The 72,089-nt window shown below is 36.4% G+C and overlaps 2 protein-coding genes across 2 annotated transcripts; one reads left to right on the top strand and one right to left on the bottom strand.

Annotated features, from left to right (window-relative positions):
- Positions 1–22,260: 22,260 nt before the first annotated feature.
- fbxo15 (F-box protein 15) lies at positions 22,261–45,296 on the bottom strand. The gene is made up of 10 exons (XM_058376063.1): positions 45,134–45,296; positions 39,139–39,225; positions 38,072–38,176; positions 36,857–37,087; positions 34,078–34,278; positions 33,476–33,599; positions 31,487–31,569; positions 28,530–28,675; positions 27,777–27,904; positions 22,261–27,041 (listed from the first exon to the last, which is right to left on the bottom strand). Exons 1-10 carry the CDS (start codon positions 45,196–45,198, stop codon positions 26,772–26,774), a joined length of 1,440 nt encoding a protein of 479 aa, XP_058232046.1. The 5' UTR covers positions 45,199–45,296; the 3' UTR covers positions 22,261–26,771.
- Positions 45,297–52,710: 7,414 nt separating this feature from the next.
- Positions 52,711–59,010, top strand: cbln2b (cerebellin 2b precursor). Its single transcript, XM_058375961.1, has 4 exons — positions 52,711–52,868; positions 53,301–53,797; positions 55,135–55,254; positions 56,622–59,010. The coding sequence occupies exons 2-4, from the start codon at positions 53,513–53,515 to the stop codon at positions 56,817–56,819; spliced, it is 603 nt and encodes a 200-aa protein (XP_058231944.1). The 5' UTR covers positions 52,711–52,868; positions 53,301–53,512; the 3' UTR covers positions 56,820–59,010.
- Positions 59,011–72,089: the final 13,079 nt, after the last annotated feature.

The raw sequence follows: 72,089 nt of genomic DNA, 5'->3' as shown, positions 1-72,089 counted from the left end.
TGTTGTTGTTGTTGTTATTATTGTTATTGTTGTTATTATTATTGTTGTTGTTGTTGTTATTATTATTATTATTATTATTATTATTATTATTATTATTATTATTATTATTAATTGAGTCACTGCTGGTTTGAGAAACAGTCCAGAAACATCCACTAACTTTCCTGTTTCCACAAATGACACAACACAACTGATCATTATACTGAACACTGAACATAAAATTTACATTAAAAAATACATATCTAGAGCTCTGAAATGAACATCTGCAACATACACAGCAAGGTTGTCTATAAATGGCTGGTGAGAATACACTGTGCTTGAAAATGTTTTGCTCGCTTCAGTTCTTAAAGCCGATTGGTCAGATTTAACTAGTGACTAATTTTCTATAACAGCTTCTCGCAAGAGAAATCGCAGGGTTGTACTAATGCACTCGTTCTGATATGTTACGGTTTCTATAGTAACCGCTAATTCACAGGAACTTGTATGACTGAAAAGAAAAGTGTGTACTTACTGATATGGTGCAGGTTTTCTTCAAGTGGATTTTGTTGAACGGTGTCTCCAGAGTCAGCACTTTTTTCTTCAACAGTCAAAGATTACGCTATACCTTTAGGATACAGGAACATTTTCCAGGACAGAGGGCTTTGCAGTCTTTCTGTAACGTGACAAGCTGCTTTATTTTTGTCTTATTAGATTCATGAGACTGTCAAGGAAAGACTTATTTTTATAGCCCTGGGAGCAAATTGTTAGCAATGGCAAATTGCTATGGTTTTGTTATTGATGAATAATACACTTCAGGACATCCTGTTATTGGAAAATAAACAATTGGGTGGGAACAGTAACTCTGATTCACATTAGGTTTCCATCATGCCAACCCATCATTACTATTTTCCTATAACAGCATACCCTGGTGTGCTTGATTCATTACCGGGTCGGGTCCTGAACTGCAAATAATCCATCATCTACAGTAAATAATATGCAGTGTGCGGTGGTTATATGGTGGTCTGTTTCCACTGATAGACGATATAGAGAACATACAGTTAGTTTTACACCTACAAAGTGCACCTATATGGTGGGTGTAGCTGATAAAATGATGAGTGCATCATGGACTAAGGGGAAAAAAATAAATAAATGGACGACGCATTTACAGTCACATACCTCTGCCTCATATTCCATACAGTGCAATGCTTAAATTATTAATGGAACTGATATAGGAAAGAGTGATTCAGCAATTCAGGGTTCTTCCTTTCTAGTAAGTTAGCCTAAGACAGCTATTCACTCATAAATATCAGCTTCGGCTCCGAGCACCAAATGACATCCAGTTGACATCTGCATGCTCAAAACACTGAAATATTAATACCCAATAAAAACATGTGATTGCACAAACATTAACCGAATGTAAAATGTGTCAGCAGATTATTAGATCACTGTGTACAATATTTATCCACTTAGAAGAGTCAACAAATACGTTATGACTGGAAATTTGATAGGCTGAGTTATTTAACAACCTGGAAGTGTTCTTATTCATGATTTACAAATGGCTGCCACCTCACAGTACCAGTACATAGATTTGTATGCTCTTTATGTGTCTTCATGGGTTTCATTCAGGTTCTTCAGGTTCCTCCAGCTCTTTAAACATACAGGTAGGTGGGTTGACTACCCTAAATTAGTCCTAAGCTTTAAGGATTTAAAGGGCGTATGTGTTGAACTGCCATTCCTATCAGTTTTCTCGAGCTCTTTAGATCCAACATGACCCTGACGAGGATAAAGCAAAGGACAGTACACTCCCACCAGGCAGCAATAATTTACTTCACTTTGTTCTAATGGCCAGATTGAACTGTGGGGTGCAGTAGTGTCAGCAGACCCACTGCTGTAATAAACAGTAAAAATAGATCTAAAGTTCAACTGCTGAAGTCAGCATCTTTCTCAGAATTTAAGGGAAATTTTAAAGCACAGCAATCTGGTTGGCAAGCATTACCTGATTTTAATTTTATATGCAATACAGCAGTTACGTGCGAACCAGCTGGTGCTTGTCACTCTGTATCTGAATGTAAACGATGGCTCATGTGTTGGAGCTGTTGGAGGTCACAATAAAAGTCTCATGGCAGAAAATTGGATCTTTAATCATTGTTACAGTCTGATAGAAGTCTTCTGAAGTCTACTCTAGCTCATTGTACAGGGAAGACAATTTATAATAGTCCTAAAGTCATTTACTATCATTTAAAGCTCATCAGATAAGTGGGGATGTTGCTTAGTAACCATACTAATGATCTGTACACTGAGCAAAAGTGACCTGCTATTGTTTTCCAGCAATTTTACCAAATTTGAGTCCAACAAAAAAGGTCATTGGGAGACCAGCAGTCACAGAAAAAGACCTTCTTTTTTAATCTGCTAACAAAACAACTCGCCCCATGTCAAGCTTAATGGGCTATTTTCTTCTTTCTTCCACCATTCACGGTCAAACAATGTCATAGTACATGTGCCCCTCTAAGATAATCTAAACCCCTAGGCTCATACCTTCTTACGTATCACGGAATGTAGCTACTTACTTGTAAGGGAACCACGCTACATGCTTCCATCCAGGCTAAAATCTCTCCCCAGGTCTCTCTAAAGGTATCCATCACTTACCAGTGAAACTACATGCATCATCGCACTTCACAATGGATTTTATTCTAAACTACTACAGTACTCATATTTTTATGTAAAACATTATGCACATAATAACTCTTCTGTATCCCAGAGGGCAAAGTGACAGAGAGCCACAATTCATTTCTCAACTTTGGTGAACATTTATGAAGAATACTCCTAGCCCCAGGGCTGTCTGCGAATTTCACTCCTGGCACTCAACCTAATCATGAAATAAGAGACCTAATCAAGAAGCGCTTGCTATTTTTTGTAATGATCACCCAGAAGAGATCATATATTCTCTCAATGAAGGTTATGCCCAGAACTTCTTCTTACAAGCCACATTTCATACCTGGTTAGCAGCCACTGAGTGGTATACAAAAAGTAAATAGGGACAACAAAAGGAAAATATTTATGAGATATCACTCCCATTAGGGTCCCTTCTCACTGGATAACCAGGAGTCCAATCTCATCCAGAATGCTCCAGTGTGTAAGCAAACCACACCTGAGTTTATTGAAAACCATGATCAACCAGGTAGAATCAGGTCCTGGTTCATTGAAATGCACCCACATGGGCCCTTTATGGATAAGACTGGACCGCTTTAGAATGTTCAAAAACCTCATGCTTTGGCTCATTCAAAATAATCTATGAAGAAACCTATACACTACAATTACTACATCAATAACACGCAACCTCAACCTTCTATATCTCTATACGGTCCACTATATAAAGCTAATCCAATTGCCACCCCAACCCTTTCACTAGCATCACCAGCATACTCAATAAAATTCATTCTTGACCCACCAAGGGCAGATCCAGTATCTGTGAATTTATTGCTTCAGCCTTGTCTTGTTTGTGCCCAGTTTCACATTAAGCTGACCATCAGTCTGTCTCTCATTATTTGTCTAACCCTTTTGTTTGTCTGCCTGATAAACAGAAACTTTCTCCTGCATCTATCTCTCCACCTTAATGATACCATGTACCATAATATCTGATGACTATCCTAGGATTTCTGGGGATGAATTGGGAATATGTGCTTGATGGTGACAGAGCCCATTGTTTTAAACAGTAACTACCTAAATTCACATGCACTCAACAAACAAATTATTTTTTTATGCTCTCGATTAGGACTTTATTCCTAATTAAGCCTTACTGCTTTAATCTGAAATGTGCACTATATATTGTCTTACTGCAACATTTACTCTATAATGGGAGAAATAATGGCTTAGTTAACATACACAAGTGACCGATGTGTGAGAATTTTTGACCATTTCCTTTATTTCCAGCAAAGAAAAAAAAAGAAAAAAGCATTATGAATGAGCGACGGGATCAGAGTAAAGTCTTTTAAAGCCGCGGGGCAATATATGTGAACAAAGCGTAATCTGTTGGCACAGCAAAGGCAAACGAATATATCACAATGTCAGCTCAAATGGCTAGAGATTAGAGCAAGCAGGTACAGTAAAAACCACCACTCAAGAGAGATGAGATTTATTTAAGGGAGATGAGATGAAAAAGATCACAGCTTTGATAAATGGGGCTTGATTGCCATACCAAATGATTGTAGAGCAATCAAGATTGCTTGAAAGGGAAGGGGGAAAAAAAAAGGTTGATGTGCTTTTAAATATGTGAGAAATATCTGATGAATCATTAGAATGTGTTAACGTACACCAGACCCAGCATGAGCAGAGACAGCACACTGCTTAGAATTCAGAAAGGTAACTTCTGTATTTAAAGATTAATCCTCGTGAGTGATTTAGATCAGCGCTTTGATTTGATGCACACATGGGCACTGAACCCTGTCTCACGTGAATAAGAGTTTGACAGTCAGTTGGGTGAATCGAATTTTTGCATTTCATGTGATATTTTCATGAGTATAAAGTTTATTTTACTATATAAGCATTGTGACTTATGCATGTTGGGATGCATTTCTGTGCAGTTAGATCTGACTAAACTGAAAGAAGAAGGAAGAAGTAGAAGAAGAAGAAAAAGACTTTACTTTTTTCCTACCACACATGCATTACAGCACAGTGGAATTCTTTTCATTTAATGATCAGGCATAATATTATGACCAGAACGTTATGCCTAATATTGTGTTGGTCCCTCTTTTGCTGCCAAAACAGCCCTGACCCGTCATGCACTGTGTATTCTGACACCTTTCTATCAGAACCAGCGTTAACTCTTTCAGCAATCCAGCAAACTTCTTCTGTTGGATTGGATCACACGGGCCAGCCTTTGCTCCCTAAGTGCATCAGTGAGCCTTGGTCACTGTTCCTTCCTTGGACCACTTTTGATAGATACTGACCACTGCAGAGGGAACACCCCACAAGAGCTGCAGTTTTGGAAATGCTCTGATCCAGTGGTCTAGCCATCACAATTTGGCCCTTGTCAAACTCGCTCAAATCCTTACGCTTGTTCATTTTTCCTGCTTCTAACACATCAACTTTGAGGACAAAATGTTCCCTTGCTGCTTAATATATCCCACCCACTAACAGGTGCCATGATGAGGAGATCATCAGTGTTATTCACTTCACCTCTCACTGCTCATAATGTTATGCCTGATCTGTGGATAATACTATGTACCTTAATATTTAGGATATTAGAACAACACAGAAAGAACATGCAACACATTACTATTTACTTGTTTAATGTAAATTAAAATGCTACATAAATTCACATAACTAATGCACTATTAATAATAATAATAGTCCTGATTAGGCATTAAGACGATCTTACTCAAGATTGTCCATGTGCTGTTTAGATGATGGACATACATTGCAAAATTCTAGCACATTGGTGCTGTAAAAAAACAAAAAGAAACCAAACCAAACCAAAAACTTGTTTCAGTTTAAAATTCTGCTAATGTCCAGGGTAAATTGTTGCTTGACAGCATGCCATTACTCTCATTAATTATCAGAATAATTATCTGACACTTTTAATTGTAACCTAATTAAAGATATATAAAAATATAAACACATAGTACAAATGGTTGGTGAATGATCTCTCGATCTCTCACCAATATTTCCATCTCTTGTAAGCAGAAAAATACAATCTAGGCAGGTAAATGGAAGCCCTGCTGCTGACTCACGCTGCCATGCTGTTACACGGCACAAGCAAAACGATATTACGAGGGCAGGACAGCTGGTGAAATTAATTACACAGTAGAAGGTTTGACCTTACTTACACTAAATGACTCCACCATGAGCTGTTGCTAACATGCAGGTCTGTCTCGGTCAGTGGACTTTGCTGAATAGGAAACTGAAACTATTAATAATGCACTTTGTCTTCATTAGGCGGTGCTGTCAGTCTTGATTTGGTTGCCAAGTTGGCTCTATCTATCTATCTATCTATCTATCTATCTATCTATCTATCTATCTATCTATCTATCTATCTATCTATCTATCTATCTATCTATCTATCTATCTATCTATCTATCTATCTATCTAAGGCAGTTAAATGAACATCTGCAGGCTCTTAGAAAAAGAGAAGTCAGTAATGGTCATTGGCATTACCTTCAGATTTAAGTATACTTCATCACAGAAGTGGCTTAGAGACTGAGTGCCCTTCAAATGACAACTTGATCCGTTTTCATCCGTTGTGGATTTCATTTAGTGCCGTTTGACTGCATACCTGGCGCACGCTCTCTCTCAGTGTAACTGACCTTTTCACTGCAACCAGGAGGAAAAGGTGTGATAGATAGATAGATAGATAGATAGATAGATAGATAGATAGATAGATAGATAGATAGATAGATAGATAGATACTCATATGACATATTAATTTATCTGTATGTCCTCCTTGCCACATTGGTCCACTTTAAATACTGACCCTTTGTTACACGTGTAATTTGTGTTATCCTTCCTAGTAGCAACACGTTATATAAGCTACGAAGGATGGATGAGTCTTTTGAATAAAATTCAATAAAAAACACATTTTATTAATAGGCTTTTGGACAACAGAGTATATCTCGTCGCATTTATAGCAGGTTAGAGATGCATTTCAGCGAACACAAGGAGGTCATTATACATGAATAAGCTGAATGGACTCTTTAAAGGCTTTCCCTAGCTGGATGCTGCATGATTACTGCTCCCCAGAGCCTTAATACTCTGCTGAACTGCTTCTCTTCACTCATGATGACTTCACTGTAACTATAACGGTTAGATAAAAGTGAGTCATTTTCATTTTCACTGAAAGTGAAATAATTCAGTGTGCGACATTTCGTGCACAGTTAGCATTTAATCAAATAAACTGGAACAATCCTTTTAAAAATCATAGTAAATGACATATTTAGTGTGTTCTGGTCATTTTGATCATCATTCTACAGCATGGCTATGGAAAGCTGAAGTGCTGTTGGGGCTTTTCCAATTTGCCCTTGGTTGAAGGAATGTGGGGGAAATAAGGAACATTCTTTGTGCTTCTCTCATTATGAGTTAGAGGATTTGACGGATAAATTCAACTCAGTTCAGCTTTTTTCACTATAGCACTTCTTTTTTTTTGTTTTACAACAGACATCACCACAAAGCAGCTTTACACAAATCCTGGTAGATCCCTAATAAGAAAGCCAGATGTGACAGTGCCAAAACTTCCTGAAATGCCATAAGGAGCCAGACTCAAAAGGGGGGACCCATAGTCTATCCTCTGGGCTATTATTCACTGAAACTGCAAATAGCTCCAAGATGAAGAAGCAGGAGGTGTGCAACAGCGGTATTGTTTCAGGCAGATCTGGAGGGCAGAGTGGCACCTCTGCAGAAGATGTCCATCAGGACATTGCACCAGCATCCCATCAGACCTCAGGAGCAGCTGTACAACTCGACAGAATTGGTAGGTATGATGGAAGCTTTAAAATGTGTGCACACTGTAGCAATGACAGCATGATTAAAAAAGGAGAGCCAGAATGGAACCCAGGCATGATGGCAACCTGGGACAAGAACATCAACAAACTTGAAAGAGCTAGGGACTACCAAATCTCAGTGCTCTGGAATCACCTAGATCTGCACCTTAGAAAGGAAATACCTGACTAAGCAAGTATGATTTTACCTAGTGGTGAGAATTAACAGTTTCTAAGGAAAGGAAAAGCCTCTGGTCTCTGCTATAATTGCCGTTAATACTTAAGAACCCACAACTTATAATTGACAGCTTGGTGAAATCACCATTCATTATTGCTTTATAGGTCTGTAGTACAGTTTTATAAGAAAATGTAAAATTTAACTGGTAGCCAGTGAAATGTCAGTAAAATAAGGGGACAATATGGTCAAGATTTCACGGGTTGTTATTTAGGCAGCTTAGGAAACTTCCAGAGAACTGGACACAGAAGCAGTCTAGGGATTCATCTTGTGTTTTTGCTATCATGTAACACATACATATATGACATACATTATATTTCAACATTGCATTACATTAATATAATTCTTAAACAACTCACTGTGTTTCAAATGAGCTAGGCTTCAAACAAGAAAGCTCTGTCATAGCCCAAATGAAAGCACTTTTGAGTATTGCTTACACTGACCAGAAGGACATTACCCAGTACCCGGTGTATGATGTCCTTTAAACATTGCCAACCCTTATTAAAAATATATCATCTGTTTTTCTGATTTTAATGGGCAGGTGAGAGAAAGGAGAGAGAGAGAGAGAGAGAGAGAGAGAGAGAGAGATGGTGATCAGGGTGAGATTTATAATGTGCAATCCGAAAACCGTAGTCAGAGTCCACAGTGGCAAGCAGAGCTAAGACAGGCAGGGGGTAATTATTGGGAAAACTATAAAAGTACAAGCACAAGTCATAACTAAGAAAGACCAACACAAATAAGAGGCTTAGCTAATGATTAGATAATGATTAATTCAATTCTAGTCACACACTGCACTAGAAATTTGTTTTGCAATATGATTTAGACCAATATAGCAAGGCATTAATGATAACTATTTATATTAATGAGAACTATTTCAGAGCTTTATCATAGAATTAAATCAGCATATATTACCTCTTGTTTGTGTAGACTCACTGCTATGGCGTGATTTTTTTTTAGATTTTTCTTCTGCTCAGCATGTCTATCTTTTGTCAATGTCATTTAGAGTATGTAGAAAAGCAAAGCAAACACAGGACAGGCAAGTACAACTGATAACAGACCAATGGGAAGGTCAGGAGACAGCTCTAAAAAAGGCACTAAAAACTACAGTATGTTAAATTCAGTCTGATTAAACACAGACTTTTGTATGAGCAATGTGAGAACTGTGTATTAGATTAATATAGACATATTACTGCTGTATTTGATTGAATAAAGTTTGAAGTGGCTTTATGGTCAGGGACTGATTCCACCTTAATCTCAGATGACAAGCAAAGGCACATAGGAACACCTTTATTCGAAACATCTGCACACCTTACAGCTTACCTGTTCACATCAAACATCAGAAAAGGGAAAAATGTGATCTCTATGTGTCTCTATGGTGCGAAAAACAAACAACATCCTGTGTGTGTAGTCTAAGAGAGATTAGAGGAGAATGACAAAACTGGTCTGAGCTGACAGGAAATCTATAGTAATTAATATAATCACACTTAACAACCATAGTGAGCAGGAAATTATCTTAGAATTCACAATACATCAAACCTTGAGGTAGATGAGCCACATCAGGTTCCACTCCTATCAACCAAGAACAAGAATCTGAGGCTATCCTGGATACACACGGGACAGAAGACTAGAAAAAGACAGTGTGATTTTATTCTACAACTGTCCAGTTGTGCTGCTGCAACATGATTGGCTGATTAGACAATCTGCATGTATACTATGTTACTGACCTCAAACAATGATATGTCAATGAAAGAAAATACAATGGGTACTGTTGATAAAACACTCTGAAATAGACTATTCATGTCATGATATATTGACATAAATAATATCACCAGTATTGTTACTTGTTTTTTAGACACATTTGCCTACACAAATTGTGTAAAGGCCTATTAAAGTCTAAGCCAACTGAAACTACCCCTGGCCCTCCTGCTCTGCTTCTGCTTGGACATATCTGAGCTTGTGACTTAATTTCTCTTGCCATCAATTGTCCAACATCCATCCATCCATTAATCCATCCATCCATCCATCCTCTTCCGCTTATCCAGGCCCTGGTCATGGGGCATCAGTCTAACTAAAGCTACCCAGACCTTCCTCTCCCTACCCACATGCCCTAGCTTCTCTGCAGGGATACCCAGGCAATCCTATTCTGGAGTATATAATCTCTTCATTTAGTCCTTGGTCTGCCCTGGTGTCTTCTCCCCATTGGACATCCTGGAGGCATCCTAGACAACATGGCCAAAGTGAACTTCCCAAACACTATTTCTGCTAAAGCTCATTCTTCCTTCACCTGGACACTTCAGATTTGTACATAAGAGCTGTTGCTGTAATCATAAAATAGGGAACATCCTACATCTCGCGGATTCTTCCTGTGGTAATTTCATGGATTTTTTATTTTTTATTTTCTTGATTTCTGAAAAGGTGCTTTGTGACAATATCTGTTACATCTATTATATCATGCAAATACAAATGGAAAATTAAGTTGCATAAAAAATAAACTAAACAAGATTTCAGCTGCACAGTTATCACTAGACATGACATGCATGACAGTTAATCATGTCTTCGTTGAAATAAGGAAACTGTAAAAAAAAAAAAAAAAACATTTAATAAATAAAAACAATTAAAAAACAATAGAAAAAATAGAAGGAGCAAGATGTATTTGATTTTTGACAGTCAATTGTTCCACCACACAGGATCTGTCACAATATCTAAATTTTTAAATAAATAAATAAAACACACATTGTATATATCTCATTACATCTCTGTATAACATTGTGCGACTGCATTTCCTCAGTTAAATGCAAATAACCTATTAGACACCAATTAGAAACGTATTACCTCCGTTTTATCATCCATTCTCAGGTTGCTAAGTGTATTTGATCCATGTTTTCATACATTAGCTTAATTTAAATGAAGGATATATTGGATTAAAGCTCGGCAAGGCTGCTCTCTGCCTCGCTCTTGCTCAGAGATCATCAACCGGATGAGCAATTATCAACTTGATAGCTTTCTCTAGCAATCAAAAAACAGTATAATAAAAAAAACAAAACAATTGAATTGCTATTTTTATAACCCCATAAAAAGTGCAGTCACATTCACAGTTTCAGAAATAAAAGGAAACGTAACTATACCATGTAGCTTTTTCTTAAGGATCATATAGATTAGATAGCTCTAGGTTTTACAGTGTGTGATGGTGTGCACGCTGCTGACGCTTATATTTAGTGTGTTCAGTGTCATTAAAGGGCAGGTTGTGGATTTACTGTGTAAGCGTAACAGGAGCAGTGTACAGGTGTACAATAATGATGTTCTAGTTGCCCCTTTGCTCTTTAGGATTTAAAAATACTTTTACACATAGGCTAGGGCAGTATATAGCAGTAATTACATCATTATTCAAGGACAGAACAAGAACAGCACTTGAAATCCGGTAAAGGTTTTCATGCTGAATACTGTAAAGAGTTGGAAATCATTCCTCTAGACTATACAATGTTCTCGCAGTTTTAGTCATCAGATACATCACAGCTGCTGGAGTGGCATGCCGTATTTAATGTCATCCTTCTGGAAAACAAGGATGACGATGCAATTATAATTAGAACCATAATATTCATTTTTACAATTATTCATTGAACAATTGATGTTCTCAATAATATAAATGTTTTTCTCCAGATCTATATATACAATAAAACTGTAAAATCTATAAAATTATGATAAAATTATGTTCTAATATAATTAATACTCTGCAGATATAAAAGTCTGGGAACTGCTGCTAAAAAAATAATAAAAAATAATAATTTTAAATGTTAAAATTATGAATTTAAAACAAATTACATTGATTTTTAATTAAATCAAAATCACTGTTTTTTCCCCATTTCTTTTAGATAAGATTTTGTGATAAGTAGAAAGGTGTAAAAGGGGACGAGAGAGAGAGAGAGAGAGAGATCCAATGAAATAAAATTGTTGTAAATTCATGCTGAACAGTTCTTAGCAGTGACAGGAGAATTAGTGCCATAGGAGGGATTCATTTAGTCAGTCTGATGGTGCCTTGGCCTTGCTGGTACTCCCTGTGTATTGTAGTAGGAGAGAATAGATATCAACTCTCCCTTGTGTATGAATTCAAGGCCTTTTAATTCCTCTTCAGAGCATCACCATCAATGTGAGCCAGCCTTGTATGATTAGATAGCTCTATCAGTGAAGTCCAGCTGGGATTTCCACCTGTGTTTCAGCACCTTGTACTAGCGCTGCTCTGATTATTTCTCCCGAGGCCAGTGTGTGGGCCTGTAACTACAGAAGAAATTACTGGAATATTCCAGTTTGCTCATTTCCTTACCAAGGAACATTAGCAAAAGTCGTCACCTAAAAAGCCTAGAAAAGATATCTGCTAGCTTTCTCACATTTTTCTTTTGTCAAGTAGTAGAGTAAAATGATTCAAGATGCTAGTTTACTCATTGCTAATCATTGTTCTCGTTATTTGCGCATTGATGTACACAGTGGTGATGGAAGCCGTGAGTCTAATATTCATCTTATTACTATTTTCACCATCATATACTGTGTAAATAGCATAACGTTGCATATTGTTTAAGCCGGCATGTAACAGCTTGGATGCTGTAGATGCGGAGGGATTACTCTTTGTCAACTTTCTCAACTCTCCTAATCTTTGGTATATTTCAGGGCAGGATTGTAAGCTATTTGTTCTGCCAGGTTCTGATAGTGTTGGGTGATGGACAATTCTATGGAACCTGGGCGTTTGTGACAGACACTTTCAGATACTGGCGTTAGCTGCTGCATAATAGTTTTTTAACACCTGTGCTGATATAATGAGGCATATGATGCAAGCAGCAGATAGAGGTTAAGAGCACACTTGGGGAGAAAAAAATGGTATGCTTTTTTTTAATGCTACTCTTTCACTGAAGAGGAAAAGTGAGCACCTTTCCTGCCTCGTAATGCAGATTAGAGGAGCCGGTAGCAGACATGGGCCGAATGCAAGAACTGTGAGTGGCTATACAATCATGTATTGAAGTGCAAACCTTGGGGTGGCTTAATAATCTACAGCTGTCTCACATACAGAGAAAGAAAATGCAGGGGTGCAGCTCAGCAGCAGGACTGAATGAGCTGCAGACTGATAATAAAATTGTGAAAGTAAAGCTGGACCTCCGCTCGATGCCCAAACCAACTCTTTACCAACATGGTACAGTCCGTGACTCGACTATGACTGCATTAAGCATTGCCAAAATCTCTGTGAAGCTGCCATCTGAGAAAATTTCAGATGCATACAGTAAGCACTAAGATTGTGATTAATGGTCTGAATTATTATATCCCTACCATGCAGCACAATTGCTAATGATATAATTACTAATGATATAATGCACAGCCTGATCATGCAGCCCACCAGTACTACTGCATATACAGAGACCAAATGAACCCGAACAACACTGAATGCACACGACAGTGTCCAAAATAGATTTGTCCACCCTAGTGACTCAGTCTAAAGGTTAAATCTGTGTAACCATCATACTATTCCTGCAAAATTGGAAATCACAATGATGAACTGAATGGATGGAGTTTTTTGATCAGTTTTACCCATAGCACCGTATAAGGCATCACTATATTCCAAGCAATAACATAAACAGCTATGATTCAGCTTGAAAACCTCATCTTCGGTCCATTTAAAGTGTGTTTGAATCCCATTTGCTGTGCCATTTTTCCTTTCCCTCCGTATGTCTAAAATCGCATCCATGAAACTCTTAGGGACTGGTCTTGAAGGCTGCAGAATATCTAATATATAATTAGTCATCCTAATACACGTCATTTTCATCTATCATGAATGTCTTTTCTCCTGGACTTTGTTATGAGATCGTTGCTCCTTGGTAAATGATAATGCATCATTCAAGGAAACCGATCAGTGTAACCTATCATCAAATCAATTTTAACTACTACAAAAGTAGTAACCAGTAACAAGTAGTGTTGATTATGCACTACAATCCCCCTGTGAAATGTCTCAAGGAGAAGCTATTTTGTTGTGTAAGATTTGTTTATCTTGTGCTGGTAGATATTTCAGCTTTGCTTTGCTGACAGGGACACAGCCTTGCTGTTCTTTCTGGGACTTTTATTCACTGGTTGTCATTTTTGTTGTTGCTGTCACATTCTTTTGTATTAGATTATATAACACGTGTACGAAAAATGTTTAAAATCAGAAATATTGTTTACAATGTAGTTGGATAGTCTAGATGTAGATCACTAAACCATCTAAAGACTGCCATTATCCTGCTTATTTTAAATAACAGTAGTTTATAGATGTTTCTTATTTTTTAGTTAAGTTTTTTTTCTTATCTTGTTTTTAGTCTTTGACTTTTTTCATTGTGACTATTCATGACCCTTTGTCCACAAGTTCAAGTAATTAGACAACATGTGACATAAATGATAAGTGACATTTAGCTGAAATGTTTTATATATATATGTATATATATATATATATATATATATATATATATATATATATATATATATATATATATATATTTTATATAATATTTTTTAAATATTATTCCCTGATTTTTTCGAAGATTCTTCTTAAGAACTTCTTGAGAAACTAAAAAATTTAAAAAAATTAAAAATTCCAACAATTAAAATTCAACTTTATTTTGTTTTACTTTTAAATTCCTTCTTCTGACTATTTTTATTTTGACTATTTTTACAACATGGACAGTCATAAAAAGCATTTCACTACACGTCAGACTGTGTATGTTTCTGTATGTGAAAAATAAGATTTAAATTGGATTTAGGATCAAATTTAAAAGTTTACTACTACTATATAGACACTGCATGCATTTTATATGTATTTCAAAACTGTGTTGTTTATAGTACAGAGGCATTATTTTGAACTCCACCGGAAGCAGAAAAATCTCTTTGTACATTTACGGCAGAAACCCTTATCCAGAGCAACTTACATGATCTCATTTATACAACTGAGCAATTGAGGGTTAAGGGCCTTGCTCAAGGGCCCAGGAGTAGCAGCTTGGTGCTCTGACACCATAACCAATGAGCTACCAAATCCCTTTCGCTAAGACACTTAACCAAAGAGTATTTTGTTGTTGTTGTTGTTTTAATTGCCGTTTTTCATCTTCATTGGCATCCAAGATTTATTTTGTAATGAAATTTTCACTCTCTGGCTTGTTGTCTGAGTCTCTGTGGATAGTTGCACAATATAAATTAGCCCTTGCTTCATTTTTGCATAAAGAGACGTGATGCGGCAGTGCTTTAGTATTTTACTCTTTTATGTTAATACCATAAACACCAAAGTGCCTGCCATCGCATAGAGCACTAACTAGAAGTGTTACACCTCAACACTAATTCAGTTCATTATTCAATATTATACTTTTAGAATATATAGTCGTGCTTTGCAAGTATACAGTTACTGACTGCACCTCATCTGTTGCATAATGGTCATGGAAATGCACCTTTTCCAGGAGCACTGCTAAAAATATGACTCAGATTCATATCCCTATCACAGCAGGGATATATCCAATATATAAATGAAAATCATTCTTCGAATCCACCCAGTTTGTCATTACTCAATCTGAAACAGAGCAACACATCTGGACCTTCAGTGCCGTCCTGTGGCCATTTTTATAAATGGGGGGGAAAGAAATTGAATTAAATGAGATAAGAACTCATTGCACGCGAGATAAAATGCATGCAGCTCCCATTGTGACAACAACACACACTTCCTCATTAAGAGTGTTCCATTATCTCATTACTACATAGTACACTTTTCATAATGTTTTATCATGACCTTTTCCCCCTGCTTTAAAATTTGATCCATACCCAGTGACATTTGTTAAATTGTGGTGCACGGCAACTGTTAAAAGGTTAAAAAGACTGGAGAGAAGAGGAATGAGTGTGAGTCGCACTGGAGCAGAATGAGTGTGAGTCGTTTATCATGCTAATCTAAACGCCCACTTATCATCGGACCTCGTATAAATCACTGTCATATCCTGCATGAGTCCTCATTATGCACAGGGTGCTCCAAAAAATCACAGCTCAGCAGTGAAAAAAAAATGAAATGTGTGCTTCACCTCAAAACGTCATCAAGCATTTTACCCTTGTCATCCAATTTTCTATGGGGTTAGTGGGGCTGGGGCATGTCTTGAATGTTTTTGGCTGCTGTGGAATTGAAGCCTCTTGATACAGCCTACCCTAGTTTCCTGTTTAAAAGGAAAATATGTCAAGACACACAATCAAATCACAAACCTTATGCCTTGTTATGGGCATGATAAATATCAGCTGTGTGGAAGGTTAAATGGCGCTCTAACAATAGGCCTTTCAAGTTCACTTGGTTTGTCTCAGTTTTAGGGCTTAGATTACTGTTTAGTCCTACTGTTTAGGGCTCTGACTTTTGTTCTTTCTTGGTGTTTATGGCTTGACTCTTGGTTAGTCCTACTCTTTAGGGCTCTGACTTTTGTTCTTTCTTGGTGTTTATGGCTTGACTCTTGGTTAGTCCTACTCTTTAGGGCTCAGACTTTTGGTTAGTTAGGACTCTAAACCATGGTTACTCCTACTACTTATGACTATGAATGTTTTGTTAGACCTAGTGGTTACATCTCTGACTCTTGGTTAGTCCTACAGTTTACTACTCTGACTTTTGTTCTTTCTTGGTGTTTAAGACTTGACTCTTGGTTAGTCCTACTGTTTAGGGCTCTGACTTTTGTTCTTTCTTGGTGTTTAAGACTTGACTCTTGGTTAGTCCTACTGATTAGGGCTCTGGCTTTAGGTTCTTTCTTGGTGTTTATGGCTTGACTCCTGGTTAGTCCTACTGTTTAAGTCTCTGACTTTGGTTCTTTCTTGGTGTTTAAGACTTGACTCTTGGTTAGTCCTACTGTTTAAGTCTCTGACTTTGGTTCTTTCTTGGTGTTTAAGACTTGACTCTTGGTTAGTCCTACTGTTTAAGTCTCTGACTTTTGTTCTTTCTTGGTGTTTAAGACTTGACTCTTGGTTAGTCCTACTGTTTAAGTCTCTGACTTTTGTTCTTTCTTGGTGTTTAAGACTTGACTCTTGGTTAGTCCTACTGTTTAAGTCTCTGACTTTTGTTCTTTCTTGGTGTTTAAGACTTGACTCTTGGTTAGTCCTACTGTTTAAGTCTCTGACTTTTGTTCTTTCTTGGTGTTTAAGACTTGACTCTTGGTTAGTTCTACTGTTTAGGGCTCTGACTTTTGTTCTTTCTTGGTGTTTAAGACTTGACTCTTGGTTAGTTCTACTGTTTAGGGCTCTGACTTTTGTTCTTTCTTGGTGTTTAAGACTTGACTCTTGGTTAGTTCTACTGTTTAGGGCTCTGACTTTTGTTCTTTCTTGGTGTTTAAGACTTGACTCTTGGTTAGTCCTACTGTTTAAGTCTCTGACTTTTGTTCTTTCTTGGTGTTTAAGACTTGACTCTTGGTTAGTTCTACTGTTTAGGGCTCTGACTTTTGTTCTTTCTTGGTGTTTAAGACTTGACTCTTGGTTAGTTCTACTGTTTAGGGCTCTGACTTTTGTTCTTTCTTGGTGTTTCAGACTTGACTCTTGGTTAGTTCTACTGTTTAGGTCTTTGACTTTTGGTTATTCCAAGTTCCTTATTAGAGAGCAACTCTAAATCATGGTTACTCTTACTACTTATGGCTCTGAATCTTTTTTTACTCCTACTGCATATGGATCTGATTCTTGGTTAACCTTAGTGGTTGTGGCCCTGATCCTTGGTTAGTTTAAGGCTCTGATCCTGATTACTCCTACTCTTTATGGCTCTGATGTTCCGTTAGTCCCAGTTATTAGAGCTCTACATAATAATTACTCCTACTGATTTTGTTTAGTCATGAAATGTAGATCTCTAACTCTTATTAGACCTAGTGTTTTGCCTTTGGTTAATCCTACTGTAAGTGGCCCTGATTCTTCATTAGCCTGATTGTTAGGGCACTGTCTCTTTGTTAGAACTTGTAATTTTATTTTTGACGCTTGGTTAGTCCTATTGCTTAGGGTTATTCCCAGTTGTTCAGGCTCTGAATCATGGTTACTCCTACTACTTATGGTTTTGACTTTTGGTTAGTCCTCATATTCATATCTGAAACTCTTGGTTGGTACTAGTGTTTAAGGTTCTACTCCAATCGTTTATGACTCCTAATGTTTAAGGCTTTAACTCTTGAGTAGTCTTGCTATAATTGGGCTCTGAATCTTGGTTAGTCTTACTGTTCTGACTTTTGGTTATTGTCAGTTGTTAGGGCTATTAATCATCATTGTTCCTAATGTTTAGTGCTCCAGAACCTGGTTATTCCTAGCCTACCTTGCTCTAACTCTTGGCTAATTCTACTGTTAAGTGCTCTCGGTTCTCAAGAAATCTCTTGGTTTGTTCCAAAATTTATATTTCTGAATCTTGTTTATTCTACATATTAGGGTTCAGATTATTGGTTAAATCTAGTGTTTAGGGTTCTGTCACTTGGTTAGTCCTAGAATTTATGTGTCTGACTCAAACAGTGTTTAAGTCTCTGAAACCTGGTTAATCTGACTACATACTGAATCTAGTTTTCTCATAGTGTTTAGTGTGCTACATCTTGGTTAGCCCCAGTGTTTAGTGCTCTGACACAGTCTTTTCAGTCTCGGGGTTCTGACTCTTGGATTTGTCCTCGTATTTAAACCTGTTATTATTGGATTCTTCTGTAATGTTTCCTGATTCTCAATTAGTCCTAGTATTAAGATCTCCTATTCTTGGTTTCTCCTTGTCTTCTCTGCGTAATATACAATGCTGAGAATTAGATTATGCGTTTGCAGAGACAATCAGATAGAAATGGAGGATGTGGTTATTGATTTGATGTTTTAAAATTTTATTAACCCTCTAGCAGAAGTCATATTGGATGCAAACTTAATTATTATATGCTTTCATTCTATTTCCTTCCACTCTCTCTCTCTCTCTCTCTCTCTCTCTAGAGATAGATAGATAGATAGATAGATAGTGATACAAAGTGTTGATACTACTACTACTACTACTGCTAATAATAATAATAATAATAATAATAATAATAATAATAATAATAATGAAACATCTACTCAAAGGACAAGCGTAAGCTTTATAAAGGACAGATTGTAGTGCTTGACCAGAATAAGAATAAGAAGCAGAATAAGCTCAGTGAGAATAAACAGACATGAATAAAACACAACCTTAGAGGGCACAGTGAAGAGAATAAAACCACAACAGGAGCATTTTGAAGCCTTTCAGCATCAATAAACTCTGACTTCTACTGCAAAAAAGCCATTAAGCTTCCCACTACTCTTGGAAAAGAGATCTGAATCCGCCACAAGCTCAGGATGTTCCCTTTTGCACAGAAAAACAGGGATAATGAGTGTGTGTGTGTATGTATGTGTGTGTGTGTGTGTGTGTGTTTCATGCTCTTTGCTTTGTCCTAGCACTCCCTCAGATCAGTGAAGCTTTGCCAAAGGCGCCAAAACAGTATTTTCATTTGCTCTTTTAGCAAGTGAATCTTGCAAAAACAGAATCAGTCACTTTGTGGTGATCAAATACAATCGCCCTACACTTTGCGATTTAAATCACTCCCTATTCAACATATAGTGCACTCCTTTTAAAAGTTCTCCTATTTTTATTGTCATTTCCCAAAGTGTAGTGGTGACTCGCTTGCAATCCTGAAGTTCCACAGTGCAACACAGCAGATGCTGCATTGTGGTGATGTACCCTAATCAGTAAGGACAAAGTGTGGCCTTTATACCTGTACCTTTAACAAAGGTGTGTGGTTTGACATTGTAACGTTGATTATCAGTATCTGTGATGTTTATGTACCATATTTAGAGCATAGATTGTGTTTTGTTGGAATGGGGTCATGACAGAGAGAGACCATTCATTTATTTATTTATTTATTACAGAGGTTCAAATTACCCTTCAGAATTATTGGCACCTTTGGTAAAAAAAAATGCGTTTGTGAAACGTTTCTGTAATAGAAGCTCCTGTACCCCTGCTCATTCATGCAAATATCCAATCAGCCAATCATGTTCCAGCTGCACAATGCATAAAATAAAGCACATGCAGATCAAGAGCTGGATCACCTGAAACATCAGAATGGAGACTTTGACCGGGAATTGGTTATTGATGTGCTGGTTTGAGTATTTCTGAAACTGCTCATCTGGAACTCTAGAGCTGATATGGAATGATCATAGTAAAATGCATTGCAGTGAGCCTTGTAAACTCAAATGAACACTCTCAATTGTGGTGAACCAAAAAGCATCTGAGAACACACTGAACCTTGAGGCTACAACGGCAGAAGTAGATCGCATGATTTACATTTACATTTACGGCACTTGGCAGACGCTCTTATCGAGAGCAGCTTACAGAAGTGCTGTAAAGTTTCTATTAGTGAATACAATGATTTTGGTAATGGACTAAGAATACCGTCAGTCTTAAACTCTGTTGAGAGGCAGTACAGCAACAAATGCATAGACGGTGTAATTTTTTTCAGGATAAGGTGGGTCTATATACCTCATTTGAAGACCGTCAGTGACTTAGCTGTTTGGACATCTAGGTGAGATTCATTCGACAACCTAGGTGCCAGAACAAAGAAGAGTCAGAGATGCTGGTACCAGTTATGCGATGCTTGAGGATCAGAGGGAGCGTGGTGCAGTGAATGCAGGCTGCTTTGAGGTAAGTGGGTGCTGGTCCCTTTGCAAGCAAGCTTTAGTGTTTTTTAATCTGATGCAGGCAGCCACCAGAAGCCAGTGGAGGGATCGTAGTAATATAGTGGTGTGTGAGTACTTCAGAAGGTTCTTTCGTGTCAGCCAAAATACTGCTATAATATCTGAGGCTGTAGCAGGCAGAAACTCAAACCAAAACAGAAGCCTTTCTGTCAGCTTGAATCAGTCTGGCCATTCTTCATTGACCTCATTAACAAGGTGTTTCAGCTTGCAAAACTGTTGCTCACTGGGTGTCTTCCTGTTTTTCACACATTATGTGTACTCAAGAGACTGTTGAGTGTGAAAATTCCAGGAAAGTAGCACACTTTTAAACGACTCTGTAGTCTGTACCACTTTACCATGATAAAGGCTTTGAGAGTACAGGGAAAGAAATTTGACAGCAGTTTACTAGGTCTTCTCTTACCAGAAAACTTGGTTTTGTGGTGACTGAAACATTTTTGAACCACTGAACCATTCTACTGAAGGATCAAACTATGACCCAGTTGTAGCTTCTTGCCAGAGGCAGTCTGATTTTCATTCCAAATCTCTCAATTCATGAGTCCATAGTGCTATGTATATTATCAAGGTTCCTAGGGACTTTGGAGGAAAAAGAGTTCACAGATTCTCTACCATACTGAACAGTGGGGGTGCCTATGATTAAAACCCACTCTTTCTCTCTCTCTCTCTCTCTCTCTCTCTCTCTCTCTTACACACACACACACACACACACACACACAGAAATAGACCAGGCAACAAAGCAAAAGGAATCGGATATCTGATATCTATCAGCCTCATGGAGAGAACCATGTCAGAGCTGGTGTCGGAACTCTGAGGAGCCCCTGCAGGAGGTGAGGTGTAAGAAACATGTAAGAATCACACCCTAAAGAAATCTAATCACAAAGTGGCACAGAAACCAACAAACTAGTTTTTTTATTTATTTATTTATTTTTATTTTTTTTTAGAAAAGTAAGCATTATGGTTCATTGGATTACACAATTTCATGGAGTGCATTAAAATCATGTAATGTAAAGCTATCACTGATGTTTGAAGTGCAAAATTTTAATGAAAGGATAAAAATAACTGAATTGTCATGAATTATTTTATATGCAGGTTGTTAGATCTAGAATTCTGCTTGCTCTAAATCATTCACAGAGATAAAATAGTCTGATAAAATAATAATTATTGTATAATTATTTATTGTAATAAAGAGTTTTTAGAGAGAGAGAGTCAGCGAGAGAGAGAGAGTTAGCATGAGAGAGAGAGAGAGAGAGAGAGAGAGAGAGAGAGAGAAAGTCAGCAAGAGAGAGAGAGAAAGAGAGAGAGAGATTCAGTGAGAGAGTCAGGGAGAGAGAGAGAGTCAGAGGGAGAGAGAGAGTCAGAGAGAGAGTCAACGAGAGAGAGTGTGTCAGAGAATCAGGAGTCAGCAAAGGAGAGATCTGTGGCACATCTTAAAATCCTGAATCCACCGCTTTTCAAAATCAGACACAGAAATAAACTAGTGATACGACATTTATTGGAATAAATTAAAATAAATAAAATACATTGAAAATACATTTACAATAGCTCTCTCACTCTATATGATACTTTGGAGTTTAATTTACATCGGTGACCTTTCAGCCAATCAGAACTGAGTATTCGCACCGACCATGGAATGAATAAGTACTTATAGATTAATGTCGTGCAAATAGAAGATTTAAGTAAAAAAAAGCAAGTGAAATATATATGTAGATAGATAGATAGATAGATAGATAGATAGATAGATAGATAGATAGATAGATAGATAGATAGATAGATAGATAGATAGATAGATAGATAGATAAGATACAAGCAATGCAATTACAAAACAGTCTTATAATAAAATTTAAATTAAAGTATCACTGGGAAAAAAATGGCAAACTAATCCTTTAAAATTAGTGAAATAAGAATAATGAAATAAGTCATGCATTGAGAGTCTAAGAGTAATTTCATTTCTCTGTGGATGTTATCAGGTGCTATGTTCAAGCAGCAGCTATATAATGTTAGTGCGGAAAGCATTTGAGCAAAGTACCACATCAGGGAGAAATCAGTGAGGAACTGCTGAACCTCAACCCAGAAGCAAAGTGGGAGTAATTGTGTCTACATGCACTGCTGTTTCAACCCTTTTGTTGCTGAATCTTGATTTATTAAAATGACATTGAGAACTGCTTTAATGAATGGTCAAGGGAGCTTAGAGCTCACAGCAAGGAAGTCTATTATGCTTTGGCACAAGACGCTATTATGCTAGACAGCCGAAGACCAACCCAATCTGCAAATGGTCTGCCTGGCCATGCAGGCTCCATGAGCAGATCCAAATAGTTACTCTTGCATGCAAGACAGATTTCACAAAGTGGATTGAGCCAATCACACCTGGCAAAGCATACAAACCAAACGTCCCAGTTCCAGGAGGTCTCAATCAGTTGCTTTACAAAGGAGACACCATATGCAAATTAGAGGGACTGCATGCAAAGCTAAATAGCCAAACAGCTAGCATAACTAACATGTTATCTAATATTGTCGGACCTTTCCAGGGATTCATAAGTGCATCTGTATTTGGCACTCTGGTAGCACAAATCCTGGCATTTGTTTATGCTTTGTTGCGACACAAGCCCCAGTAGCAGGGACGTCCTCATATCTGTGCTGCTTGTGATTCTTCATGTTCGCCAGAACAGGTACTATTGTGAGCTGGAATCCGTAATGAATTACTCATGTGAGTTTTCAGTAAAATATAGAAGAAAACACTCACTAGTGGTAGAACAGAGTAACAGGAGGCCATCCAAAGTCAGCCTTGGTCAATAGCTGCATGCTGAGATATGCATACAGCTGAGAAGTTGAACTGGAATGACTGCTGTGTAATGAAGGTAAATATTGGGAAATATATCACTGAACAGTTGAAAGATCATTCACACAAGGAGATATCCAGGTGTTCCACAAAACTCACACTGGTTAAGAGATGTTTTGTACTTAATAAGACTGTAGTGACAGCATACTTGATTGACAGATGATGATAAATAGTAGACCATGATATATAAAGTGTACAGGAATCCACTTGCTGATGCCAGAGATTGTCTAGATGCTCTGCTGCTTTTTTTTATTCTAATATCCTCCAAAATGGAAGCTTTGTTTAATACTACTGTACTACATTCATTGTTTTATATCATTATAAATCTGTGCTACTAATTTATTAGAAAATAAAATACATACAGTATATACAATACAATACAATACACCTAAAATACTGTATAGTATATGATAATGTCTTGCTTCTTATTTATGCTGTAGGTTTAAATAAATCTGTTAATTTTATCCCATGTGTGATCATAGCTTATTTAGTAATGATGATATCTCTTGCTTTAAATCTCATGTGCTTATCTGAATACCCCCACATACACACACACACACACACACACACAACACCACCACCGCAACCACAACCACCACCAGCAGCTACCAAGGTGTTAAATTCTCATTTATAATAAGAGGGAATTAATTACTTCACTCCTGGCCATTAATTTAACATGAAAGCATAGTCAAATAGTGACCAAAATGCTAGTGTGGGTGTTTTCATAGACATATTGAGAAAATGGCATTATTAAATTCATACTCTAGTTGAATTGGGGATTCATTAACGCACCCATATGTGCTATTTTGACACCAATTAGCATGAAATACCATAAGAGCAATGGTTTTTCCCATGCCAGACCTCAGCTAGTCAGTCATTACAAATGGCATTAGATGCTAAAAATGGCATAATAGCTGCCATTTCTGTCCTAAATGAGTCAGCTAGGAAAACAGAGGACAGGAAAAGAACTAATAAAGAAGCACATTCTTGCTTTCACAAATGATTTTCTAGCAACATTTTTTTAATTGAGAAGCCAAATTGGACCTGGATTGCTGTATGGTTGCTGATTTCCCTGGGACCTTAGAAATGTAAAGATCCTTGTATATGAGCTTGTATTTCACAATCCAAGCTCCCTGGTGGCTAAACGGAAGTAATGTTAAATTCTTATTGATGGAGAGACTGGCCTGAATTTCTGATTGTGGAGTCATTAAGCTGTGCGGCTCTTTAACAGAAACTAAAGAGAAATAAAAGAAGAGAACAACTGTAAATCTGATCTAAACACAGGCGCTGGTCCAAAAACTGGACTAGTTAGTGTTTCTATATATTAAGAAATGCTAATAATTATAGGACCTGGTCTAGAAAGACTTCCTGATAGCTGTCAATGTATTTCAGTTGCTTCCTGAGATGGTATTGATGTTGGGTAAAAACAAAATGTGCATATTGTACATAAAATGCAAGTAAGTCAAGCTGAAAACTAAGATTTACTGTATAAATGTTGTTGTTGTCCTTCAGCTCTTCCCTATTCAGGGTATTCAGGCAAGTATGTCAATATACATATTGTGATTCGGTGCATGTTTTACACCAGATCCCCTTCCTGAAGCAACCCTCCCATTTTATCCGGGCTTGGGATCTATCTGCAGTAGTACATGGCCAAAAATATGTTCACTTGTCCATCACACCTATATGTAGGTCTTCTCCAAACTGTTGCCACACACAAATTGTCCAGGATGTCTTTGTATGATTAAGTATTAAGAATTACTCTTACCAAAGTTGGATTAAAAGAACTCCCGCAAAGAGATCAGTATAAATATGTTGTGGCTACATACTATGCATTTACACTGTGCACTATGTTTAGTGTATGAATTTTAGAAGTGTAGTATCATCACAAATGGAACACTAGCTGTTTTTTCCTAACCGTATAAGTATAAGCCGATGTTGATGACAAATGGCCATGGCACATGACGTCAAATGCATGTGATGTTGAAAAAAAAAATCACACATTGTGCTCAGACATTTATAAGATGTCCACTGGATTGTCCGAATTTTTTTTTTTCTCATCCGGTGTCAGCGCCTGGTAGCCCTGACCCTCTTCTACATAACAAAGATGCAAGTGCTGAGTGGATGAAGTGTCCAACATTCCACACTGCATATTTTATTAAATAAATGCATCATCCAGGTACTCGAAGTGCACTTCTTGTTGTTGGAATTTTCACGCTACTCGCACTACAAAATGGGCTTAGAACAATGTATAAGCACCTATAGCCTTCACGTTCATTGAAAAGTTTCTCTTGTACCAGTCTATACCAAGCGATTGGCTTCGTTTTTTGTTTCTTTGATTTTAACCTTGTTTTGCTAGTCATGTTTTTTCACCTGCTCTTGTTATGCTGTTTGCTCATCACATGACATTTGACCACGCTCTTGGATGACACCTGTGCCCTGTTTATCTCAATTATAAAATCGTTGAGTATCTACATCTGTGTCCTCAGCTGTTCCCTGACGCCCGCAGTTAGCCTCCTGGTGTTTTCAGCTTTAGTTAAATCACCTAGCGCAATCTCAACCACTAATCAGTCTCTTATCCAGCTGGCTGTTAGCTAGCTCTTGTATAGGCTAAGAGGACGCAACACATTCATGTGATAATAATGATGTTTTCGTTATCAAATGACTTCGTGTAACCTATTTCACGTGGCATGTTTTTAATGTTATGTTTTTTCTCTGTATTTCAGCAGTAAAGAGGCCAGAAGTACCTAATAATTCATAAGCAGCTATGAAAAATTACTCAAGGTCTCCAGGTGACTAATACAGAGTGAAAACCATACCAGAGATTTATTTATTTGTTCGTTTGTTTATTTATTTATAGAAACAGGCCGTGGATTATGATGTTCTAGTAGAAAAAAAAAAAGTTTGATAAACTACCCAACTCTGTTTAATACGCTTTAATAAAACACATTTCAAAGATAAAGAATGGTTAACCTTCAGGCAGAGCTTTCTCACAACCAGCAATCTAATTACTTTTTTTTTTTTTGGTCGTAACATTTGTGACAGAAGCCGTTTTTACAGCTTCGCACCTCCTAACAATGTGCTGAAGAAAATGAAAATGCCAGCATGGTGTTGATAAAAAGCAGGTTTTCAAGGTTAAAGTGACCTCTGAGGACTAAACGCAATCCCATTATGCCCCAATCCAGAGGGGATGTTTATGCCTCAAAACTGCCTTCCATCACTAATCGCAGCCAAATGTTGTTTTAACGGTGTGAGCGCGTCGTGGCATCAGCGATAAAAATCCTCCTACAGCCGAGAGCTATTACATTAAACAACTGTCTTAAGACATCAGCATCTAAGAGGAATGCTGATAATGCTAAACGACAGTAATGCCTTAACGGTAACTGTTTTCCTGTGGGAATTTAGGAACAGGGATGTAACCCTTGATAGATAGTGGCTTCCTATTTCCATTTTTTTTTTAAATATAAAGTTCGTAAGACATCACGTGTTGTATATGCGTATATACAGAAGCGTCATGTATGTATTACTTAACAAGGTAAAATGTCCATGAGTATCAATAATCCCTCCTAAAGTACCTGTTAACTTTGCTAATGGAAAGAAAAAGGATTAAATTAACAATGACAAACTGTTTCTGTTCCTCTGTCCACTCCAGCTCTATCTCCAGCTTTCCGTCAGAGTCCTGAAATTCCATTAAGAAGCTCTCTCCTTTGCAGGCGTATGACACTTCCTCGTGCTTTGATTTAGTCATGGCTACAGGTGCACTAACACACCAGAACGGTGTCCGGGCTTCAGCAAGAACGGTGAGAGTCAACATGCAACAGTTCTGAAGAGAAAAAATAACAAAAAACAAAGTAATCTAATTTTACCTTAGTGAGAAAATTCTAACTTCTGGTTTATTTGTGGAAACTTAATTATGGATTAAATTAATTTAGACCTAAATCTCAATTAAATTCAAAGTTAAGTTAGTATCTAAATGTAATCTGCATCCCATTAGACGGACAGTCATAACCTAGACTTGGATTAAATAATATTGGGGTCAATTTTTGCATCTGGTTAAATTAAATGTGTCTGGATAAATGTATGATGTAATCTAATCCTATGTTAGTTTTAAATTATGGGTATAATCCAATACTAATCCTGGATAAAAATATAAGAATTATCAATATAATGACATGCACCAGTGAGCCTTGGCTGCCCATGACCCTGTCGCCGGTTCACCACTGTTCCTTCCTTGGACCACTTTTGATAGATACTGACCACTGCAGACCGGGAACACCCCACAAGAGCTGCAGTTTTGGAGATGCTCTGATCCGGTCGTCTAGTCATCACAATCTGGTCCTTGTCAAACTCGCTCAAATCCTTACGCTTTTTTTTCCATTTTTCCTGCTTCTAACACATGAACTTTGAGGACAAAATGTTCACTTGCTGCCTAATATATCCCACCCACTAACAGGTGTCATGATGAGGAGATCATCAGTGTTATTTACTTCAGTCAGCGGTCATAATGTATATATATAGATATATCAAATGAATGTGATAACCTAAAATGTCTTGATACCTCAACACATCCCTGTAGTCCTTCAGTCTTCCAAGGCAGGCTGATTTTTCCACCCAGAGGAGTTTGCTGTGTTTGTCTCTTTTCTTTACTGATAACTTGCAAAGGGACATAACCATCAGCAATCTGATCTGTAGATGACATTGTAGAAAAATAATATTAAGAGTCAATATTTTAGCAACCTGCTTCCTACATGGATCAGAGCTGGCTTCTTTACTCCAAGTCATGTTTGGGTATTAAAAAAAGTAAACTTAGGATGATTTGAGTCTCATCTATGGCTACAGAGTCTGAAAACTAATTTTAATGAAATGTTTTCATCAAATAAAAATACACAGGTAGAACCTTTATTATCAATTTATTATTTTAGCCGTATTCCTTTGAAAATGTGTTTTGTTCCTGTCACCTTGTAGATTTCACCTTTACAATAAATTTACTCTTTAAAATATTACCCACAATGCTGAATAAAATGAGGATGCTCCTCTATGCCTTTTGTGCTACAGTGTTGTTCTTAAAAAGGTCAAATCTAGCACTCTAGCACACTCTACTGTCCATGCATCAAATTAAGAGTTAGCAGTACTAATATATTACTGCATACCTTAAAAAATAACAAATAAATGAATAAATAAATCATAGCAAGAAAAAGCTCATTAGTTTTCCATTAAGGTATTGTATCCCAATTCTTATGGTGAGATATGTACAATAGAAAAAATGATAAAACTATGCAAATTTGTACGTTGAACAAACTTTAAACTGCACCTTTCCTGCAGAACAGCTGCAAGAAGCTCACTGACGCAATGCTGTCTTCTGTATTGTGCAGCTCAAGGTGCATGCTGTAGCTATGCAAACCATAATCAGGATCAATGTCATCAAAAGGCGCTTGCATGTCTGTTGCCTCATACGGACTGGGAAACAGAAAGAGCATGAAAGAGAGGAGATTAAGGGTGAAAGCAGGAAGCGGAAAAAAAAATAATGTGTATATTTCGATTAAACTTCAATTGTTAATCAAAATTCTAAATATATAAATACATTAATTAAATGTACTAAAAAAATATAAAGCAGGTCATTATTTAATAAGGATGATAATCCAAACTTAAATCTGTATTGTATTAGTTACCAACATCTGAACTAAATTAGAGGGATAATCTAAAACCTACACATAATCCAGAATAGATTACGAGATTTTGGGTTTAACCACTAATTTAATCCAAATATACAACAATCAGGCATAACATTATGAGCACTGACAGGTGAAGTGAATAACACTGATGATCTCCTCATCATGGAACCTGTTAGTGGGTGGGATATATTAGGCAGCGAGTGAACATTTTGTCCTCAAAGTTGATGTGTTAGAAGCAGGAAAAATGGGCAAGTGTAAGGATTTGAGTGTAAGCGTAAGGGCCAAATTGTGATGGCTAGACGACTGGATCAGAACATCTCCAAAACTGCAGCTCCTCTGGGGTGTTCCCTCTGCAGTGGTCAGTATCTATCAAAAGTATTCTAAGGAAGAAACAGTGGTGAACCGGCGACAGGGTCATGGGCGGCCAAGGCCCATTGATGCACGTGGGGAGTGAAGGCTGGCCCGTGTGATCTGATCCAACAGACTAGCTACTGTTGCTCAAATTGCTGAATGCTGGTTCTGATAGAAAGGTGTCAGAATACACAGTGCATCGCAGTTTGTTGCGTATGGGGCTGCATAGCCACAGGCCAGTCAGGGTGCCCATGCTGACCCATGTGAACCACCAAAAGCGCCAACATGAGCATCAAAACTGGTCAACGGAGCAATGGAAGAAGATGGCCTGGTCTGATGAATCACATTTTCTTTTACATCACATGGATGGCCAGATGCATGTGCTTTGCTTACCAGGGGAACACATGGCACAGGATGCACTAAAGGAAGAAGACAAGCCAGCAGAGGCAGTGTCATACTTTGGGCAATGTTCTTCTGGGAAACCTTGTGTCCTGCCATCCATGTGGATGTTACTTTGACATGTCCCACCTACCTAAGCAATGTCGCAGACCATGTACACCCTTTCATGGAAACAGTATTCCCTGATGGCTGTGGCCTCTTTCAACAGGATAATGTGTCGTGCCACAAAGCAAAATGGTTCAGGAATGGTTTGTTGAGTACAAAAACGAGTCTGAGACATTGACTTGGCCTCCAAATTCCCCAGATCTCAATCCAATCGAGCATCTGTAGGATGTGCTGGACAAACAAGTCGGATCCATAAAGGCCACACCTTGCAACTTACAGGACTTAAAGGATCTGCTGCTAACAACTTGGTGCCAGATACCACAGCAGACCTTCAGGGATCTAATGGAGTCCATGCCTCGATGGGTCAGGGCTGTTGTGGCAGCAAAAGTGGGACAAAAACAATATTAGGCCATAGTGGTCATAATGTTATGGCTGATCGGCATACATTTTTTCCATTATACACAACCTACATCTGGTGTAAATAAAGAGGCATTATCTGCATTAACTACATACTGTGGTAAATTAAGAGGGATGATCTAAAACTACATCTGGGGTAAATTTGAAAAATAATTGAAAACCTGCATCTGGATTAAATTGCATCTGAGATTTAACACCAAAAATACATCTGGGATATTATTATAGGGATCATTCAAACCACATCTGGAGTAAATCTGGAGTAGGAATTAACCAACACCCAAATCTGGATTACATGTGGAGCAAATTAAAGACATCATCAAAAGCTACATGTGCAGTAAATTACAGAGATCATGTAAAAACCATATTGGAATTAAATTAGAGAGTTAACCCCAAACTACATCTGAGTTATATTAAGAGAATAATCCAAAACCTACATTTGGACTAAATTAAAGTGGAAATACAAAACCTACATCTGGATTAAATTAAAGCGACAATATAACACGTCTGTGTTAAATTAGAAATAATCCAAAGATACATCTGGAGTAAATTCGAGAGATAATCCAAAGGCACATCTGGAGTAAATTAGAGAGATAATCCAAAGATACATTTGGAATTAACTGAAGAGATAATCCAAAGACATATCTAAGTAAATTGGAGAGATAATCCAAAGACACATTTAAGTAATTTGGAGAGATAATCCGAAGATACATCTGGAGTAAATTGGGGAGATAATCCAAAGGCACATCTGGAGTACATTGGGGAGATAATCCAAAAACACATCTGGAGTACATTGAAGAGATAATCCAAAGACACATCTGGAGTAAATTGGGGAGATAATCCAAAAACACATCTGGAGTAAATTGGGGAGATAACCTAAAACTACATCTGGAGTAAATTGGAGGGATAATCCAAAGACACATCTGGAGTACATTGAAGAGATAATCCAAAGAAAGATCTAAGCAAATTGTAGAGATAATCCAAAGCTACATCTGGAGTAAATTGGAGAGATAATCCAAAGACACATCTGGAGTACATTGAAGAGATAATCCAAAAACACATCTGGAGTGAATTGGAGAAATAATCCAAAGATACATCAGAGGAAATTGATGAGATTATCCACAGCTACAGACAAATCAGACAAACTAAAACCATCCTCAGGATCAAATTGGAGAGAGGGTAAAATCAATGGCAATATTTAGATTCACCAGAAGATGGAGTTGTCATGCAACTAATCCACCTACCTTAGTGTTTTATGCTCAGCCCTGTGACTGAGATGCTCCTGTCTTAGTAATTAAGTGGCAATAAATAATAAAACAATACATACGTGGTGGATGTCCCCAGAAGATTTCTTTCCACAAGTCTGTGATAATGGAAGTTCACTAGGACAAATGCAATTTCCTGTTGCTTCTGAAAACAACAAAAAATAATAATAAAAATGTGTTAAAGCTATATTAATAAGCATATATTAGCAAAATCCCTCTACTTCACTTCAGTAAATGAGTATCAGATGTGGGACCAAGTAGACCTACAAAATATGTAGCAATGAAAAAACAATTTCGAAATATAGCTCTGGAAAAAAAAAATAAGAGACCACTGCAAAATAATCAGTTTCTTATGTTATTGGTAAGATAAGATAATGTAAGGTAAGGTAAGGTATTTCTCCTAAATTCAGAATATAACTATTGTTATTTAGAGTGTATATTTAAAGGAAATGACAACACATCAAAATAACCCAAGATCATGCAGTATTTGCTGAGCTTTAATAGCTCAAATAAAACAAAATGCAAATTGTGTTAATGCTTTGGCTAAATAACATTAAGAAATCAGTATTTGGTGGAATAACCCCCCATTTGCATGCGTTTTGGCTCCATGCTCTCCACCAGTCTTTCACATTGCTGTTGGGGAACTTTATACCACTCTTTTTGCAAAAAAGCAAACAGCTCAGCTTTGCCTGATGGTTTGTGACCATCCATCTTCCTCCTGATGCCATTCCAGAGGTTTTCAACAGGGTTCAAATCTGGAGATTGGGCAGTGGTCTCTTATTTTTTTTTCCAGAGCTGTATTTGCCGAAAGGTAGAGTAATACAATGGAAAGGATTAGTCAGAAGAAAACAAGTCAATAACATGCTGCTGCCAAGGCTGAGTGTGTTTCTTTTGAAAATTCAACTCTCCCACACAACATAAGCTAACATAATTGAACACAAAAGCACGACATGCTAGTTAGCGAGTTATTTGTCTTTACAGGTACAGTAGTGACGTTCTTGGCGGAAAATAAAATGCAAGGACTCAAAATCTCAGACTTGACACAGATCTACACAATATCTCTGCTGTATTATACTGTCATGCCCTCCAAGATGCCACGGTTTTGCGAGATTTCATGATTTTGCGATCAGAATTATCAAAGCTCTCAGAAACATGGGAACTTTGCATCATGTGGCATCATCACAACATGCATTCCACTAAAGCTTTCCTCGATTCATATGTGATGTAGTTTAGTACAGCTATCATAGCAAGTATTTACAATGTGTGAGTTTAAAAGCAGAATCCTGTGCTTGCAATTTTGCAGATTTTTAAAAAAGCAGAAGCAGCAACATGAAGCAAAACTCCAAGGAGAGATTGCTATTTGCTGTGTTGTAGTTGTGTTGAACTGCATTGCTTGCAGTCTTTCTTGTTTTCTCTTGTTCCATATGTAAATGTGGTTCATGATCACAGCTTTGCACTTTACTGTATTTTATCAGTGTTTTCACCTTGAAGCGTGTTCCTGATTCAGTTCCATCCAACAAACATGTTTGCATAAGTCATTAAACTATAATGACTGCATAATAAAGATAATAAGAGTGTTTATCGGGGTGGAACTGACAAGAAAACTAGCAACTACAAAAATAAACAATTAATAGCCTTAATGAAGAAAAACCTTTTTATTTGGGATACTGTTTTCTGCTCTTGAATGCTTGTATTTTTTATTTTTTTTTGTATGTGCCTCCTGTAATTATATTAGACTTTCACTATTGGCCACTATAGATGTGTCACTATAGGGCACTATAGACCTGGAGGTGGAGTTTTGTGAACATGAACGGAAATCATTCAAATATCAAATCCACCTAACTTTAAGACACCTAAAAAAAAACTAATCTAAGGTGGCTTTAGAATTATTGGCTTATCTTAGGCACCTGCGTTACTGATCTGTACAACCCTGCCTAGGTTAAGGTTTGAGATATGACTGGAAATCTATATTATTGTGTTGAAAGTAGTGTAGTAATGCAGAAAAACAATAAGCTCAGTAAGCTGAGGTCAGAGGTCATGTGTGTACATACCTGCCAAACCCCCACAGTTACACCGTTCTCCATGTACAGCAAAGAGATGAGTCTGTCTGAACCACACAGTTTCCCAGCACCCTTCTTCACCAACACTTTACTTAGAAGGGATCTCCAGCCTGGTCTATAGTAATAATAATAATAATAATAATAATAATAATCAAACATTGCTGCATAGACTCCAGGTGAGCATCATGATCATTATACTTATCTTAAAAGACATCATTTGGCTCGATAACATCATTTGTACAGAAAAAGTATGTGTTCATATTTTAGCAGTGCGGGAAGGGTCAATTTCCAGCTATGAAGTGGGAGGAGAGTTGCGGAGAATGAGAGGGCAGTGGTTGATTGTCTATACCTCTGTGATGTTTAATGCTGTAACACCACAATATGTACTAAAGAACAGAAAGACTGTGCCATGATTTAGGTATGTGCTCAGTTCTTCAAATGCTAACGATAAGCTTTCCTTACTCATTAGCAACATTAGCCTTGTTGTTCTGGGGCGAGATGCACACTTCAGTCACTGACCATGTCTTGTCTGAGCTAGAGAAAATATGGGTGTATTTAATTTTTAGCCATATTATTTCTTTAAAATGCCTTACCTGCATGTGATTGGACAGTTAATGGGCACAAGCTGCACTCCATGCAGCTCCAGTGTAGTAGGTTTGTCCAGAGTTGGCCACTTTCCTGAACTCCAGCCAACAGTCAGAGAGGCTTGGCCGAAGTAAACGTGAGTGTGTTTGATTCTGTTCTCACGTCCTCTTGCTTCCTTCACTGTAATCTCCCATGTGACACCTAAACTCCTGATGACAAGAAAGGTAGTATGTGTGTCTCAATCACCTTTCTAGCTCCCTACTTGGTGAATCAATATATTGTGTACATGCATTGGGGCTCACTACACATTGAGACACTGATGACTTTTTTGTAAAACATCACCACTGGCTTTTATTAACAACAGCATTTTGGGACTTTTTTGCAAGCAAATGTTCTAATACTCCCTGATCAGTGCCCTGACTACTCAACTAAGGAGCTAATTGAGCTGCAACCCGGTACAGATGTAATATTGGAAACACACACAGGAATACAATACAGGACATGATTTTAGTGTAAATACAAAAAAGCAAAACGTGTGTTAGCTACTAAAAATTGGAATAATAATCTGACGGTGATGTTTTTTTTTCTATAGTATATTTAGCAGACTAAAGACCACTTCCAAAGAAAGCCACTTGTTGAGATTTAAATTGAAGCATGAAGTTAAGGAAATATCTAATATGATGCAATGGCACTCCACGACATCAATCAGGGTGAAAGAAACTAAAGCAGAAGTGCTGAATCCCGTAGAGGTTTAATAGCTGTTGTTTGTGTCTCGGAGAGTGTGGAGACTATTATTACGGAGGTAAATCTCATCCTTCTGTGCCTCTGTAAACCCCGCGAGCCGACAGGGATTTGTCTGGGCACGAGGACGGAGCCAAGCAATTTATTTCCACGATTTGACAAAACCTTCGGAGTGGTAGAACAATTACTTTCACTCCCTCTGCACTGCACAAGACCTCAGGGTTGAGAAATCGAGTGACTCGGCAGCTCTAATCAGAGGTCAAAACAGCAACACGGATCGTCAGGTGCGCTGCGGTTCCTCGTTTCCCCAAATGAGTGCTGAGAGGATCTGAGACGTGTCCTTCAAAGAAACCTTTAATGAGTCTGAAGACATCGAGACGATGAAAGACACTGACTTTTTTGTGGAATAAGGAATAACAGATGGATATTTAGTGCACAATACATTATACATTACATGTTATAATTACACTGCGGTTCATCAGATACGTAGATATTATATCTGCAGTGAGAGGTGCACCTGATTGCTTGATTCTGATTGATCTGAAGGCATTTCCGACAATATTTATGCCTGAAGGTTTGTATTAATACAACAGTTCTTATAAGTTATCATTTCTATGGTCATATCATATCATTTCTAAGAGCTTATTTACAGGGATCTATATGGCAGCCACTCCACATACACTGATTTGAAGTTTTCTGTGAGAAGAAGGTTATTTAGCATTTTTGGAAGGAGTCTCCAGTGTCAATGCTTTGTAACAAGGGCAATTTCTTTCAAATTCTGGACAAATGGCTAAAAAACGTATGATATTCTGTTCATTAATAAACATTTGCTGGCAATTTATTTGTGGTATAAACTCAGTAAAGCAAAAACGAAGCAAATAATCTTTAGTCTTGAAACAGGAACCGTAACAGTAACTGATTATATTCCTATACCAATGTTTCATTTATTACATACTGTTATATAATATAATATAACCACCTGCCAAATATCATATAGCCTGTAATAATATAATGTAATATAACCACCTACATACTCACACATATATATGGCAGAGAGAGAGAGAGAGTAGAGTAAAGCTTAGATAGACAGACAGATAGATAGATAGATAGATAGATAGATAGATAGATAGATAGATAGATAGATAGATAGATAGATAGATAGATAGATAGATAGATAGATAGATAGCCTGTGTGTTTATAATGTGGCCAAACATTCAAGGATACGTAAACTTTTGATCAGGGTTGTTTGAGTGATTTCAGTTATCATTAGGTTTAAAAAAAGGAGTCATAGATCTATCTATCTAGCAACCTACCTAGGCTTTACACATGCTACTCTCAGTTACAAAACCGAGACAGGCCAGAGAGCTCAGCTGGATCTGCTCTGTCAGAACGAGGATGTGCTACTTCACAAACACACAAATCTCAGACTAATTAGCTGAGAGCTGAAACCGCACGCTGAACCTCAGAGACTTTTAACATGGCTCTGGCTTTTGGAGCGGCAGCATTTTCGCTGTCAGAAAACAAAACAAAGTCGGCCATGTGTGAGCCACATGATCGCTCCTGAGATTCATCCTAATTAGACTGAGCCAATTAGCAAATGTACTGGATGGCTCAGGCATGTTTGGATAACATCTCAACCTTTCAGCGTTCACTACTTAGCAGTGCCTTGTGGGATCACCTCGGGCCGAGGTTTTTTTGTTTTTTTTTGTAGCATTTATGTGTAACATTACATCTGTTAGATGGAGTTTAAATACCTTGCAAATCTATTTTTTTTTGTCCATCTCAGTGCTAATCAGGATCATAGTCCTGACTGAGACAGAGCTCTAGAGTGTTTATCACCTGCTTTTTAAAAACCATCACCATCTTACTTTCACCTTAAAAGTGATCTCTGGAATCTTTTTAAATAGATGATTCTAAAGCTGCTACACTAAATGAGCTCTGACCTGACCTGAAGATAAGGGTTAAACAGGGGACAAATCTCATTTTAGTCTAACAACAACAACAACAACACAACCTTCATGACAAAAGTCCATTTTTATTGCTCACCTGAGGATTTCAACTGTTCGAACTGGCAGTCCAGTGTAAGAATGAATGGATTTTAGTTTCTTCTTCCAGCTCCCATTATGACCGGCCAGTTCTTTAAAGAAAATTCTTCTCCAATATCCCTTAGGCTTTTCCTGAATTCTGGCCATGTCCAGTCCATCTGTCACATCCTTTATTAGCCTGGATGTCTTCGTTTTTGCTCTCTGCCAGGTGTAAAAGCGATACCACACAGCACTGGGGATAGACAGTTCATTATTAAAAGTGGCAGATAATTGGGTTTAAAAGCTCCTTTGTGTGTCTAAAATTGGCATGCATTTACTTAACCCTTTTAGACTTTAGAATAAATGAATGGGTAGGGGGGAAAAAATCACATTTACATAATGCTCCCTTCAGTCCAAATGTACTCAGTGAGCCAAGACAGGTCTGCTATCAGATATTTGTGGTTTAGGAAACAGCATGACTAGGTGTAACATTATGAAGGCAGCCATCTTGGACAACTGGAATCACTTATTTATTTAGCATGTTTAGTATCTATCATTCCATGTTCTGGTCCCACCTCTAAACTTTTAAGGTAAAATGCTAAAAGTGGTGTGTATGGTACTATTTGTGGCAACCTCAGAAAACCTGGTGGATATCTGTGTTGCTGATATCAAACCTATTTCTGCTCTCTCTGATGTCCCAAGTGCCCCAACTTCTAAAATTCTGGGTAAGGTTATCTAACAGAGGGAAAAACATCTCACTCTAAAAGCCAACAGCATCCTGACTAATTTTATATCAGATTAGCAGAAATAAAACAATTATTTGATTATATTGAGTGAAAAGTCGATTTCCAGTGTACTGGTAAGGGTTAAAAAGTATTTTATGATTTAATTAAATCCAGGAAACTACAAGACAATGACTTTCCATGTTTGCATGCTAAAAGTGATTGAATGTTGACGGCAAGCAGGTAGAAACTGAATTGAAGCTGTGATAGTGGATGTCTTGGGGATGAGAGACAATCCGTACATCTTGGGCCAGATGTTCGGCTTTTCACTACATCCTGACGTACCTAATTTGCATAGAATTGAGAAAATGTAAGGTTGCTTCTTGGTATTATTGCTCTGTATCGCATCTATCTTTTTTTCTTGCTTACTAGTGTGAGCGCAGGAGGTGAGCTCTGATGCAGTGACAGGCTAAAGATCAGGATATTTGTCTGGTAAGGGGAGAACACAAACTTACTTGTTGTCAGCCAGTTCATGGAAACGTTTGTTAACGAAGCCGAGGCAGAAAAGACATCCTGCGTCCAAATATGAAAAAATCTTCTCAGTGACCTCTGGTGGCATCCTAATCCCAGTCAAGAACAAAAGCATAAAAAAACATATTCATATATTTGATTTTATTAATGATAGTATTTACAGGTGTCCTTGAATTCCACTCCAAATACATACTGATCTTATTTAATCAAACAGAAAGAAAGAAAGAAAGAAAGAAAGAAAGAAAGAAAGACATTTCTGTAGATTTATAATTATAATGTAGCAAAAAAAGGACTAAGATACCACAAGGTGCACTGTTACAGGAAAATATTCACCAAGTGTCTTATAATCAGAACTGCTGTTATAGTAACTAAATACACTTTCTGACTAGTCCCATTTAAGGGCACTATGGCAAAGGAAGTGTACCCAGAATATTTTTCAGTACATACTTTCTTTCATTATTAAACTGCATGAGCCCATAATCAGATAAACAATGTTATAAATTAGGAATAGTATACTGTCTATATATTTGGTGTAGGTAAGATGGCTGCCTGCATAATGTCACTGTGTTCAGCTAGACCGAGATTTGTTTAGGATTAATTATCGATCATAGCAATTCACACACTGATATCATCGAATGACTAGATATAGCTTGAGGCAAATATTTACAGAAAATATTTTGAGTGACTTGTAACCTCATAACACCAGTGCACAAATATATATATATATATATATATATATATATATAGACATTAACATCAGCAACCAATTATGGCTGATTAGGTACATTTGTTGTAAGAGTGTGTTTATTTATTTATTAATATATTTACTTACTTAGCTATCTAACTACCTAATCATTTCATATTAACCCGTGTATTCTCTTTCTAGTTGGTCTAAATCTAGGCACTCATCTATTCTAATCTTGACATCCAAGACAGCCTCCATTTTAAGGTAAAAACAAAAACTTCTTAACAAAGATTCTGTTGCTTTACTGCTATATACTATTGCACATGGCCTGAATGATTGAAGCCATAGTTTACACCAGTGACTTGCCTCTCTATGTAGTTTTCAGAGCTCTTGACTGATTTGGGTGGAAGTTTGGGACAGGTGGATGATCGGCGGACTATAACACTTTTAGGTCTGTGAAAAGAAGACATACTATAAATAGCCACAGCACAATTTTGAAAACTGTTGCCTGGATGTTCAATGTGCATCACAATGTGTAAACACTGTATGGGATAATTTATGGGGTAATCTCACACAGTATGTGATAATGTAACACTCCAAGGGTTAATTTTAACACAGTATGGGATTAATGTAGAGGAAAATTTTACACGGTATTGGATAATTCAATCGGCATGCGTTCATTTAACACTGTTACTGATAATGTAACACTGTGTGGGTTAATTTAATACTGCATGGGATAATGTATGGGTTAATTTTACACGGCATGGGATAATTTAACACTGTAAGGGTTAATTTAACATTGCATGGGATAATGTAAAGGTTAATCGTACACAGTGTGGAATAATGTAGAGGTTAGTTTCACACAGTATGGGATAATGTAACAGTGCAAAGGGTCCATTTAACACTGTACTGATAATGTAACCCTTACAGTGTTAACTGGGTTAATTTAACATGGTATAGGATAATATAGAGGTTAATTTAATACTGCATGGGATAATGTATGGGTTAATTTAACACTGTATTGGATAATGTAACACTGTAAAGGTTAATTTAACACTGTATTGGATAATGTAACACTGTAACGGTTAATTTAACACTGTATTGGATAATGTAACACTGTAAAGGTTAATTTAACACTGTATTGGATAATGTAACACTGTAACGGTTAATTTAACACTGCATGGGATAATGTAACACTGTAAGGGTTAATTTAACACTGTATTGGATAATGTAACACTGCAAGGGTTAATTTAACACTGCATGGGATAATGTAATACTGTAAGGGTTAATTTCACACGGTTTGGTATAATGTAACACTGCAGGGGTTAATTAAACACTGTACTGATAATGTAACCCTTACAGTGTTAATTTAACACAGTATAGGATAATGTAACACTGTAAGGGTTCATTTAACACAGTATATGATAATGTAGAGGTTAATTTAATACTGTATGGGATAACGTATGGGAAACTTTAACACAGAATGGGATAATGTAATACTTAAAGGCTTAATTTAACACTGTATTGGAAAATATAACACTGTAAGGGTTAATATAACACTGTGGGATAATGTAGAAGGTCATTTCACACAGTATAGGATAATGTAACACTGCAATGGTTAATTTAACAGAGTATAGGATACTGCAATGCTGTAAGGGTTAATTTAACACTGCTTGGGATAATGTAAAACTGCAAGGGTTAATTTAACACTGTATTGGATAATGTAACACTGTAAAGGTTAATTTAAAACTGTATTGGATAATGTAACACTGTAACAGTAAATTTAACACTGTATTGGATAATGTAACACTGTAACAGTTAATTTAACACTGTATTGGATAATGTAACACTGTAACGGTTAATTTAACACTGTATTGGGTAATGTAACACTGTAACGGTTAATTTAACACTGTATTGGATAATGTAACACTGTAACGGTTAATTTAACACTGTATTGGATAATGTAACACTGTAACAGTTAATTTAAAACTGTATTGGATAATGTAACACTGTAACAGTTAATTTAACACTGTATTGGATAATGTAACACTGTAAGAGTTAATTTAACACTGTATTGGATAATGTAACACTAACGGTTAATTTAACACTGTATTGGATAATGTAACACTGTAAGAGTTAATTTAACACTGTATTGGATAATGTAACACTGTAACAGTTAATTTAACACTGCATGGGATAATGTAAAACTGCAAGGGTTAATTTAACATTGTATTGGATAATGTAACACTGTAACGGTTAATTTAACACTGTATTGGATAATGTAACACTGTAAGGGTTAATTTAACACTGTATTGGATAATGTAACACTGTAACGGTTAATTTAACACTGTATTGGATAATGTAACACTATAAGAGTTAATTTAACACTGTATTGGATAATGTAACACTGTAAGGGTTAATTTAACACTGTATTTGATAATGTAACACTGTAACAGTTAATTTAACACTGCATGGGATAATGTAACACTGTAACAGTTAATTTAACATTGTATTGGATAATGTAACACTGTAACAGTTAATTTAACACTGCATGGGATAATGTAACACTGTAACAGTTCATTTAACATTGTATTGGATAATGTAACACTGTAACAGTTAATTTAACACTGCATGGGATAATGTAACACTGTAACAGTTAATTTAACATTGTATTGGATAATGTAACACTGTAACAGTTAATTTAACACTGCATGAGATAATGTAACACTGTAACAGTTAATTTAACACTGCATGGGATAATGTAACACTGTAACAGTTAATTTAACATTGTATTGGATAATGTAACACTGTAACAGTTAATTTAACACTGCATGGGATAATGTAACACTGTAACAGTTAATTTAACACTGTATTGGATAATGTAACACTGTAACAGTTAATTTAACACTGTATTGGATAATGTAACACTGTAACAGTTAATTTAACACTGTATTGGATAATGTAACACTGTAACAGTTAATTTAACACTGTATTGGATAATGTAACATTATAAGAGTTAATTTAACACTGTATTGGATAATGTAACACTGTAACAGTTAATTTAACACTGCATGGGATAATGTAACACTAACAGTTAATTTAATACTGCATGGGATAATGTAACACTGTAACGGTTAATTTAACACTGTATTGGATAATGTAACACTGTAACAGTTAATTTAACACTGTATTGGATAATGTAACACTGTAACAGTTAATTTAATACTGCATGGGATAATGTAACACTGTAACGGTTAATTTAACACTGCATGGGATAATGTAACACTGTAACGGTTAATTTAACACTGCATGGGATAATGTAACACTGTAACGGTTAATTTAACACTGCATGGGATAATGTAACACTGTAAAGGTTAATTTAACACTGCATGGGATAATGTAACACTGTAAGGGTTAATTTAACACTGTATTGGATAATGTAACACTGTAAGGGTTAATTTAACACTGTATTGGATAATGTAACACTGTAACGGTTAATTTAACACTGTATTGGATAATGTAACACTGTAACGGTTAATTTAACACTGCATGGGATAATGTAACACTGTAAGGGTTAATTTAACACTGTATTGGATAATGTAACATTATAAGAGTTAATTTAACACTGTATTGGATAATGTAACACTAACAGTTAATTTAATACTGCATGGGATAATGTAACACTGTAACAGTTAATTTAACACTGTATTGGATAATGTAACACTGTAACGGTTAATTTAACACTGTATTGGATAATGTAACACTGTAACGGTTAATTTAACACTGTATTGGATAATGTAACACTATAAGAGTTAATTTAACACTGTATTGGATAATGTAACACTGTAACAGTTAATTTAATACTGCATGGGATAATGTAACACTGTAAGGGTTAATTTAACACTGTATTGGATAATGTAACACTGTAACGGTTAATTTAACACTGTATTGGATAATGTAACACTGTATTGGATAATGTAACACTGTAACAGTTAATTTAACACTGTATTGGATAATGTAACACTATAAGAGTTAATTTAACACTGTATTGGATAATGTAACACTGTAAGGGTTAATTTAACACTGTATTGGATAATGTAACACTGTAACAGTTAATTTAATACTGCATGGGATAATGTAACACTGTAACGGTTAATTTAACACTGCATGGGATAATGTAACACTGTAACGGTTAATTTAACACTGCATGGGATAATGTAACACTGTAACGGTTAATTTAACACTGCATGGGATAATGTAACACTGTAAGGGTTAATTTAACACTGCATGAGATAATGTAACACTGTAAGGGTTAATTTAACACTGCATGGGATAATGTAACACTGTAAAGGTTAATTTAACACTGCATGGGATAATGTAACACTGTAAGGGTTAATTTAACACTGTATTGGATAATGTAACACTGTAAGGGTTAATTTAACACTGTATTGGATAATGTAACACTGTAACGGTTAATTTAACACTGTATTGGATAATGTAACACTGTAACGGTTAATTTAACACTGCATGGGATAATGTAACACTGTAAGGGTTAATTTAACACTGTATTGGATAATGTAACACTGTAACGGTTAATTTAACACTGTATTGGATAATGTAACACTGTAAAGGTTAATTTAACACTGCATGGGATAATGTAACACTGTAACAGTTAATTTAACACTGTATTGGATAATGTAACACTGTACCGGTTAATTTAACACTGCATGGGATAATGTAACACTGTAAAGGTTAATTTAACACTGTATTGGATAATGTAACACTGTAACGGTTAATTTAACACTGCATGGGATAATGTAACACTGTAAAGGTTAATTTAACACTGCATGGGATAATGTAACACTGTAAGGGTTAATTTAACACTGCATGGGATAATGTAACACTGTAAGGGTTAATTTAACACTGCATGGGATAATGTAACACTGTAAAGGTTAATTTAACACTGCATGGGATAATGTAACACTGTAAAGGTTAATTTAACACTGCATGGGATAATGTAACACTGTAAAGGTTAATTTAACACTGCATGGGATAATGTAACACTGTAAGGGTTAATTTAACACTGCATGGGATAATGTAACACTGTAAGGGTTAATTTAACACTGCATGGGATAATGTAACACTGTAAGGGTTAATTTAACACTGCATGGGATAATGTAACACTGTAAGGGTTAATTTAACACTGCATGGGATAATGTAACACTGTAAAGGTTAATTTAACACTGCATGAGATAATGTAACACGGTAAGGGTTAATTTAACACTGCATGAGATAATGTAACACTGTAAGGGTTAATTTAACACTGCATGGGATAATGTAACACTGTAAGGGTTAATTTAACACTGCATGGGATAATGTAACACTGTAAAGGTTAATTTAACATTGTATTGGATAATGTAAGACTGTAAGGGTTAATTTAACACTGTATTGGATAATGTAACACTGTAAGGGTTAATTTAACACTGTATTGGATAATGTAACACTGTAACGGTTAATTTAACACTGTATTGGATAATGTAACACTGTAAGGGTTAATTTAACACTGTATTGGATAATGTAACACTGTAACGGTTAATTTAACACTGTATTGGATAATGTAACACTGTAACGGTTAATTTAACACTGTATTGGATAATGTAACACTGTAACGGTTAATTTAACACTGCATGGGATAATGTAACACTGTAAGGGTTAATTTAACACTGTATTGGATAATGTAACACTGTAACAGTTAATTTAACACTGTATTGGATAATGTAACACTGTAACGGTTAATTTAACACTGTATTGGATAATGTAACACTGTAACGGTTAATTTAACACTGTATTGGATAATGTTACACTGTAACAGTTAATTTAACACTGTATTGGATAATGTAACACTGTAAGGGTTAATTTAACACTGTATTGGATAATGTAACACTGTAAGGGTTAATTTAACACTGCATGGGATAATGTAACACTGTAAGGGTTAATTTAACACTGCATGGGATAATGTAACACTGTAAGGGTTAATTTAACACATTATGGGATAATGTAGAGGTTAATTTTACATGATTTGGGATAACTGAACACTGTGTGGGTTAACAACAATGTATAGTGCAATTGAACACTGTGTGGGTTAATGCTACATGGTGTTACTTAACACTGTAGGTGATAGAATATGGGTTAATTTAACACTGTGAGGTTCATTTAAGACAGAATGTGATAGTTTTGGTTTAATGTAACACTGTAAAGGTTACTTCAGCACTGGAGTTTATTGGTTATCTCTTAGTTAAAATAAATGCGATTAAAAAGTAACAATGCGAGTACCAAACAGCTTAAAACCACTTCAACCTACCTCCTTGAGTTCATCTCAGCGTTTCTCATTAGTTTCTTTGCTTTAGCAGTTAAAAAAACTACCATTAATCTAGTACACGGATATTTGTTTTACAGTGAAACCTAATAGGCGCGTGGCCGCGTCTGGTAACCACGGCGACACTACGAGCAGGAAGCTGCTGCTAGTGCTAGCAATTTGAGAAACGTCAGTCCTTCCTCCATATTGGAGAGGTCTGCACTCAATCGTAAGACAATGCAGTTCAAGCCGCAGACGCGGCTCCACCGGCAGTAACTCAACAGAGAGACGTCAACGCATCCGCCATATTTGAGAGGTCCACACTCAATCTTAAACCGAGGCTCAATCTTAAACTCAGTCTTAAACTCTCTTTATGTTACGTTTCATACAATAAAACCCAAACAAAACAAAACTATAAACAACAATTTATTTTCATAAGTAATAAGAATTTATGTAATGATATTTGAATTCAGCCTAATTACTTTAACTGTAAAGTATTAGAGAATTGTTTTACTTCTAATGATGCATTTAAATCTGTTATTATTATTTTCTTCTTCTTCTGATTATTATTATTATTATTATTATTATTATTACTACTACTACTACTACTACTACTACTAATAATAATAATCATAATCATAAAAATAATAATAGTTGTACACATTTTTTCCAGATTATCTAAATCATAAATTTAACATGTATCATAACATAAGGTAACTGCCATAATTTATTTAACAAATATATATTTTTTAGACAATGCTAATGTGTCAGTAATAAAACATGGTGGGGTGTGCTCAGCTCTTGATAATGATTGATAATGTGATGTAATATGGCACACTGTGGAGTTACTGTCACCAAAACAATGTTGATTATTTACTAATGTCAGCATATCCCAAAGAGTTTTAGTTTTCTTATATGCATGCCATTTGTCAACTTTTTGATAGCTGGTACCACTCAAGATTTAGCAGCTAGAAGCATCATTCCACTCAGTACGCTCGTTTTTCTCTCTTATGAAGTTAATCACAGAAAAAGAAACCAGAAAGCACAAAGCTGTCTGTTCAGAAGACTCTCCTGAGGTGGAATGCTTTAAGTGATCATAAGTGTTATGTGACATTTTTTTTTAAAACTCGTTGATTATAGTTGTTGATTATTTGAGTTGATACTATAATAAGGTTACTAAGAGAAGAGCATTAATATAAACCTATAACGTTTTCTTAACAACATCCTTTCATTCATTTTCTTTACCTGCTTTATCCAGAGCCTATCCCCAGTGTGTGAGGTGGGAATATACCATGAATTAGATTACAGTCCATCATACATGCACACACACACACACACATTCAAATTTTCATTCATATTCACGCACATATTTGAGCAATTACCAGTAACTTGACTGACATTTTGTATAGCCAATCCACATACTTGCAGGTTTTTTGGAGTTTCGAGGAAACCCAAGCTTTGCATCCATCCATAGACCCTAACAATAAAAATATTAAATGAACCTTATGAATACTAAAAACAACTAGACTTCGTTGTACATCCTAACTCTTCCTCTTAATATTAAATCATGCAGTTATCCAATGAATCACTTTTTGTATTTTTATGCACAGATCTAAAGTTCATTGTGCCATTATTCAGACTGCAGAGGGACAAACAGGTGAAGACAGAGTGAAGGGTAACAATAATGCTGCTTGTTGGAGCGAATAGTTACAGACAGTAGCGCATGACTTTTATTTCACATGGCTGAGGATCTGCGATGCAGTAGGATGCCCTGAGGTTTGTGAATACGAGTCCCTGTGCCCTCTCAGCGTGACATTTTCATGTTCTCTGATGTTTTCTCGGCTTTCTCCGAGCCGTGGGTGAGTGAGTGCTCTCGGGGCTTTAATGTCAGTTTCTGCATCGCTTGTCACTACACGCTGCATGATGGCTGTCAGAAAGGTAGCCAAGGCCCGTGGAGACTACAGCTTCAGCTCCACAAGTGAGAATTTATCTGTTTATAGACCAGACCGAAGCAGTTGTTTAACCACAGATATGACGTGTGTGCAATTTTAAATAGATGCTTGACATATACGCCTACATTACTTATACCAGAATGGGATAAATATTAATAATAATTCATGAGCATGAAATACATACTATATTTTGGAATGTAAAGATGTCATGCTGACAATATAGGTTTATATACTGACAAACACTATATAGCTAGGTTTATATATATATATATGTATATATATATATATATATATATATATATATATATATATATATATATATACAGCTCTGGAAATAAGAGACCACTTCAAAATAATTATTGTTTCTTATGTTTTTTTTCTTACAGGAGTATGTATTGGTGAGATGAACAGTATTGTTCCATTTTTTCTGAACTGCTGACAATATTTCTCCTAAATTCAGAATATAACTATTGTTATTTAGAGTGTATATTTAAAGGAAATGACAACACATCAAAATAACCCGAGATCATGCAGTATTTGCAGAGCTTTAATAACTCAAATAAAACAAAATGCAAATAATTTGTAAACAAATTGTGTTAATGCTTTGGCTAAATAACATTAAGAAATCAGTATTTGGTGGAATAACCCCGATTTGCATGAGTTTTGGCTCCATGCTCTCGACCAGTTTCTCACATTGCTGTTGGGGAACTTTATACCACTCTTTTTGCAAAAAAGCAAACAGCTCAGCTTTGCTTTGGTTTGTGACCATCCATCTTCCTCTTGATGACATTCCAGAGGTTTTCAGTAGGGTTCAAATCTGGAGATTGGGCAGTGCTCTCTTATTTTTTTCCAGCGCATATATATAATCCATAGATTACAATTACATCTTGTTATACATACCTTTCCAAGAATAACACATTGATTTCAATTCAGATATAAGTTAAATTAATACTTCATATTGAAAAATGAAGATGTAACGGCTGTCAAAGGAATCGTTAGAGCCCCTTAGCGGCTTCAGTTACAAATGTGAAAATATATCTGGATATAAGGAAATGACATTTAAATCATTTATTAATCTAAATAGTTAAACAGATTTCCCCACATACTGGTGAGAGACTAGTATTTGTGTGGCAGCCTTGGAGTTAGTTAGTTATCTAAAAACTACATCTTTTCCGTAACTGAAATTCACATAAATTGTAGCTTGCTGTGTTACAAGAAAAGGCAAAATTCTGTGTCCTGAAGTCATGGCGGAAAGCTCACACGGGGACAAAGTACTGATGCTTGCCTACCAATTACTGGCCTAAGAGTATTCTTAATTTTAATCTTAAAAGCCTTATGATTATGTGGAACATCCATCATAATGTGCATCAGTGACTAAATTTATGTAAAACTACAGACATAACTGTCAGAGAAATGTTGTTAAGGATAATTAATCCACACCTATAGAGAATTCAAGAGGACTTATTACTGCTTTTAATTAGGAGGTGTTCTTATTAGTGAAGAATTCCTGAACCTTGTTTAGAGAAACATAATTATCAGTGAAAAACATGTTCACTGATACACAAGTCATATTATTGTATAGCATGAGCAATTGTACAGCATCAGTAATTAAAGGAATATTTTATCTCAGTATATAAAGATCCTCGACCCCACCATTACTTCTCAAACGAGTCACAGTGGTATGACACGAGTTGTGTAATATTGCCAATTAGTAACTTCAGAGTGACAGTTAATTAAAGAGGTTAAGTGACGGTTCAGCAGTCTTAACACACTCTATCGAACTGAAAATCACATTCTTCCAAACTTTTGGCCAAGCCTTTTTAAAATGTCATTATATAACACCAGGAGGTCAAGAAGCTTACAACTAGTTTGTCAACTCTCAGTAATTAGTGAGTGTAAATGGAAAAGTATGTCCACAACATGGGTCAATTTAATGAACATGCTTCCCTGGATAATCCCAGTAATCCCAGGATTACAGTTCCTTGTGTTATAATATCACTGGTTATCACTGCTTTGTACATACACAGTTCATGTGACTGTCATTAAGTCTCATCACCTTACCCATGCTGCTCTTTCTACTTTTTCTGCACTCACTAGTACACATTATAAACATCCTCATAACTGAATCTTGTGTTTAAAATTTCTAATGTTTCTGCATTTTATTGAATTACTATACAGGGCTTTACAAGGAACTGAAGAACTTGAACCAGTCTTTCTATCTATGTGTGTTTCTGTCTATCTGTCTGTACGTTCGTCCACACTCTTAAAAAATAAAAGTACCAGGAACAACCAAAAAGTGGTTTTCACAGTGATGCCACAGAAGAACTATTTCTGCTTTTCTGAAAGAACCTTTCAGAACCTTTTAAATGCCTAAAGAACCTACTGTGCAATAGAATGTAGGTGGTTTAATAGATAGTTAAGATGAAGTGTCTTCATAAAACCATACACCCTATAAGAACTATTTAAGAACCATTATTTTGAAAAGTGTATTCTCATAAAAAAAAAGTGCATCAAAGGTTTTTTGGATGGTTATCAGAACCTGTCTAGCTGCTACTCATCCATCCATCCATCCATCCATCCATCCTTCCGTTTTCTGTATCGTTTATCCTATACAGGGTGTCAGAGAACCGATTATTTATCTATCTATCTATCTATCTATCTATCTATCTATCTATCTATCTATCTATCTATCTATCTATCTATCTATCTATCTATCTATCCATCCATCCATCCATCCATCCATCCATCCATCCATACATCCATACATCCATCCATCCATTTTCTGTATCGTTTATCCTACACAGGGTGTCAGAGAACCGATTATTTTTCTATCTATCTATCTATCTATCTATCTATCTATCTATCTATCTATCTATCTATCTATCTATCTATCTATCTATCTATCTATCTATCCATCCATCCATCCATCCATCCATCCATACATCCATCCATCCATCCATCCATCCATTTTCTGTATCGTTTATCCTACACAGGGTGTCAGAGAACCGATTATTTATCTATCTATCTATCTATCTATCTATCTATCTATCTATCTATCTATCTATCTATCTATCTATCTATCTATCGATCTATCTATCTATCGATCTATCTATCTATCTATCTATCTATCTATCTATCTATCTATCCATCCATCCATCCATCCATCCATCCATCCATCCATCCATTTTCTGTATCATTTATCCTATACAGGGTGTCAGAGAACCGATTATTTTTCTATCTATCTATCTATCTATCTATCTATCTATCTATCTATCTATCTATCTATCTATCTATCTATCTATCTATCTATCTATCTATCTATCCATCCATCCATCCATCCATCCATCCATCCATCCATCTATTAGTTAAAGGGTGTCAGAGAACCGGTTATTTTTCTATCTATCTATCTATCTATCTATCTATCTATCTATCTATCTATCTATCTATCTATCTATCTATCTATCTATCTATCTATCTATCCATCCATCCATTTTCTGTATCGTTTATCCTACACAGGGTTTCAGAGAACCGATTATTTTTCTATCTATCTATCTATCTATCTATCTATCTATCTATCTATCTATCTATCTATCTATCTATCTATCCATCCATCCATTTTCTGTATCGTTTATCCTACACAGGGTTTCAGAGAACCGATTATTTTTCTATCTATCTATCTATCTATCTATCTATCTATCTATCTATCTATCTATCTATCTATCTATCTATCTATCTATCTATCTATCTATCTATCTATCTATCCATTCATCCATCCATCCATCTATTAGTTAAAGGATTAGGGGCTCTTTGGACAGTTGAAGATCCTGAGCTTCCTGCATTATTAGAAAGAAGGGGGTTCTTCAAGAATTTTTAGTATTCGTTCAGTCAAGGTTTCTTATCTTTCTAAAAGGGCTCTACTTCAAGAAACATCTGGCATAGGGTTCTTTTTGTAGTCCCTTATGGAATTCTCCAGAGCGACAATTGAAAAAGAAAAAAACCTTGGTTCTAAATCTAAAAGGTATCTTGAAACGGGAACCGTCTCTGATATGGAAACTTTATGATATAGGAACTGCACAAGGTGGACAAACATTTATGATTCTACTCAAATCTCAAGTCTTAGAAAAGGTTAAGCTTCTGTCTATAATTAAGATTTATGAGCTTCTAAAATTGGTTTTTGAAACAATATGGTGAAAGGTTGGACATAAAAAGGGTTCCCCTGAGGAAGAACCCTGTGGGATTTATTGCTATTTTTTTCCATTATTATATGATAAAGGATACATGGTTTAATCATTTAAAATCAACTCAGTGTGATTTTTGCTGACTTATGATGTATACATGTCTGCTCTTTGTTCACTTGTCATGAAGTTTCTTCATGTTTTTCTCTTATTTTCACCTCAAGCTTTGTCTGCATGGTCTTGAGTGTGTCTGGCTCATACACTTCAGTAGAAAACTCAACTTATGTTTAGGCTATGGATTGTCCAGGCACTCTTTGTGCACAATCAACCATTTCTTTGACTATACCCTGGCTCTTAGTATTCTGATTCTTCAGTCATCTAGTGAAATTGCAGTGTTTCTGATCAATTTCCAACACTGTAGTAAAGGGGTAGTTTTAGAAAGAACGGTTTCCGTCCGACCCAGATGATCATCACCTATGTGGTCTGGTGATCCTGTTTTGCTGTCACCCTTTTTCCAGAGAATCGTGGGGCAATCTATCAAAAGATATTGCTCCTGGATGACAAAATCGAGGTTCTAAAGGTTCTAAAATCTGGAGAAGTTTGGCATGCTCTTTTGTAGGATTGTACATAGAGACTTTAAGGCTTCCCTCAGTGGGGCAAACCTATTTTTTTTGTGAGTTTGTCTGTCTAAATATACATATTTCTCTCTCTCTCTCTCTCTCTCTCTCTCTCTGTTGTCTCTTAGACACTCTTAGAAATGAGGCTCATAGATTCACCATTCCAGCTTCCCCAAAACGATCCACTTAAAGTCTTTTCAGAAAGGGAAACCCTTGTTGTAGAAGAACTTTTTAAAGGGATTCACAGAGGGATAAAGTCTTTCATGGTTCTTCTCCTAAATGGAGCCTATATTTCTAAGAATGTATCTGTTTCTCTTTCTCTGTAACCATTTTATTTTTAATTCCTGCCTATGCGTATTCTGAGGCAGTTCAAGTTGCATGTTATAAATACTTGAAAGAGGAAAATAAGAGAGAGAGAGAGAGAGAGAGCTGAAGAGAGAGAGCTCCATCAATAAAAGCTGAACACCATGTTCCCTTCCACTGGATGGAGCTAAAGCACCTTTAATTGTCTGCTGCTTAAAATAAAGAAGCAACAGAACATTCTTGTCATTTACCCAACATGATTTCCTCCTTGTTTTGTGCTCTAATTAATTTGCGCTACATCAATCCGACCACCTTTGTTCTGGCTCTTCGTTCTCAGACCAGGTTTTTCTTTCTGCACTTTTGACAGCAGATTACTCGATCGTGTTATATTTTGTTCACTGGTAGAAGCATGCAAAAATACAAGAAGAAGAAGAACAAGAACAAGAACAACAAAAAGGAGATTTATTTATTCATTAATTCAGGTGACTGGGTGATTTTTATGCAGAGAAAGTCCATGGAAATCTAGCGTTCAGGCACCGTGTGCATGTGTGAGTGTGTGTGTGTGTGTGTGTGAATATCCTGAAACTGGGCGGGAATTGTCCTTATAAAGGAATGAAGGGGAGGACGACTTCTCTCCATTCTGCTCTCTGCCTCAGAAGGACGCAGATGTCCCACACAGCAATGGATTTACCAGGTAAAAAAAAGGATGAACTTAAGGACATAAGAGGAAATAATTACACAGCTAAAGAAAGCTTTTCTTTGTGCATTGAGAATTTGCTTGTAATGATACTGTAATGATTTTATATCATTAGATTTAAGTCTAATAGTTCGGTATACTGTGATGTGTACAGTGCAGTGGAAGGGATAAAGTTTTAAGTTGTTGGTCAGTTATGGACATGAAGGTCAAACAATTCCTCAGAGACAGGATGTCAAAATGAGTATATATCTATTTTTTTTATGTATCTAATAAATTGCATGAATGACAGTTTCATTTGCAAATTAGAGATGCATTGCAAAGTTTCTGAGATCAGAACTGCATGAAATATCAATTTGCATAAACAGAGATAGTGTTTGGTAAAGCTCTTGGTCTTTTTAAACTTAATCTGTTGTTCTTTTTTCCCTGCAGATTATATCAAACAAGTCCTCTGAAGATCTCGATATCAGCCGAGAAGAAGGAGGGAAAAGACAAGCCACAGTTAGAGTTAGAAAGAGAAAGAAAGAAAGACAAACAAAAGAGAGTGAGAGAGAGAGAGAAAGAGAGAGAGCTCGGAGGAGGCGATTAGCACCATAAGAATTCCTCAAAGGATTTAACAGATTTGTAACCTTGCCTCTGTGATTATGATGGGACACTACGTCGCACAGATGTTGCTGCTTGTCCTCGCCCTGCTCTTGGTGCTCGGTGTCGGCGTGTCGCTGGGTCAGAATGACACCGAACCCGTGGTCCTGGAAGGAAAATGCCTGGTGGTGTGCGACTCGAACCCGTCGTCGGATGGCGGCGTGACGTCAGCGCTTGGCATCTCGGTGCGCTCGGGGAGTGCCAGGGTTGCTTTCTCAGCCATCAGGGGCACCAATCATGAGCCGTCTGACATGAGCAACACCTCCACCACCATCTACTTTGACCAGGTCTATAACTTATTCATTGCTTATGGATTTGGGGAATTACTATACACTACACCTGCAGTGCTAAATAACTTACTGGGTTCTGACTGCACAGATATACGACGTAGGTGATAACAAGCATATTGGCTCATTTACATGTTACTATTTTTAATCTTTTGGAACTCTTAATGAGATAAGAGTCAGTATTGGATTAAATTGTTCTGGAGTACTGTAACATTAAAATGAGCAGCTACTCTGTAACATTGAACTAAATTATTTTTAGAAATGTGGATTCATGTTATTTGTGTTATGCTGCTACGCCGACCCTGTAAGGAAGTAAGAGTTGGACTAAGAGTGTGTTAGCGTGATTTTGGTGTACACTTCTGTTCTTCTTGCTATTCATTTGCTTTTATTATTGATAAAGGTTGAAGAATATGAATACTAAAAATAAATCCACCCACGCTTACTTGCATACTTACTTACTTATAGAGAACACACAGCACAATTCTTCTCTTGCAATCTTGAATGTCTTATCCTAATCTGTTGAACTTAAATAAAGATATGATATTTAATGATAATTAATTAACGACTGTTGAATGTACAGTAGAGTATACACATGAGGTATAGGGCATATTCGGTACACTATTACTACAAAATAATGTTGTGGTTGCTAATTTGTCCAAACAAAACTTATAAATAAAAAAAATAAAAAAAATCAAATCAAATAAATAATAAAAAATCAAATAAAATCACCTACTCTGCTGGATTAACTAATAGGAAATGAATTTACACCTAATTAAATGTTGTAAGAGTTAACATGTTAGGTTTTCGTTTAGAACACTTTTGTCTTAAATGAACACTTTCACCTCAGACAAAAAAATGATCGCACTGCCATGCTTTCAAAGGCCTTCGTGAAAAAATCGCCATTTTATCCGATCGGATTTAAGATCATCAATCTGGAGCCCTAGTATGAGACAAAAACGCATTATTTAGATGTGATTATGTGAGTAATATGGGCTGACATATGAAAAAATAAACCCACAAAGTATACACATATGGTGGAAATAATAAAATAAAAAATAAAAAATAAAATCGAGTGACTTCCTTCTGAAAACTGGAAATAAAATAATCCGATCCTTTGTAGAAAAAAAAAAAACAAATGTGAAAAAGAAAAAAAAAAAAGAATTATTTTTTTTGTTTAATGTGATGAATTTGGGGTTTTTTTTGTTGTTGTTTAAAGAAAGTAATGAGCAGCATTGTAGCCTATTTTATTGTCGATCATCAATCAGACAAAACCAGGCTATAAGTAAAGATTCAGATCATCTAAGAGTTCAAAATGTCTGTGCTGCTGCTTTTCTCAGGTTTTAGTGAACATCGGCAACCATTTTGACTTGAAGGCCAGCGTGTTCACGGCACCGCGGAGGGGAATTTACAGCTTCAGCTTCCATGTGGTGAAAGTCTACAACAGACAAACCATCCAGGTGAGAATATTAAAGAGCGTATTAACGGTGTGAGGAGGCAGAGATCAGGTGACGATGAATAATCGTGATGTTCACTTTCACATCACGACAGCGACAGCGACATGCATGGAAATGACGACTGAATAAAGCTATGAAGGAAAGGACGTGTGGGAAAAATGCAAACTACAGAAGAGAAATATTGCTTTTAGAAGAATCAGTAATTGACCTGGTTTGATTTGTACTCCTGGTGTGAATGATAAACGAGCTTGGAGAAGTATTTAATCCAGGTGGAAATATGTATTTTATTTATTTATTTTCCAATTAAGTCTTATACAAAAAAAATGTTGAATTCATATCACTGCATCTTACACAGTTCATACACGTCCATATAAATTTATCAGATATTAGACGTTCTTAGTTCTGCTTTTGTAGGCGACCCCGGGCATTAAATTCCCCCTTAAGGAAAATGCGCAAGTGACGTTAATAAGGCCAGTAGAGACTGTTTATAGCTCAAATGCCTATATTTGGAGATATGAAGCACCTGTTGAACATCAACAGTGTTTTATTTTTTTCTTAATTTCACCCCCGGGGTCCTTTATCACTGTGTTACCCAACATGTGCAGGTTTCTCTGTTATTTACAGATTAACATGCCTTTAATGGGATTTATATAGAGACAAATCAAAGGGAAAAGCAAAACCAAATGTCTCAGGTGTTGGACCACTGTGAGAACAGCTTTCAGTCTGAGTTGAACATCAAATAAAATATTTACGTGATTCGAATTTAGATTTAATTCCGACAACCTGGATTTTTATTTATTTATTTATTTATTTATTTTAAATCTAGCTATCGTGAGGAGCTGCTTAAATTAGCGTTAGACGTTCATTCCTAATAACATCTTAATGCTCTGAGCTAAATTTCACGTCTACACACGCCTAGAAAAAAAGGTTCACCGGGGTTCTGTGTAGAACGCTGGGGTTCTTTACTTTGTTTCACAGCTATTTATTGCTTTATGCATCTTTCATGGTTTGTATTTGTCATTGCTCGATAGCACTGTATAATTCTTCTAACATAATTCTTGCATTCAGATTATTGTTTTTAATTATTGTTGCATGATGATGATAATGATGCTACTGCTTCTGCTGATGATTAGATATTATTATATTATTATTAATAAATTACTCAAGTATTTGCAGTCACTGAACCCATAAATGGTTCTATGTAGAACCTTGTCACAGGCTGTAGGGTTCTTTTGATATATCGATATAGTTTTATATAGAACTTTTCTGGAGTTCCAATGTAAAGCACCCAATGTAGAACCTTTTTTTTTTTTTTTCAAATAGTGCATCATGATTTTTGTGTATGTGTGTGTGTGTGTGTGTGTGTGTAGGTGAACCTGATGCACAATGAATACCCCATCATATCTGCATTCGCCGGAGACCAGGACGTCACGAGGGAGGCGGCGAGTAACGGAGTGTTACTGATGGTGGAGAGGGAGGACCGGGTTTATCTCAAACTGGAGCGAGGGAATCTCATGGGCGGATGGAAATACTCCACCTTCTCTGGATTTTTAGTTTTTCCTCTCTAATTGCTCTAAACATCTACTGACTCTTTTTTTTTTTTAAAAAGAGCTTGGAGGTATTCATAATATGCTGAATATGGACCCTGGAGTTTGTGTATTAATCTTATATAACCAGAGCAAGAGGAACCCGTTTGGATTTTACTGTTGGGGGAAAAAATATATATATATATTTCACCTGAGAATGAAAGTGCGGACAACTACATAAAAAACGAAGATGAGGAACTGGGATCCCGGACTGCGTATATTTATATTGACCATGCTTTTTGTTGTGTTTGTAGAGCCTTAAAGATCGATGTGAGGTTGATTGTGGAGCTGCCGACCTTCCCGATTCGAGCAACGCGTTACTAAAGCAAATTTGTTTCTTGCACGAATGGAAGATCTTGTTTGTCTGTGGTGTTCATGGTGTTTCCTTTGGACGCTGAACATATTCAACATTATGCCACACATAGGCTGCCTAATATACAGTGATTATAAAAAAATAAAAAAAAGAGAGAGAAAAAAACCATATATAAATATAACCAGCCAATGGAGACAACTTAAAAACTGAAAGGTCTACCTGAAGTACATATTATTCACATGGTGTGTTCTACATTCCAGATCTGCGTTAACTTTAACTGATTTGCTGTTCCGTGATCCTGCTCACAAATGTGCATTGTGGAAAAAAAAAAAAAAAATTCCCTATATGATGTCCCGCCTAATAAAATATTGTACTGTACATGTATTTATTCAGTCTTTTTTTTAATTATTAACGACATACCGAGCCAAATAAATAAATAAATAAATAAATTAATTAATTAATAAAAGCCCATCCATCATGGCATCAGGACGATTAATTAGAATTCTATTGATTAGATATTGGATTTCATATTTCAGCACACTCGCCTGCATGAAGGCACAACCAGTGGTATGGACGCAGGACAACACTTTAAATGTGACCAGGATGCAGTTTTAATATGAAATAACGTAAATTTATTTACATCAGTCGTTACAAACGTTTATACCATACCGTCACCACCACCTGCGTACAAGTGCTAAGATTTAAAGCCGTGCTGAATTCACTAATGTTTTTAACTAGCTAAGTCTTTCTCACTTTAGAACCTTGGTACTAAGGTGCTGAAATGTGTTCATTATTAGATCACTGTGTGTTAGGTGTGTTAACTGTTAAGGTTTTAATGTCATGGGAGACTCCATTTAGACATCTAGTGTTCAAATGCTGACTAAAGCAGAGATGGCTAACACAAGATTGTTCTCTTACTGACTAGCTGAAGCTTTTTTTTTTTTTTTTAGGCTATACATTAAGCCAAATCTTAATTGTTCTGTTATTTTTTGCCAAGTTTAGCTAACGTGCTAATTAAATTACTGGATCTTTATGCATAAAGATGCAACTTGAGATCAAATCCAATTAAGTGATCCTAATGTGAAAATAATGAACTAGCCAGCCCTAACATTACATACCATATGCTATCTATCTACTTAACTAGCTAGCTAGCGCTCATTAGCTAGCTAGTTAATGCTAGCTAGCGGGTTAATGCAGCATGCATATATGACTTTGTATTACTGCGTTTTCTTTCGCCACACATTCTCCAACACAATCATATTCTTTTTAAATCTTTGTTTGGACCAAATATCCCAACAGCTAAGGAAATATTGGACACTTTTGACCCCTGTGGGAACAACTGACCAGTCCTCGTGTGGCAAGCTTGCTTTTTTTTTTTTTTTTTTTTTTTTTTAAAGCAAATCGAAAGCCTGTATTATTTATTTATGAAAACAACACTTAGGTTATTATTTACTGAGGTTAAGATTGGAGTTTAAGTTCAGGTGTTGTGTTTATTGTCATTGGATGGTGGTCGGTAGGGTAGTAAGATAAGTGTGTGTGTGTGTGTGTGTGTGTGTGTAAACGCACTTAATGTAATCATAGAAACTCTGCAGCACAGAGAGGAAATATATTCACGTGAGCAGCCAAAATGCTCTTACTAGATATTACACTGAAAATGATCTGTGTCATTATGCGAGTTTTTGAAAGCAAAAAAAATAAATAAAAAATAAAAAATCAGCAAGCAGCGAGAGTGAGAGTGTGTGAAATGAGAGTGAGTGAATAAGAACTGAAACTGGGGCACATCATTTACTGTATATCAGCACTTCGTTTAAAACAGATTCAGCTTCAATAAGCCATTTTTAAAGCTTCGGAACGGAAATATTTGGTAGAAAACAGGAAATAGGAATATTTTGCCCTTGTATAAGTAACATATTATTATTTCAAGTACCTTTCTTTTTATGTAAGGAAAAAAAAAAAGTATGTAAAGTGACAGAGATGTAGTCTACTTTCTTTTTTTTTTCCAGGAAACGTTTAGCTCTGTTTTTTCAACCATATTTTTTTTTCTATGCCTGAACATAAGATGGCTTATATAAGATGTTATATATAATCACACAACAAGGTTATATATTGTGTTATTCCCTACAAGAAACTATATTTCAGTGTAATGTAATCTCTTCTCTCTTTCAGTGTTGGTTAAGTTAATTGTGGCCTCTTTGCTGTAGAGACGAATGCAGTTGGACTATTTATAATTATGGTACAATTCCATAAGGTGACGCAGGACCATATCTACAACATCCTTAAAAACGTGTTTATCCGTTAATTAATCACATTTTAAATGATTGAACTCAATCTGCACCAGCTAATATGTGGTGTTATTTTGTTAAATATTCAACCTCCTTTGGCTTGGATAGCATTTTAGATTTCTTCTAGCTATTTGGGGTTAGGAGGAACCAATAAATATAATAACCAGATATTATCTTTGAACATGAAGCCAATTCTTTTGTGTACAACAGGTTCCAGTTATTTAGAATTAGAATTAAGTATTATGGGTCACACAACCAAAAATGTATGTGGGCGCCAGGTTGTAGGAGGATAAGTGGTGTTATTTTTGTTGAAATGCATCAAGCATTTGATGCTAGCGAAAGATTAGCAATGATACGTATGCACTTTCTTACCTTTTGTTGATTACAATTAAAATGAATACAAAAACAGCACAATAGGATTCAAAGGAGTTTTCCAGAAATTAAATATACTATACTATACTATACTATAATATAATTAAATATTCATTTCTCATTCTTCATCCATCTTTAGTAAGCCGGTTATCCGGGTCAGGGTTGTGACGGATACAGAACTTATCCCAGGACACACACACTTATTTACTCCATGGTGCATGAGCTCAGGATGGCGGGACCTTAGTGTTGCCAGGATGTCTTGCTATTTATATAATATCCAATAATATATGTATTTGTGCACATTTTGGGCTTTCAGGGCTTCACGGCAGGATTATTTAATTATTTATTTTTTCTTTCTGCGCTCTGATATGATAAGAGATGATTGAAAACTCTTTTGTGCCAAGGAAGTGTTACACATCATGTGTTCTTATGGTAAACATTAGCTCTCATGGCTTGCAGCTACATTAGGATCGGATGACCTGGAACATATATTCGGATAAAGATTAAATGAACAATTTATTTTAAATATGCAGTGGGAAAATATTCATTTAGACACACACCAAAAAAAAAAAAGAAGAGCATATAACAAAGAAATCACTGTGATATTTGCCAAGTATTAACTAGAATTAAGAGGTTAAGTTAAGAACGATCCACTCTTCCAGCGGCACTGTTGGTGCTATAAAACAGCGCGGTGTTCGAAGTTCTACACTCTGCATTAAAAACCAACTCTGAACCATAAAACCCACATAGGTGCCATAAATCTATGTTCTCAACGACACTTTTATGAGTGCACAGATGGCTGAATAGTGTGTGTTTTTAATTATGAAAAAGTAGCAACATCCAAGAAACACTTCTCGCATTAATGTGTTTTTTTTCTCACTCTCCTGAAAGACAATACTCTTGTTAAACTCCCATCGCGGGCTAATTTGAGCGGGCGGGTTTTTCTCTCAGCAGGTTCATCCACCTCCCTGCGACTTCGCAGCGAGATGTGCTGTAATGCTTCGCGAATTTGCGACTGAAATGGCATATTAATGGCACGTGTGGGGTTTTAACGCCGGGTTTTTCAGGGTTCCAGCACTGGTGTCAGTTGCGGTTAGTCATTAATCTGTGCACGCCTCCCTGATGAGAGCTGCAGCTGTAATTCTGACTCATCCAGGCTTGAACAAAGCTCCTCACTCACACAAAAAAATACGTACACACACAGACACGTTGTGCACAAGCAGTGGGGCAGACAGCTAATGGGTTTAAAGTGATCAGAAATTAATTTTCACCAGAGCTAGCAATTACACAGTCTAACATAGTTGGCTAATAAACAGTTCAGTCATGATTTTGCTCGAGGCAGCATCGTAGCAATATGTTTATGCCGATATTAAAAAGCCTTTAATAATGAATGCAGGCTGGAGGAATCGTTGAGCATCATTGATTTTACACTACTAATCTTTTTTTGCAGTTCTGCATGCATTTCTTTCTATATGTTTAGCAAATAAAAACAATTAACATATGTTCATGAATATAACACAGCAGGTGTTGGAAGATATACAGGTACAATATGTGATCATGGCAGTACTGTGGGAGGAGAAGCCTTCTTGATGAAGGAGGTCAGAGGAGAAAAGCCAAACTGACAGGAAGTCAAAAAATAGCCACTTTTTTATAACTGTGTTGAGCAGAAAAGCATCGCAGCATGCATATCTTGTCAAACTTGGACGGCTACAACGGCAGAAGACCAGATCAGGGCTCCATACATCATCCAACAGCAGGAAGCTGAAGATACAAATCGCACAGGATGAGCAGTTAAAGGTTTTCCAAAAATAGTTTTGTTAGAATTATTAGATCACTAAAAACTGCAGAATAAAATAATTTTCCAAAATTTGTAGTGTTCATCCCTGTAACTGAAACTTGTATGTCAAGAACGGAAAAAATTCTGAGAGGATGCACGCTTAAAGGAGGGAGAGGAGAGCGGACATCTGGGGTGAGACATATTTTGATATTTTGGTTTGGCAGCAATATACTACTTACTGCCTACAAACTATATGCAGTTCAGACCAAGACTTTACAAACACCAAGGTTAAAGATGTTCATGTTTCAGAGAGAGTCTGGGATATTCCAGAAATTGATGTAATGGCTGTAAAGCCACTTTAGGAGTAAACTGGGATAGCACCTGCCAAATCCAAGAACTCAGTTAGCCAGAACCTAACTGAAGGTACCCTGAACAGTTATATGTAAATATACAAAATTAAGGTTTGCAGGTGATGTATAGCATTCTGGAGGCATGTTCTCTGGTCAGACAAAGCAAAAAATGTGGCCATAATGCTCAGCAGTATGTATGGATGGAAGGTAATATTTACTCTTAAGGACACCACACCACCTGTGAAGCATGGGGGTGGTGGTATCAAGTTGTGGTTCAATTCAGAAAACTGAAGGCATCATGCTGAAGGAGGATTATCAAGATATCAGTCAGAAAATTAAGACTTGGTCATAACTGGTTCTTCCAAGCCAGATAGTAATCCTTAGCAAAGTGCTAAAATGCTTCAAAGACGAATAGAAGTGAAAGTATAAAAGCGGCAATAGCACTGAATGCTAAAAAAAAAAAAAAAACTGAATGTAAAATTTTAATCCACTGATATAGTACATAAAATCAGAAATAATTCTGTCTCATACTGTAGCTGTGACTTGAAATGTCATCTTATGGGAATGAAGTAGATACATAAACTCACTTCACACAGGAAATTTGAATAGCTTGAGCCTAGGTGTTTATAAATGTTTGGCCTCAGCTGTGTCATGCTAGCTCTAATTGCTATTTATACTTGCTGTAACTGCATAATTACATTCCAGTGTACAAGAAAATAAACGGGAAACACTCGTCAGCTGATGAGCAACAAGAATTCCAGTCAATGTGTAACCCGAAAAATAATGCCCAAATCCCACATTCTGTGTCTATACATTAAATATTTATTTTCTGATTAGCATAAATGGATGACTTTGTCGTTTTTACGACACCATTAACATATACATAGATATCCTACACCCTTCATATTCTAGCAGATGTTAATCTTAATATATCGTGACACTTCAGAGTCTGATGCTTTCGATGGAAATTGTGGAGTCTGCAATTAAAACTTTAAGTGCGCCGATGTTTCTATACTAAGTGGATAAGTAGATGGAGTGTTAATAACACTCAAGCGCTATCCGACAACCTTCTCTTCACAATATCCAAAAATAATGTCAGCTGTCAAAATCATGTCACGTTGCAATTCTTGAATAAGCAGTAACCTTTTTAAGCTGCTGTCTGTTGCGGTTTCTTTGCACCTCCGGACTTGTAATTAAACATCAACTCCTGCGTCAAAGGATTGATAAAGAACTTAGAAAGCCAATCTAGCACAGGAAATGACTCGAGTCAAATGAAAAACACTGCATCACAGATTGGCCAGGATGATCAGAATGACACTAGGAACTCAGAATTGAGTTTTACTCGCTCTGGTCTCGATCGCTTCCTTCACTTTCCTCTTATCACGAGAGAGTTTTAATCAAAGCAGACTGCAGACAGTGCTGTTGTTTTTTTTTAGCAGTCAAGCATACAGACAGAAAGACACATATAAACTTTTTCACTTGTGCATACACTTGCTGTCCAATTTATTAGGAACACCTGTCCACCTGTCCATTCATGCAGGGTGCAGATCAAAAACTTCAGATAATCTTTACATCCCACTGAGTGTATCAGAGATCTACAGCACTCTAGTGTTTATACAAGGGATGTCCAATCTTATGCACAAAAGGCTGGGGTCGATATTTGTGTTTTTTTTTTTTGTCCCAATCAAGCAGCAACCATATCTGTCACATCTGTCTAATCAGTTGATCTTGGGTTTCAGTAGATTCAGGTGAGGCGTCTGATTGGTTGGAATGAAAACCCTCTCCTCTCTGGCTTGGAAAAGATCAGACCGTGAGTTCGACCAAATGGAAAATAAATAAACAAATAAATAAGTGACTGAAATTTTTTGTGAGTGGAAATTCCTTGTTGATCAGGAGAGAGTCAGAGAAGTACGGCAAAAACAGTAACTATTTTTGTCAGCTGTGGTGAGAGGAAAAAGCATCTACGAATCACATCACAAACCTTCAGGCAGATGATTTACAACAACAAAAGACCACATCCAGTACCATTTTTGTGGGTACAGACTCTTCTTTAGTGCGTGATCATTTTTTATGGAAATGTCTGTTAGGAGACCAGCCAAATTTATTCACAAATCTAAATATTAAATATCACCAGCATTAATATACACCGACCAGGCATAACATTATGACCTGCATAATATAGTGCTGGTTCCTCTTTTGCTGCCAAAACAGCCCAGACCCAGCATTCACTGTGTATTCTGACACCTTTCTATCAGAACCAGCTTTAACTTCTTCAGCAATTTGAGCAACAGTAGCTCGTCTGTTGGATCGGATCACACGGGTCAGCCTTCACTCCCAATGTGCATCAGTGAGCCTTAACCGCCCATGACCCTGTTCACCACTATTCCTTCTTTGGACCTTTTGACAGATACTGACCACTGCAGACCGGGAACACCCCACAAGAGCTGCAGTTTTGGAGATGCTCTGATCCAGTCGTCTAGCCATCACAATTTGGCCCTTGTCAAACTTGCTCAAATCCTTACACTTGTCCATTTTTCCTGCTTCTAACGCATCAACTTTGAGGATAAAATGTTCACCTGCTGCCTAATATATCCACCCACTAACAGGATGCGGAGATAATCAGTGTTATTCAAATGGAAATGGAAAAGAGTAGTAAATGGAAAAGAGGGCAAACAGTTTCCTATTCCAAAACCCAAAATGCGTGAAAATTCATAGAACTAAATCATCAGAAATTGAGGTTATGAGTTGAACACAGGTCAAATACGATACATCACAATAGAGAGCAGCAAGCTTGTGAGCTTGAAGCTGCTGTGTCTGCCGTGACAGGCTGTCTACACGCCTTCCAATCAGATAACATGGCAGAGTTGTGGAATGGCTTGTCAGAAGATCTGGGCCTGAGGGTGAATCGAGTGAAAATGGTTGCAACAAGGACCTCAGGGAATGGTTCATGAGCAGGTAGCATGAAGCATCCAGGAAAGACAGAGCAAAACAGACAGAAACAGGACCAACAAAATGCAACGAAGAAGAGCTGAACAATGAATTACTTTTATCCGCCATGGAAATATTAAGAAAAATCACTATTTAGCGTCTTTATTCACTATGTGATGAGTGTTAGATATGTACGTAATTTGGTTTGTAGTATCATACGACCATGCTGTGTTTAATTTGTGTTTGACCTAAGTCATTTTAGACACATACTATATTATCTAAACACAATTCAATTCAATTTGTTTAAATATTGCGCTATTAACGATGGACATTATCCCAAAGCAGCTTCACAGGAATATATAAATTCTGGATACTAATTATAAATTTGAAATTGACCACTAATGAGCTAACCAGAGGCAATGGTAGAAAGAGAAAACTCCCTGAGATGATATTAGGAAGAAACCTTGAGAGAAACCAGACTAAAAACCTATACTCATCTAGGTGACACTAGATCTAGGTGGATTATAAAATATGGTTTTAAAATACAAAAATGAAAAAAATAAATAATAAAATAAATAAATAAATAAAATAAAAATACAAATCAGTAGTGTGTTGTAGGTAAATTACAAAATATGAAATATATGTAATAAATGATACCAAAATATTAAATATTTTGCTAATTATACTTTAACAGAGTGCTGTACCAATATAGGCGATAACAGGAAAACTGTTTATTCCAGGGTCAGGTAAAAATAAAATAAAATAAAATAAAATAAAATAAAATAAAATAAAATAAAATAAAGATAACATTTGTTATTTGTATGTATTTGTATTTGTAGAAAAAATAAAAAAAAATAAAATTACACAAATCAATCAATCAGTCAGGATAACATTTGTTATGTGTATGTATATGTAACATTTTAATTTAAGGAACACATGTTGCATGTCAATTAACATCTTGCTCTTCCTCATCAAATACAATAAATACTTTGTTAAATCCTTGTTAAATCTGAGACATTCAATCAACTTTAAGGAGTGTGCTTCGAACACAATGCTGAACATATAGTATTTGTATTTTCGAAACCAGATGACTTGTTGAATCTTCACCACAAGAAAGCCACCATGTTTGAAACACCTTAGTCTTTCTGCTTCAGCTTTTTTCTGGCACATAAAATGCCTATAAATTGTCTTCATCACATTCTAAGGGTTAATACAGAGTGTTCCTGTTTTTTTTATACATAGCTTTAGGACATAGTGTATACTTTAATTTTGCCTGTAGCCCCAAGGTCTCATTAACGCTAATAACAAATGTGATGAACCTCTTGGGAAACAGAACTTCCTCAGGAAATGAGTAACCTTAAGATAGGCGGTTTATTATACACAATGCATTTGTATCATATACTGAAGCTTTCATAAGGATAGTAGCAGACAAAGAGAAATTATAATCCAGGGTAAACATTATTAGGCAGGAAGTGTTGAGAAGCACAATCTATATTAATAGACAAGGCTAAAGGGTTAACCCACAGCAAGAGATTCATCAATAACAAAAATGAGACTTTCAAGTCTAGTACAAACAAATATTAGGAACAACAACAGAACCAGGAAGTAATATTTAGAAATTCAGCTAATACTCAGGTGACCACAACCTCTGCTGGCAGGTGGGAGAAGTGTCCTGAGTGTCCCTGAGTGGACGAAACAGAATGACAATGGAGTAAACGTGTCTTTATGAAGCCCTTAGGAATCTATAAGGTCCTCTCACTACAGCATTAATCACACGCACCAAAACACCCAACATTAGCTATTATACACTGGAGAAGTATACTTTACAGTTACATTACATTACATTAGCATTTAATGAAGTATACAGTGCAGTAAAATGACAACCCAGCCACTCCACCTTAGACTGTGCATATAACAGAATGATTAAAATGAATAAGAAATAAGAAAAAGTAGTTGGATATGCTGTGTAATGTTATATGTTGTTGTTGTTGTTGTCCTTAGGCTGTAACCCTTAGGGGTCACCACAGCGTATCATCTGATCCAAAGAAAGAATTACACTGTGCTGTATATGTGACAAATAAAGGTTATTTCTCTAGATGCAACTTTCCCATTTTCTCTGGGCTTGAGCCTGGCACTGAGAGTTAACCCTCAGTGGCTGGGTTGGTTCCCTGCCTGGGAATCAAACATGGGTCGCAGCAGGAGCAAAGGGTCCTGTAGCTGGACTACCAAGGATGTTACATGTAGTAATAGTACAGAATGGAAAGTGATGGGCTAGTGTGTAACATGTAGTAACAGAAAAAGTGCAGTGTGCAGCATGACAACAGGGGACACGAGTCTTTGTGGAATTCTAAGGGTCCTAAGTGTCCTCTTGTTAAGCTCAGGCACCAAAACACCCAAGATTAATCATCAGAGAAGCAGAAAATAATTCTGGTCCTATGATAATGTTGGACGTTTGTATTATACAGCATAGAGTTGCTATGCTACCAGTATGATCCATCTGTTTTGTTTTGCTTTCTTCTCAGTTATGAATATGGCAGTAGCTTTGCTGTTTTAAATAGCATGTTCCCAGCAGAACATCCATAATATCTACTTCTATCCTGTATGTACAGTAGGACAATTTAGCAGTGAAACAAATAATACATGTACTTAGTCCTGATCATGCTGGGCTACATTTGCTACCTTTTTTTTGGTTTGTGAGAATTAAACCACTTTGAGTTAATTTTGGGTCTAATTTTCAGGCTGGCTCTTTTAGCAATTCTAACGAGCATGAGTGAATTAGTTGTCTTTGATTTAATGAATTAAAAAATGATCTCTGTGTGACAATCCAGCTGTTTTTTTTTTCTGAATTTGTACCTATATGAAACAGTGTGACCAAGGTGGAATATCCATCTTGAGTTGAATGTCAATGTATATTAGTCTTCATATCACACCAATCCCTATAGACATGTTTGTTTTTCCTTCTCGCAGACACACACCAGCTATAAACCTGACAAAACCTTCACTTATTTCAATAGTGTATTCCCAAAAGAATATCCATATTGCAATACGAGCGTGTATACACATCTTCAAATCTCATGCGAACATCTTATCGATGTAAATACGGTTCACCATGCATACATTGTGCCAGTGCTTCATTTTTCATGGAGAGAGAAAATTGCTGGAAAGAAATATTGTTGGAGGACTGAAGAAGAGTCTGTTGAGGATGAACTGTCTGGAAATTTCTATTTTATTTTCTGTTCTTAATTTGGAAAAAAAAAACAACCCACAATTATTTGGTAGAACAAGGTTATCAGACAGTGGACAGATTTTCTGAAAAAATGAAGACAAATCAGATATATAGGCTTTAGGGATTAATACAAATAAATTTATAAATAATCCTAATATTGATCTTAAACGTTTTGTACAATATTTCTTATGTTATGTAAAGCTGCTTTAAGACAATTTCCATTGTTAAAAGTGCTATACAAATAAAGTCCAATTCTACTTAATAATGTTGTATATATTATAAATAACGTTACTAATTCTAGACGTGAGATGACGTGCACTTGTTCTCATCTAAAAGACTCAGAACTTTACTTACCTTGTTAGGAATTTTCTTTCATGAGTGAACGTCTGAGAAATTGTTTGTAGAATATAATCATTTTCATTTTGTGCATTATTTATAATATATACAACATTATTAAGTAGAATTCACATAGGTTTTGATATAACAACTGCCCCCAAATGCTGAAAAGCATCACCCAGGGGACATACAAGATATGTTGACCTACCTCTTCCTGAAGCACTTAAACTAGCTCTTATTTTTCCCTGTTTGTTTTATGTATTGTTTGAGAATTGCGATTGTTTCCAGTGCACCATGCAGTGCATCGCTTGATTCGAACCCTAGCGCAAATACATTCATCTTACACTTTCACAAATATGCATGAAGAACATAATGTAACTCACAAATTATTATTATTATTATTATTATTATTGTTATTATTGCTATACATTTGCATTCTTGTGAGTTTTGTTTGTTTTCTTATCCCCATATCCGTGGTAGCTCAAGTGGTTAAGGCTCTGGCTTGTCGAACGGGGTTCAAGCCCCAGCACCGCCAAGCTGCCACAGTTGGACATACACCCCCCGACGTTCTAGGGGCACTGTATCATGGCTGACCCTATGTTCTGATCCTGACCCTCCAAGGATGGGATATGCAAAAAAAGAATGTCACTGTACTGTAATGCATATGTGACAAATAAAGACTACTTAATCTAACCTCTTCAGTGTCCCACAATGTTCTCCTGTCAATCATGTTTTGTGGAAACTAATGATGTCATCACCGACTAAACACATGCACAGGTTACTTTACTTCCTGAACAAGTGGAGCCCCAAGTATGAGTTGAGTTCACATTCACGGTAATCGTGGCAGAGCAACCGAACCCACACCACCTCCTACAGGTTGGGTAACGTAGTGCACCCCCCGAGCCACATGACAGCTTTCATATTAGTACATTTTTATGCAAACCCCTGCTCTGTTTTCTGTAAGTTATGCACATGGGATAGAATTACCGCTACAGGGTCAATACCTCCATCTCATTTTCTAAACTAAACCAAGGATAATTAAAAAATGTATAAATTAGATAAATTAGTAATGTCTACATTGCTGCTCCTTGGGTAGTCCTATGTGCATCTTAATTAGTGCTGCATTAAAGTGTGTATTAGCTAATCTAAATAATCTAAATAAGTAGTCAGTCTTACAAAAAAAAAAGGTCAGACATCACATTATAGGAATGTGGATAAAAAGGCAGAAGGAATGCCTAAATTAGACCCATTGCCAAGTCATTTTTGCCTGCAGCATTATAATAATCCTTAAGGAGCCCTTTAGGCCTGTTTAAAGGCAAAAATACACAAGGAAAACAAAAATGGTCTGTGGGTGTAGTGCACCTACACTTACTTCACTCTGCGTGAGATTGATATTTACTCCGAGTTTTGGTTGTTAATGCCAGTTCCTCTGGTGCACCCATCACGCCACAGGGCAAACTTGTGAACTCTCACAGTTCGGATTGATATAAAATGTAATATTAGACTATCTTCCTAACATTCTCATACTCTTGGATGCATTTCATGTACAGGATTGTACATGCTTAATAAATCAGCTGTTGAATCCTAATAAGTAAAGATCAGGAGTAGCCAGGAGCAATGTAATAACAGTGAGGTTGTGCAGGTCAGCCGAGACCTCAGTGCATCTGTGTGCACTAATGAAATACTGCTTCGTGCATTTAAACAAAACCAAGAGAAATCATGACCTGGGGCATCACTCTTATTCTCACTATGTGATCTGTAAATGAGTTAATAAGGTTTGATTTTTTTTTTTTTTTAAGCCATGTTCATGAGTACACTGATTTATGTCACAACTTTTGTCATTTCATTTGATTGGGATTGATGGTATGGATTATTACAGGTTACCCTTGCTCATATACTAAAATGACTTGAATTAGAGGAAGTTTCTCAGGTTTTCCATTTCAGGAGCAAGACTTTTAGAAATAGCACAAAATGCAAAATTGTACTGGTTGATATGTATAACAGCTTCACTGTTCTTCTACTGTTACCAACCCCAAAGGTCAACTAAAAAATAATTTAAATAATTTCACAAGAATTTTTTCCCCTTTCTTTACACACACTAGGGCTTAACCCTGGTTAACTATTTTAAAGGTGAAACATTTTGCTGATTCCAATGATTACATAAAAATAATTCTATTTAGTGGATTATTTAAAAAAATTAAACATCCTTCAGTGGTGGACCGTCAGGTCCAGCAAGGCCTTCTCTGCTGGCCTAAACAGCAGTGATCTGAATCACTGACTTGTATTTTAATATATTCAATATATTTTTCCATGAATGTGTATTAAATTATTCCCAATAGTCTATTCTGTACATTTCATAGCTTTTCTCTTGGTTGTGCTGCTTCCAGTAGTGTATATTTATGATTAGAGTATTTATCCAATCATATTTCAGCTAGTGGCTGACATCATGTGTCGCCAGGGTGAAAAAAATCTGCCTTAAGGCCTTCAGAATCAATAGTGCAGGCGCCTGTAACTTAAAATAAGTGGAAATTGTTACATTAACCAATCAGATTTCAAGTTGGCGTCACTGGGGCCATCTAGCAGGCGTATGATTACGTCAGCAATTTCCCGTTGTTTAATTGGAATAGTCAGAGGCAGCGAACCGCACAAACTAAATAAAACATATATATTTTAACTCAAAATGGCTGACAGAGGAGAAGAAATCGATTTGGTGAAGGGCTTGGTGTGAAATGCACGGCCTGCCACTGACATCCTGGATTTGTTGGATATTATTTTAACTCAGTCTCGAATTCTGTCTCCTTTGGTTTACTTCCTTTCTACTGAGAACAATATTCTTATTAAGCTTTGAGTAGAAATATAAACAAATGACAAACCAAAGTAACAAGTGTGTGGTTCAATAATCAAGAATCACGTACAGCTATCAAGTGTCTTGTTAACTGCATCAGCACAGCTTCTAGTTTCAATCATTATGTCTTATTAGTTGCACTTAATCCCTCAATGTGTGTTAGTGAATTGAAAAGAATAGTTTTTTCAACCATGTTTCATGCAATATGGTATTATACTGTATAAAACAAACTAATAAACTCAAGAGTGAGTAATAAGTTTTAATTTAGAACTGAGGAGAAAAAAAACAGCCAACAAGTGCACAGCATGTGACCATTTTGCAGACTGAAACACATCCCAGGTGGATTCCTTATATACCTGCTGAGACACCAAGAGTGTGCAATGCTGCCATCACGACTCAGACTGAGACGCCAAAATCACACGTTAGTTACATTGCACTTCACTGATACATTATTGTTTTACAGGATGTTTAGTTATTATTTGTAAGAATGACTTAAAATGAATAAAATATAGCTATGACTACTAGAACATAGAATATCATAGTATAATATTAATCTTTGAAATAATTTATCTTCAGTAACTATTTGATTTTTTCTGGAGGCAAGTTCTTAAGGTGAAAATTTGTATTGCGAAAAAATTTTTTTCCATAAGAAATTATGTAAATGCAGATAATCCGTTCCAGCCACTCAAAAATATTACCAATACGGAGTGTATGTAAACTGTATGGCTGCAAAGAACTGACTCAATCCAAGCATTCCATGTCAAGGGTCCTCACAGGAAATTGTGCCACCAAGCTTAGGCTAAAAATAGAACAGAGCACCCAT

Source organism: Hemibagrus wyckioides, linkage group LG23 (assembly GCF_019097595.1).
Source record: "Hemibagrus wyckioides isolate EC202008001 linkage group LG23, SWU_Hwy_1.0, whole genome shotgun sequence".
Taxonomy (NCBI): Eukaryota; Metazoa; Chordata; class Actinopteri; order Siluriformes; family Bagridae; genus Hemibagrus; species Hemibagrus wyckioides.
This window is presented reverse-complemented; position numbering and strand designations above follow the sequence as displayed.

Coding starts and splice junctions, on each gene's coding strand:
- fbxo15 (XM_058376063.1), bottom strand. CDS start 45,198: ATGGTAGTTTTTTTAACTGCTAAAGCAAAGAAACTAATGAGAAACGCT. Junction 34,279..36,856: donor CGAACAGTTGAAATCCTCAG/GTGAGCAATAAA, acceptor TCTTGTCATCAG/GAGTTTAGGTGTCACATGGG. Junction 31,570..33,475: donor TAACTGTGGGGGTTTGGCAG/GTATGTACACAC, acceptor TGTTGTTTTCAG/AAGCAACAGGAAATTGCATT.
- cbln2b (XM_058375961.1), top strand. CDS start 53,513: ATGATGGGACACTACGTCGCACAGATGTTGCTGCTTGTCCTCGCCCTG. Junction 53,798..55,134: donor CCACCATCTACTTTGACCAG/GTCTATAACTTA, acceptor TGCTTTTCTCAG/GTTTTAGTGAACATCGGCAA. Junction 55,255..56,621: donor ACAACAGACAAACCATCCAG/GTGAGAATATTA, acceptor GTGTGTGTGTAG/GTGAACCTGATGCACAATGA.